This window comes from Equus quagga, chromosome 8 (genome assembly GCF_021613505.1).
Source record: "Equus quagga isolate Etosha38 chromosome 8, UCLA_HA_Equagga_1.0, whole genome shotgun sequence".
Taxonomy (NCBI): domain Eukaryota; kingdom Metazoa; phylum Chordata; class Mammalia; order Perissodactyla; family Equidae; genus Equus; species Equus quagga.
Genome location: NC_060274.1, coordinates 49,784,757 through 49,856,845, shown reverse-complemented (window position 1 = coordinate 49,856,845; position 72,089 = coordinate 49,784,757). Strand labels below are relative to the sequence as shown.

The 72,089-nt window shown below is 37.1% G+C and overlaps 1 protein-coding gene across 1 annotated transcript; it reads right to left on the bottom strand.

Annotated features, from left to right (window-relative positions):
• Positions 1-30,822: 30,822 nt before the first annotated feature.
• On the bottom strand, positions 30,823-55,778 carry VSTM2A (V-set and transmembrane domain containing 2A). Its single transcript, XM_046669030.1, has 5 exons — positions 55,700-55,778; positions 53,750-53,916; positions 52,492-52,542; positions 49,008-49,344; positions 30,823-30,899 (listed from the first exon to the last, which is right to left on the bottom strand). The coding sequence occupies exons 1-5, from the start codon at positions 55,776-55,778 to the stop codon at positions 30,823-30,825; spliced, it is 711 nt and encodes a 236-aa protein (XP_046524986.1).
• Between the last annotated feature and the right edge of the window lie 16,311 nt (positions 55,779-72,089).

The window sequence follows — 72,089 nt, the reverse complement described above, 5'->3', positions numbered from 1 at the left end:
TCCAATCATATAAAATCACTCCTGCCTTGTTAAAATCTCATTTGTTATAGGAACTCTTAAAAGCATAAGGGGCCTCCGAGGAAAAATTATTATTACTTATATTGCAACAGGAAATAATGTTCCCTATAAATCAATACCAGCAGGGATGTTCTTATTAAAAAGAGATCCACAGATCAATTGCTAATTTCCAGTTGACAGCATAATTTAGTAAGGCACACTATGCCCTTACGGTGGCTAGTGATCGTTTTCAGAAAGAGCAGGGATTATTTTAGTCAGGTTCTGATGGAAGCAACTTGCAATAGAAATAAAATAGAATCAAAGTTTCATATATCTCCAGTTTCAGATTTTTTTCTTAAACAGCTTTATTGAGGTATAATTGATATACAAAAAACTGCGCATATTTAATGTGTACAATTTGATGTTTGGACATATGCAAACACCCACAATACCATCATCACAGTCAAGGTGGTAGACATATCCAACACTTTCCAGAGTTTCCTTGTGTCCCTTTATGGGTTTTTGTTTGTTTGTTTTCTTTGTGAGCAGTAAGAACATTTAACATGAGATATACTCTTTTAAAAAACTTTGAAGTAAGCAATACTGTGCTGTTAACTACAGGTGCTGTGTTGCACAGCAGATCTCTAAAACTTATTCATCTTGTATAACTGTAACTTTATACCCATTTAACAGCAACTCCCCATTTCCCACATTCCCAATCTCTGCTAACCAGTGTTGTTTTCTCTTATTGTATAAATTTGATGATTATAGATTCCTCATATAAGTGGAATCATGCAGTATTTGTCCTTCTGCTACTTGCTTATGTCACTTAGCATAATGTCTTCCAGCTTCATCAATGTTATTGCAAATGGCAGCAATTCCTTCAATTTTAAGACTGAATAATATTCCGTTGTATATACTATATATACAGCTCAAATGTATATATACTTTAAATATATATATTTGAAAAAATATATATATCAAATTGTCTTTGTCCATTTATCTGTCCATGGATATTTGAGTTATTTCTATTTCTTAGCTATTGTGAATAATGCTGCAACGAACATGGGATGCAGATAGCTCTTCACGATCATGATATATACCAAGAAGTGGGATTGCTGGATCATGTGGTAGCTCCATTTTTAATTTTTTTCTTATTTTGGAGGAAGAGTAGCCCTGAGCTAACATCTGCTGCTAATCCTCCTCTTTATGCTGAGAAAGACTGGCCCTGAGCTAACACTCATGCCCATCTTCCTCTACTTTATACATGAGACGCCTACCACAGCATGGCTTGCCAAGCGGTGCCATGTCCGCAACTGGGATCCGAACTGGCAAACCCTGGGGCAGCTGAAGCAGAAGGTGCACACTTAACTGCTGTGCCACTGGGCTGGCCCCCATTTTTAATTTTTTGAGAAACCTCCATACTGTTTCCCCTACCTGCGACACCGTTTCACATTTCTGCAAATAGTGGGTTCCAATTTCTCCACAACCACCTCAACACTTTTTTTTCCTAATAGCCATCCTAATAGGTGTGTGGTGATATCTCCTTGTAGTTTTTATATTTCCTTGGTGATTAGTAATGTTGAGTGTCTTTTCATATGCCTATAGGCCATTTTTATGTCTTTGAGAAACGTTGATTTAAGTCCTTTGCTCATTTATTAATTAGGTTATTTATTTACTGTTGAATTGTATGAGTTTCATAAATATTTTGGATATTAACCCCTTATCAGATATATGATTTGCAAATATTTTCTCCCATTTTGTAGGTTCCCTTTTCATTCTGTTAATTCTTTTATTGTGCAGAACTTTTTCAATTTGATATCCTACTGATCTATTTTTGCTTTTATTGCTCATGCTTTTGGTGTCATAGCCAAGAAATCATTGTCAAGAATAATGTCAAGAAGATTTACCCCTACGTTTTCTTCTAGGAGTTTTACAGCTTCAAGGCTTATGTTTAAGTCTTTAATCCATTTTAGGTTGACTTTGTGTATGGTATAAGGTATGAGTAGAGTTTCATTTTTTTTGCATGTGAATATCCAGTTTTCTAACACCGTTTGTTGAAAAAACTATGTTTTTCTCACATTGTGTAGTCTTGGCATCCCTGATCAAGGTCAGTTAACCATACGTATGTTGGTTTATTTCTGGTCTCTGTATTTTGTTTCTTTGGCCTACTGTCTGTCAGGTAGATAATTTCTTTAGCATTGGAAATGAAATTGAACTATGAAAAAATATCAGTGATAGGTGATTGTCTTAGACAGGGCAAGAGAATGTTTCACCAAGGGAAGCTGGGGCTCCTGAAGTCAGAGGCCGAGGGAAGAATACAGGCAAGAAACAGAGGCATGTGATCTAAGTCTCCGACATCAGGGGTTTAGGATGAGGCACACAATAAGCAAGCCACTTATTCTGTGCACAGTGCCTTCCAGTCTCCTGAGCGGTCTTGTTAAAATGCAGATTTTGACTCACACTGGGGGTGGAGCTTCTGCATTTCTAACAAAGTCGCAGGTGATGAAGATGCTGCTAATCTAAGGAATACAGTTTGAGTAACAAGGCTCTAGTCTTTTCCTTTCTATCTAAGATAGACTTATCCTCTGTCCACAAGAGTTACTATTTTAAAGGAGAACATTATTAGGAAGGTATGGTGCTGCCTATTTTAATTATGTGTTACGTTATTTTCTAATAAGAATAGTAGCTAACATCTCTTGAACACCTGGTATATAGCAAGTGCTATTTTAATTAAGAACTTCACATGAACACTGCATTTTATTTAATCTTCACAACAAGCTTATGAGGTAGGTGCTATTAATATCCTTAGTTTGTGGATGAGCAAATTGAGGCACAGGGATAAGAAACTTCCCCAGACCAAGTGGTCAGTGGGGGCTCCAGACTGACACCAAAGTGTGGATGCCTGAACCTCTGCTCATAACGTATGTTCTTTGTTAAAATTACCTAAGAAATGAGTAGTTTAAACTCACATTAATTGCACAATCTTGAATAAATTTTGCATAGTTTTCTTCTAGGTTTTACTGGTTCCACTTATCTGAATACTATTACTGGTTTTACCCTTTTATCCTATCTGGTTTAAAATCATTATTTACCATTATCTTCCTGATATTTAAAATATATATAAATATATATTTATTTTAGACCACTTAAAAAATACAACCAGAAGAATAAAGAAGCCCTAAATAAAAAGAATGGGAAGATGAGTCCCTTAAGCTGAGTCAGTTTGGTGACAGCTCATTGCTGAGCCAACATACTTCTTTAACATAAATAAAATCACTTTGATTTGGCTACACAATTATACAGATTGTGTTTTTTTTTATATTGTGTATGTTCTTTCTATCACTTGCATCTGTGCAGATGTAAGGTAACAATTTTTTTTAATAAAATGACTTTACTTTCACATTTTGGAAGCAGCAGGTTGTTCTTTTCAAATTAGAAATTTCTATAAGGTCTATAAATATCCTGAATCTCATAGTTCAACACAATGACCAATAATATTTTGGTTTATATCATTCCAGGCTTAATTATGTGCATATATATATATGTTATCGTTAATATAGCATAGTCATTATAAATGAAGAATCTGGAACCAGAATGACTTGTTTTAGATCCTGATTCTGCCACATTGTCTCTCTATGATGCTGAATAATTCACAAGTCACTTAAACTCTTTGAACCAAAGTCTCCTCATCCAAGAAAATTGAAAAAGACAGTGTTGACTTCATATGCTTATGAGAAGGATTTAACTTAATATATGTAAATATGTTAGAAATGTGCTTGACACATTATGATTACTTAATAATGCTGGCTGTCATCAAAATAGTAGTTTGATTATATAACAATTGAACTGATATATAGATTATTTTTCCCATATTTGAGGTCATTTGTTTAGAGTAGACTATTAGAAGTGGTTACAAATAATTTAAAACATTACATATTACAACATTTATTTTAAAAATACCAGTAACATATGTACCTGGTTGATGTTTGTGATCAACATGAACCCTCTCTAGTAAATTATATTGTTTTTGGTTCATTTGTTTTTAATTTGTATATACACGAGTTTTCTCTTTTTGCAAAATTTGAACTAACAGAGCTCTATCAAGGCCTACTGTTTGTTCTCAGGGTGCTTGGACTGGTCTCAGTCCTCTGACATCCACCTTGGTCCTTTATGAATTCCCATCTCCAGTCTGCAGCTGCTGGATGCGCAAAGCCCCTTCATAAATGTCCAGGGATAGATCTAGAGTGGTTCTGCTAGATTGAAGTGAGATCATCCTTCACGGCCACCTGGCTTGTCTATTGACACTGAAGAGGTGGTGGCAGAGATAAAACCCACAGTTCCTAGATTGCTAGCACATCAGGACTTGGTCCATCTTCTCCAACCAATTCTTCTGATTTAGGAAGCAAAGTTCTTCAGCCAGCCCCCAAGCAGCCACAGCTCAGTGGAGGACCCCTTGCTCCTTTCCTCACAGGCCCAGTTGTTGTATCTGTAAGCTGCAACAGGAAGCAAAGGGGGTTGGACGGCTGCTCTGTCAGTGTGGCAGACCTCTGAGGGCAATTCTAAATCCAGCTTCAGTGATGTTACAGTTAATGTAAAATCCTTGCAAATTCTGGCAACACACTAACCATCAATCTTAGTCTTTAAAATGGAATTTGTTTTCATCAGTCTTCATAGACATTATTTCGGAACTTTCACAATTGATTTGCTTACTCAAAATCCTAAGGCATTGTACTCTAAGAAAAAATGTTTCTAAGAATTCTTAAACACTCTCAGTCTTTTGCAAGTTTGATACTTATTTTGACATCTTAAAGGCTATGTTAATTGGAAATTGAGAAAATTTGAATCAGACATCAGTTTAATCCAAATTTTGATTCGTTTCCTAATAGGCACCTGTGTGATCATTTAGTTCAGCATTTTTGTTTCATAGTCGGGAAAAACATTAGGTCCAAACAGCTTTCATTATTTGCCATCGGTAATACAGGTAGTGGCCATGAAAACCCTGTGAATAGCAGCAGAGTACTGTCTAGTACAGCGCCAGAAGGAGAAAGGATGGTGCAAAAAGACTGGGCAGGGTTCCCCTCTGCTGTTCACAAAGTGGCTAGGAGTCAGAATTGAGTCAACAGCACTAACAATAAAACACAGGTAGTAAGAAGTTAAATCTGGTATTTTTAATCCCAGTGCTCTTCAGCTGTCTTCCATGTGAAGATAATAAAATGACACTTTAAATTTTTTATTAACACTTCAGAAACTCCTTTACATACATTACCTTATTTGCTTCTTGCAGCTTCCATGTGAGATAGGCAGGGCAGCACTCATAATTTCCACCGACAGATGAGGAAATTGGAGATCAGGGAGGTTAAGTGGCTCACCACAGGCATGTTTCTTCTCTGGTGAAAGGCATCATTTTTGTAGAAAGGAGCAAGGTACTGGAGAAAAGACACCAGCTTAGAAAACAGAATGTCATACAGTCCTGTCTTTTCCTATCTCCTGCACTGTCTTGGCCATGCCATTTAAATTCCCCGAAGTCTCTGTCTTTAAATGAAACACCTAAAGTGAAATACATCAAATAATAATAACACCTATGTACACACCCAGAGTGATAATTTGAAGCTTGAAATAATGAATGTGATGAGCAGAGAGTAGGGAGAGCAGGAAAGGGTTGGAGCCAACAAATAGAGACAAGAAACAAGACAAGGGATAAAAATGATGAAAATGGAGTGGAAAGTCAACATTTATTGTTATTATTTATATTTATTTTCTGTGTTGGAACACTCATTTGGGTGCACAATCAATCACAGACCTATGGCATTTTTAGTGGTGAGGAATGTGTGGACGTTACAGTCCTGGACATTATGACCCTTTGCTATAGCATCTGCCACTTCATGAAAAGAATAGGATGGGCAGGTGTCACTTGGGGAGAGAAATGTTAGAAATAGCCTGAGATATATAGCTGCAAGACTTGAGTGATGTGTTTCTTTATTATAGTGTATTGGAGTGCGATGAATAAAGTTTTGACTGGACCAGAGGATATCTAGAAAGAATCATTATGGGATGGGGCTGAGATGGTAGGGTGAATCCAGGTCTCAGGGACTTCTGACTGCCTGTTTGTGTAATTTATGCTCTATTGGCAAATAAGAGACATTGAAAAGTTTTGAGCAAAGTCTTACTGTGCATTCATTGGATGCATTCATTGATTTCCAACTGGATTTAACAATTTAAGTGACTTTTTAAAATTGCAAACTATTTACAATATATAGTTTATATATAATATAATTGTGTGTACATTCCTTAGATATTTACAATAAATATGTAGACATTATAAAATATAGGCCAATGTCTTGTAAGGCAATAGTTCATGTCCAATCTTCACATTCCCTACTGTATATTGTGAAGAGAGCAGCACTGGATCTAGAGTTCACTGGATAAGCAGTGCATCAGTATCTATTTCAGAGCCTAATTTTGCCAAGAGTTTAATGCTGGCATTAGTAATGTTATCTTTCCTAGTTCTCATACTATCAATGTAATTGTTTTGTTTCTAGAGATTTTTGACTGAATTTTTTCCTAAGGCACTTTAAGATTGGTCTTCCAGGACTATCTTTATTATCGTCCAATGCCAAAAGCATATTCTTATCTTTGCAATTTTATTTCCATAAATTTATTTCCAAATGCCCAAACACACATTCTTCTGAAATTTATGAGAGTTTCCATTTTTCACCCTCTCACTCCCTGCAAGTGTAAGGAGAAGAAGGATCATCAAATTAATATGAAACAGAAAGATATGTAACTCTTATGTAAAAGCATATTTAATGTCTCTACAGTTAGGTATGATTTTAAAAGCTTGTACAAATTACTTTCATTCACGACTCCCAACCACAGATAATAAAATGCAAAGAAGCATCACAACAAACATTTGAATGATGTGCCAGTGCTGACCATTCCAGCCATGCTGGGAAGAGTTATGTGTCCATGCTGAGGAATATGAGAAAATGTACTGTTGTTGCCAATTTAAAAATGAAATGAAGCTCTCATAAAAAAATTAGGTATTCTTATCTTAGTATATTAAAACATTTTAGATATGTCAGCCTTGTCCATAACTGTCACTGAAGCAGTATGTACACAAAATAGATATTTTAAGTAAAATCTGCATGACGTATAGGTAGAAATGAGATTAGTTTCAAGGCAACAAATGGCGGATCTAACACTTTCTGCACAGTCTCAGAAATTTGAAATATAAGTCAAATATAGAAGAGTTTGACTATCTTTATGATTCCCCCAAGTTCCTGGACTGTCAAAAGTCTGGTGATGTGTGCAAAGAGTTAGAATATCAGAGCTCCATCAAGTTTGGACAACAGATTCAGGTATTTGCATAAACAACCAAATCAGTGCATCTTCATTCTTTTCTCATCTTTCTTGTCTTTCTTTCCTCCCTCCCTTCTTTTCTCTTTATTTACATGCAAGCATTGCATTTCTACTCTAAGCAAGAGTCTAGACTGCTATTGGGGATACAGAGATACAACTCATGGGGCTTATGAAATGTACCGCTAGATTCTCCTCAAAGATCTGCGATTTACATTTTCAAATATTTAAATATGAGAAGCAGGAAGAATGCAATCTTATAGCAAATAAATCCCTAACTATGCATGATGTAGCAATACATACTATATTGTGCTTTAAGGGCTCATTGCTTGAATTATAGTTTTCTTTGCATAATTATCATTATCATAAATTTTTTAGTAGTGTAAGGTTTTAATGTATATTTTGCATCTTGGTGTGTGAAGATTTAATCGTTATTTGGCTTGATTTTTAGTTAAAGATACTGACTTCATGACTTAATTATTAACATTGGCATACAATTTTGAAGACATAAATAAAGCAGAGTGATTGTTAGAACCCTGTCAAAATCTTTGCCCTCAATCAAGCTTAGTCAATCTGTAGTTAGAGTAACTTGAATTATCTTTGAAACACAGTAAAGTGTGTTGACATATTTTAAAGCACCTGAGTCATCTTTTTCTTTTAAATTGATAGATTTTATGTTTTAGAAAAATTTTAGACTTGGAGAAAATGGAGCAGATGGTAGAGAGCTAAGATGTACTTTTTATTTCTCCCACTCAGTTTCCCCTGTTATTAACATCTTCCATTACTGTGGTATATTTGTAATAATTGATGAACTAATATTAATGTATTATCATTAATTAAAGTCCATAGTTTACATTAGAGATCACTGTGTGTATTATACAGTTCTGTGGGTTTTGACAAACGTATAATGTCATTTAACTATTATTAGGGTGTCATACACAATAGTTTCACTGCACTAAAATTACCCTGCATTCTGCTCATTCATCTCTCCCTCTTCCCCTAAGACCCTGGTGATAAATAAAAGAAAAGCAATAGGATATATTGGGGTATGTGAAGAAGCCACTTGGTCTGAAGCTAATTTGGCCTGACCTTATTTTTCCAAAAGGGCCTGATGTGGCCTATTGAGAGTACATCTGCTTTAAACATTTGCTATGTCCCCAAGACAAGAATGATGCCCTTAAAGATAGGTATGTAACTTACCCTCATATCTGCATTTCTTTAAGGATAAGTATCTCTTCCTGGAAACTAAGGATTAATTACCAACCTGCTATGCTCACCCTGTGACCACTCACCTGCTGTGCCAGCTGAGCAGCTTGTGACAGTAGTCAAAGAGATATTCCTAACATATGCGATGTATGCTCTTTGTTCCAAGATCATATACAACCTCTCTGTACACTCTACTTCTTTGGTGCCCTTCCTTCCATAGGGAAGGAAGGTCCTGGGCTATAGTCCTCAAACTTGGCTCATAATAAACTCACCCCAATTTTTATTTATAGATTGATTATGGATTATCTGCATTGACATTGGCAACCACTGATATTTTACTGTCTCCATAGTTTGCCCTTCTAGAATGTTATATAGTTGGAATCATACAGTATGTAGCCTTTTCTTTCACTTAATAATATGCATTTAAGTTTCCTCTATGTCTTTTCATGGCTGTATTACTCATTTTTTTTAATCACTGAATTATATTCCTTTTCATCGATGTACTACAGTTATTTATCCATTCTCTTGTTGAAGGACATCTTAGTTACTTCCAGTTTTTGGCAATTATTGATAAAGTTGCTATAAACATTTATGTGCAGGTTTTTGTGTGGACACAAGTTTTCAACTCATTTGGATAATACTTAGGAGTGTGATTGCTGAATCATATGGTAAGACTATAGTTAGCTATGTAAGAAACTATCAAACTGTCTTCCAAAGTGGCTGGATCATTTTGCATTCCCACCAGCAGTGAATGAGAATTTCTGTTGCTCCACATCCTTGCTAGCATTTGGTGTTGTCAGTGTTTTGGATTTTAGCTATTCTAAAAGGTATGTAGTGGTATTTCATTGCTTTAATTTGGAATTCCCCAATGACTTATGATGTTGAACATCTTTTCATATGCTTAGTTGTCATCAGTATATTTTTCTTTGCTGTGGTGTCTGCTCTTTTGCCCATTTTTAAAATATGTTGTTTTCTTATTACAGTCATGCTTAATGACAGGGATAATTCCAAGAAATGCATCATTAGATGATTTTGTGGTTCTGTGAACATCATAGAGTGTACTTAGACAAACCTAGATGGTACAACCTACTACACACCTAGGCTATATGGTACTAATTTCATTGGACTACTGTTGTATATGTGATGTGTCATTGACCTAAACATTGCTACACAGCACATGACTGTACTAAGTTTTAAGAGTTCATTGTATATTTTGGATACTACTCGTTTGTCAGATATGTACTTTACAAGTAATTTCTCCTAGTCTGTGGCTTGTCCTTATGTTCTTTTATAACAATATCTTTCACAGAACAGACTTTTTTTTAGGGGGATGCTCTTATTTATTGGTAAATTATTTATTTATTGGCTTTTTTGACTTTTTTTTGGTGAAGAGGATTGGCCCTGAGATAAAATCTGTGCCATTCTTCCTCTATTTTGTATGTGGGACACTGCCACAGCATGAGTGGTGTGTAGGTCTGTGCCTGGGGTCTGACCTTGCAAACCCTGGGCCACTGAAGCAGAGTACATCAACTTAACCACTATGCCATGGTGCCAGCCCCTTGACGTTTTTGACTGCAGTAACATAAATTTCAGGTATACATCATTGTATTTTGATTTCTGTGTAGATTACATCACGTTCATCACCCAGAGACTAATTGCAATCCATCACCACACACATGTGCCTAACCAAGCCTTTTGCCCTCTTCCCTGCCCCCTTACCTGCTGGTAACCACCAATACAATCTCTGTCTCTATGTGATTATTTGTCATTTTTACCTTCTATTTATAAGTGAGATCATACGGTATTTGATTTTTGTTCCTCTGACTTATATCACTTAGCATAATACCCTCAAGGTCCATCCACATTGTCACAAATGGTGACATTTCATCATTGTTTATGGCTGAGTAGTATTCCATTGTGTATATATACCACATCTTCTTTATCCATTTGTCTTTTGATGAGCACCAAGGTTTCTTCCAAGTCTTGGTTATTGTGAATGATGTTGCAATGGACATGGGGTGCATGTATTTTATGTATTTGTGTTTTCATGTTCTTTGGATAAATACTCAGCAGTGGAACACCTGGATCATATGGTAGCTAGAAATTTTTAATTTTAGTGAAGTTCAGATTATCATTTTTTTTCTTTCATTGAGTATGCTTTTGGTGTTGTATCTAAAAACTCATCACAAGGAGAGATCTCGTCAAGATGGCAGCATAAGCAGACTCTGAACTCATCTCCTCCCACAAACACAACCAGGTTACAACTACTTTTGGAAAAATTACCCTGAATAGAAAGCCGAAAACTGGATAAAAGAACCCCCACTACAAGGGGCAGTCCTGACTAAGGCAGAAGAGGCAGAAATTCCTGCTGGAGAGAAAAAAAGCCATGCTCAGGAGCAGCAGAGTTTCTCAGCTGGCCAGGCGAGAGCCACCCTAAAGTATGCAGCCGTCTCTGGAGGATTGAGGTCCAGGGTGGGGGCTGATACAGCTATAAGCATCCCTCAGACCCAGCACAACTGAGACAAGGGTCTTATTATCTGGCTTCACTGGCTATTAACTGTAGCAGGGAGCACCCCCAGAAAAGCTATCAGACAAAAGCCAAAAGACCCGAGTCTTAAAGGGCCCATGCCCAAACTCACCCATCTCAGCAACTAAAATCACCAGAGAGAAGGCTGACAGCCCTTTTTTAAAAAGACACTCAAGTGGTGGGCTCTGGGTGTGTCCCGGTGAGAGGAGGGACCTCTCTAGAGACTGAGACATTTCTGGGGGCTATTGTTCTGACCTGGTCCAGGTGTGCTGCTCTGGACCCCAGTGGGTGCCATTAAGGTTCTTCCCCTGGCCTGTTAGCCCAGGTATCTGCCACACCTACTAGAGTGCAGATTTAATACAGTTCAGCCAGGGCAGGCAGCTGGCCCTAAGGACTGGCCCTGCCCAACAGTAAGCCCTGAGGCTACTTGTTGGCCTGCATTGGCTGGGTGCCTTGATCCTCTATAAGCAGGCAAGTGTGTCTGCCTCTGTGAGGCAGGGCCTGTGTGAGGACCAGGTGAACTGTGGGGGGTATTGGTGGAGAGGTGGGGGCCTTGGCAGTGGGGTATTGGGGTACACTCCAGGACATTGGGAAGTGTGCATGGACCAGCACTGTTGATTGTGTGTGTGGTCCTGTCGGGGGGGGGGGGTGAGGCTTATCAGCTGCAGAAGACCTGTGCTTCACAAATAGCCACAAAAAGGATCAGCCCCCACCTTCCAAAACCTGAAACAATTGAGTGCTCCTGTGCCTAAGGCCAGCCCCACTCAGCTGCACTCCTAAGAGAACTGACAACAGCTTTGTAGGCCTGAGGCCTATAGCAACTGTAAGACCCTGAGCCTAGCAACCAGCTACACTGGGCACCTACCCAATTAAGAGGAAAACTGTAACAGGAGTGCACTGTTAGACCTTGTAGCCAATGGTGCTGAGGCTCCCCAAACCGGATTAATGAACTACTGGCCAGGGAAGGAAAGACTAGACTCCCTATGTACTGCAGTAAGAGCAACCCTACCACAGCAGAAGGACACAAGTAGCTCACAAATGGGTCACTCCTGGATCACTTGGACTGGTGATGAGAGGGAAGTACACTGCTGGGCCTCAAAATGTATCATTTACATAAGGCCACTTCTCCAAGATCAGGATACATAGCTGACTCACCTAATACACAGAAATAAGCACAGAGAAAGTGGCATAATGAGGAGACAAAGGAATACATTCCAAGCAAGAGAACAGGACAAAAGACTAGAAAAAGGACCAAGTGAAACAGAAATAAGCGACCTACCCAACAAAGAGTTCAAACAAAAACTCATGAGGATGCTCACAGATATTGGGAGAAGACAGGATGAACACAGTGAACTCATCAACAAAGAACTGGAGAATATAAAGAAGAACCAATCAGAAGTGAGGAATACAATACTGGAAATTAAAAGTTCACCAGAGGGACTCAATAGCAGAGTAGAGGATACGGAAGAACGGATCAGCGAGCTAGATGTAAGACTAGAGTAAATCACCCAAGTGGAACAGAAAAAAAGAAAAAATAATTAGACAGAATGAGAACAGTCTAAGGTAACTCTGGAACAATATTAAGCTCACTAACATTTGTATTATAAGTGTCCCAGAAGGAGAAGAGAGAGACAAAGGGGCAGAAAATTTATTTGAAGAAATAATAGATGAAAATTTTCCTAATCTAAGTAAGGAAACAGACATCCAAGTACAGGAAGCATAGAGAGCTCCAAACAAGATAAGCCCAAAGAAGCCCACACCAAGACACATCATAATTAAAATGTCCAAAATTAAAGATAAAGAGAGAATCCTAAAAGCAGCAAGAGAAAGGCAACAAGTGACACACAAAGGAAAGCCCACAAGGCTATCAGCATATTTCTTAACTGAAACCTTACAGTCAAGAAGAGAATGGCATGACATATTTAAAGTGCTAAAAGGAAAAAAGCTGCAGCCAAGAATACTCTATCCATCAAGATTGTCATTCAGAATGGAAGGAGAGGTAAAGACCTTCCCAGACAAACAAAAATTGTAGGAGTTTATCACCAAGGAACCAGTTCTACAAGAAATGCTGAAGGGACTTTATTTAAGTGGGAAAGTGATGACCACAAATAGGGATAAAAAATTATCAAAAAAAAATCCCTAAAAAAACCAAGGCAATAAAATCAATAGTAAAGGTAAAAATATAGTAAAGGTTGCAGATTAACCACCTGTGAAGACGATATGAATGTTAAGACAAAAGTATTAAAATTACCTATTTCAATAATAAGAAGGTAATGGATAGACACATATGAAACAAGAGATTAGATTTGATTTCAAAAACATAAAATGTGAGAGGAGGGAAGTGAAAAAGTAGAGCTTTTAGAAAGAAGTCAAGCTAAAGAACCTATCAACTTAATATAGACTGTTATATACATAGAATATTATATAAGATACTGACGGTAATCACAAATCAGAAATCTATAATAAGTAAGCAAATAAGTAAGACAAAAGAAATCAAACATATTACTAAAGAAAGCCATCAGATCACAAGGGAAGAGAGCAAGAGAAAAAGAAAGGAACAGAGAAGATCTGCTAAAACACCCAGGAAAAAAAGTAACAAAATGGCAATAAATACACATTTATCAATAGCTACTTTAAATGTCAATGGAGTAAATGCTCGAATCAAAAGGAATAAGGTGGTCAATTGGATAAAAATACAAGACCCAAGAGACACACTTCAGACCTAAAGACACCCACAAACTGAAAGTGAAAGGATGGAAAAAGATATTCCACGCAAATGGCAAAGAAAAGAAAGCAGGGTAGCATTACTTATATCAGATAAAGTAGACTTTAAAACAAAAACTGTAACAAGAGACAAAGAAAGACACTACATAAGGATGAAGAGAACAATCCAACAAGAAGATATAACACTTGTAAATATCTATGCACCCAACATAGGAGCACCTAAATATATAAAGCAATTATTAACAGACATAAAAGGAGAAATAGACAGTAACACAATAATAGCAGGGGACTTTAACACTCTACTTATACCAACCGATAGATCATCCAACCAGAAGATCAGTATGGAAACACTGGCCTTAAAGGACACATTTGAGCAGCTGGACTTAGTGGATATATAAAGAACATTCCATCTAAAAACCACAGAATACACATTCTTTGCAAATGCACATGGAACATTCTCCAGGATTGATCACATAGTAGGCCACAAAACAAGTCTCAAGAAATTTAAGAAGATTGAAATAATACCAAGCATCTTTTCTGACCACAAGGGTATGGAACTAGAAATCAACTACAGGAAGAAAACCAGAAAAACCCCCAAAACGTGGAGATTAAACAAAATGCTACTGAACAATGATTGGGTCAATGAAGAAATCATAGGAGAAATCAAAAAATTCCTGGAGACAAATGAAAATGAAAATATGACAGGCCAAAATCTATGGGATACAGCAAAAGCGATTCTAAGAGGGAAGTTTATAGCAATTCAGGCCTACCTCAACAAAGAAGAAAAATCCAAAATAAACAATCCAATCTAAGTGTGCATCTAAAAGTACTGGAAAAAGAAGAACAAGCAAAGCCCAAAATCAGCAGAAGGAAGGAAAAAATAAAAATCAGAACAGAAATAAACGAAATAGAGACTAAAAAAAATAAAAAAAGTTAATGAAACCAAGAGCCGGTTCTTTGAAAAGATGAAGAAAATGGACAAACTTTTACCTAGACTCAACAAGAAAAGAAGAGAGAAGTCTCAAATAAATAAAACCAGAAATGAAAGAGGAGAAATTACAACAGATATCTCAGAAATACAAAAGATAATAAGAGAATACTATGAAAAACTATACTCTAACAAAGTGGATAATCTAGAAGAAATGGATAAATTCTTAGAAACATACACTCTTCCAAAACTGGACCAAGAAGAAATAGAGAATTTGAATAGACCAATCACCAGTAAGGAGATCAAAACAGAAATCAAAAACCTCCTAAAAAATAAAAGTCCAGGACCAGATGGCTTCCCTGGTGAATTCTACGAAACATTCAATGAAGATTTACTATCTATCCTTCTTAAACTCTCCCAAAAAATTGAAGAGAAGGGGAGGCTTCCAAACTCATTCTACAGAGCCAACATTATCCTGATACCAAATCCAGACAAGGACAACACAAAAAAGAAAATTACAGGCCAATATCACTGATAACATCAATGCCAAAATCCTCAACAAAATACCAGATAAAAAATACTAGATACAAAATACAACAATACAATAAAAAGATCATACATCATGATCAAGTGGGTTTCATCGCAGGGATGCAGGGATGGTTCAACATCCACAAATGTATCAAAATGGTACACCACATTAACAAAATGAAGAATAAAAATCGCATGATCATCTCAATAGATGCAGACAAAGCATTTGACAAGATATAGCATCTATTTATGATAAAAACTCTAAATAAAATGTGTATAGAAGGAAAGTACCTCAACATAATAAAGGCCATATATGACAAACCCACAGGAAATATCATTCTTAATGGAGAAAAACTGAAAGCTATCCCTCTCAGAACAGGAACCAGACAAGGATGCCCACTTTCACCACTCTTATTTAACTTAGTTTTGGAAGTCCCAGCCAGAGCAACCAGGCAAGAAAAAGAAATGAGGGATCGATATTGGAAAAGAAGAAGTGAAACTGTCATTCTTTGGAGAAAACATGATTTTATATCTAGAAAACCCTAAAAAATCCAGTAAAAAATTTTTAGAAATAATAAAGGAATACAGTCAAGTTGCAGGATATAAAATCAACATACAAAAAGTGGTTGTGTTTCTATACACTAACAACAAAGTGACAGAAATAGAAATTAAGAACGCAATCCCATTTACAATTGCAACAAAAAGAATAAAATACCTAGGAATAAACTTAACCAAAGAGGTGAAAGATCTGTACACCGAAAACCATAAAACATTGTTGAAAGAAATCGAAGAAGACACAAAGAAATGGAAAGACATTCCACGCTCTTGGATTGGAAGAATTAACATAGTTAAAATGTCCATACTTCCTAAAGCAATCTATAGATTCAACACCATCCTTATCAAAGTTCCAACAACATTTTTCACAGAAATAGAACAAAGAATCCTAAAATTTATATGGAACAACAAAGACCCTGAATAGCCAAAGGATTCCTGAGAAAAAAGAACAAAGCTGGAGGTATCACACTCCCTGATTTCAAAATATACTACAAAGCCATAGTAATTAAAACAGCATGGTACTGGCACAAAAACAGACACACAGATCAATGGAACAGAATCGAGAGTCCAGAAATAGACCCACACATTTATGTACAGCTAATTTTCAACAAGGGAGCCAAGAGCATACAATGGAGAAAGGAGAGTCTCTTCAATAAATGGTGTTGGGAAAACTGGACAGCCACATGAAAAAGAATGAAAGCAGACCATTACCTTACACCTTGCACAAAAATCAACTCAAAATGGATTAAAGTCTTGAATGTAAGACCTGAAACCGTGAAACTTCTACAAGAAAACATAGGCAGCACGCTCTTTGACATTGGTCTTAGCAGCATATTTTCAAGTACCATGTGTGACCAGGCAAGGGAAACAAAAGAAAAAATGAACAAATGGGACTACATCAAAATAAAAAGTTTCTGCACAGCAAAGGAAACCATCAACAAAACGCAAAGACAACCTAACAATTGGGACAAGATATTTGCAAGACATATATCAGATAAGGGGTTAATATCCAAAATACACAAAGAACTCATACATCTCAACAAGAAAAAAAACAACAACCCAGTTAAAAAATGGGCAAAAGATCTGAACAGAGATTTCTCCAAAGAAGATATACAGATGGCCAACAGGCATATGAAAAGACACTCAATATCATTAGCTATCAGGGAAATGCAAATCAAAACTACAGTGAGGTATCACCTCACTCCAGTCAGAATGGCTGTAATTAACAAGACAGGAAACAACAAGTGTTGGAGAGGATGTGGAGAGAAGGGAACTCTCTTACACTGCTGATGGGAGTGCAAACTGGTGCAGCCACTTTGGAAAGCAGTATGGAGATTCCTCAGAAAATTAAGAATAGATCTACCATATGATCCAGCTAGCCTATCCCAAGGCTGGCTATTTATCCAAAGAACTTGAAAACACAAAGGCATAAAGATGCATGCACACCTATGTTCATCGCAGCATTTTTCACAATAGCCAAGACTTGGAAGCAACCTATGTGCCCATCAAGGGACAAATGGATAAAGATGTGGTATATATACATAATGGAATACTACTCAACCATAAGAAATGATGAAATCCAGCCATTTGTGATAACATGGATGGACCTTGAGGGTATTATGCTGAGTGAAATAAATCAGAGGGAGAAAGTCAAATACCATATGATCTCAATCATAAGTAGAAGATAAAAACAATGACAAACACACACATAGCAACGGAGATTGGAATGGTGGTTACCATAAGGGAAAGGGGAAGGGGAGAAGGCAAAAGGAGTGCTTATGCTCACATGTGAGGTGATGAACTATAATTCATTTTTGGGTGGTGAACATGATGTCATCTACACAAAATTTGAAATATATTACGATGTACATCTGAAAACTATATAATGTTATAATCCCATGTTACTGCAATAAAATAAATAAAAAAATAAAAACATTGCCAAATCTATGGCCATCTAGATTTTCTCTCATTTTTTCTTCTGGGAGCTTTATAATTTTGTATTTTACTTTTAGGACTTATATTTAGATATAATTTGAGTTAATTTTTGTGAAAGGTGTTAAGTCCGTGCCTAGATTCATTGTCTTTCACCTGGATGGCCAGTTGTTCCACTACCATTTATTGAAAGAGTATCTTTTCTCCATTGAATAGCCTTTGCTCCTTTGTCAAAGACGATTGATTCTCTTTGTGTGGGTCTATTTTGGGGCTCTCTACTCTGCTCCATTGATTTCTCAGCCTATTCTTTTGCCAATATCTGTCTTAATTATTGACTTGAATTATCCTTTTTATCACTTATATTGTGCTTCCCTATATGTAGATTAACCACCATATCAGAAAATGAACATCATGTTGATGGCACAGAAATAGAAATCTGGGCCATTGCATGAAGTGACCTTGCCATCAAAAGTAACAATGGAAAGAAATATTTATTTTTCTTCTACTATGTGACAGGACCTAGGAAAATCACTTTTGGAACTTTGTGTAAAAATAGGTGAAATGGAGCTCTCTATAAACTGTGCATTGTCAGACAGGTGCTTCGTAGTTTGGCAGTATGGCTAAATAGGTTCCTGCACACTTTGGGATATGTCCTGAGCTCAGACTTTAAGCTAAAAGCATTTTTCCAACCAAAAGGTTTCAAAACTTCTATCATAACTTCCAGCAAAAAAAAATGACAGAGACTAGTGATATTTGAACTAAGGTTGAACAGATAGTTCAGGTGAGAAAGAAATATTTTCACAACAAATTTAAAATTAAGGATTAAAAAAAAAAGTCCTTAAAGCTTCTGGAGAAAAAGCATTTGACTGACCTGGATGTATAATCCAGTCTGGCTGCAGACATATTCTCCACAATAATAAATGCCAAGAATGACCTGGGAAATATGTGTCTACATGGCATTGAGTTGATAGAGCGTGTAATGTGTTTATTTCTTCCTTGTTTACATTTTCAAATACAGATGCTTAGGTTTATGTAAGGTGTTCTTTTATAATTTCAGTGTCCTCTATATCACTTGCTTCTTCTTCCTATTTAAGTATCCTTTTTTCTTTTGCCTTGTAGCTGTTCCTGTCTTTAGTCAATTTTCTAACTGGGGTGTTAAATGTCCTTTCATATTTATGATCTCCTTAAATATTAAGGATATAATATACTTATTTGGGGTTTTTTTCACCTTGTTGTTCTTGTCAAGTTGCCTTTCAAAAATTATCCTACAGAAATTTCATATTTTTGTGTATTTTATTTATTGATTACTTTCTTTTATTATTGGTTATTTCTAATGCTTTATTCTTAGTTTTTTACTTGTCTTTTTTGCATTTAATGATCTAATCCACTTAGAATATTCATATATTCATGGTGAATAGTGACTATGCAACCACCTTTGGATCAAATCATAATTACTGATTGAATAATTCTACTTTCCCAGATGTTTATTCATATTACCTTTATCATGTATTACTTTCTATATACACTTGACTACTGTCTGGAATATTCATTGTATTCCATTTTTCCTGTCAATATTTGGACCCAAACCACATTATTTATTTATTTTTTAAAGATTTTATTTTTTCCTTTTTATCCCCAAAGCCCCCCAGTACATAGTTGTGTATTCTTCGTTGTGGGTTCTTCTAGTTGTGGCATGTGGGACGCTGCCTCAGCGTGGTCTGATGAGCAGTGCCATGTCCGCGCCCAGGATTCGAACTAACGAAACACTGGGCCGCCTGCAGCGGAGCGCGCAAACTTAACCACTCGGCCACGGGGCCAGCCCCATAAACCACATTATTTTAATTATTGTGTTTCCATTATCTGGGAGGTTAGCTCTCCATTCATTACTCTTAAAAATTTTTCCTTGGCTATTTTGCCTTATCTCTTCTCCAAGATTAAGTTTAAAGTAATGTGGCAAAATTAAAAAAAAAAAAAAAACCTAGCTGGGATGTGTTTGGAAATGCATTGCTTCGAGAAGGACTGTCATCTTTATAAAGACTCATTCTAGAACATGCTACATCTTCCAATGATTAATTTTCTTTTGTGCCCTCAGTGATTTCTTTTTCAATTTTTAGTTTCCTTCATTTAGGTATGGCATCTTTCTTGATATCGTTATTCTTATTTAATTTGTGTGTGTATATGTTCCAAATGTGAATGCATTTCTTACTTCATTTTTCTAACTGGCACAGATCAAAGTGCTGTTTTGGTACATTAATATTTATCTTTTCTAGTATTATAGTCAGTTACTTAGCCCTAAAAACTGTCCATTTACCCTCTTGTGCTTTTCAGCAGATAATTATTGACCTCCAAACTATGATAATTCCTTTGTTCTTTCCAGCTTTTATTTCTATTTTCATATTTTGCATTGGCTAGATTATCAGATCAATGTTAAATATCAAACAACAATAACAGGGATGCTGGTTACGTTTCTTAGCTTAATGAAAGTGTTTGCAGTGTTTAAATGTTAATAATATGTTTTGTTGTGAGTTTAAGATGGATTTAATTTATTTTATTGAGAAAGTATCTTTCAATTCAGGTTTACAAAGAGTTTTTTTTAAAGAATTTTGAACTTTACTAAATATTTATTGTCGATAGAGGTGATCATTATTTTCTCAGTCATATTGCAATCTTATATTACCTTACTTTATCTTATATTAATACACATGCTTGGGCTCAATGACTGAGGATTCCCCACAAAAAGGCTGTTCTGGCTGCTGTACTGTTGAGCACCCAACTTGCCCGTGGTAGGAACCAGTGCTAAGCCCCTGACACGGCACCATTCCCAGGAAGACCTGGTACGTAGTAAGTTGACTACACTGGATTCTTCCATCATGGAGGGGATGACCTGTCTGGAACATACATGCATTCTGCATATGGATTTTCTTCCCTTACGTAATGTTTTTGCCAGCACTCTCATCCCAACATTGCCTCTGATTAAGGAATCATTCCACAGCAGAAGTGTGCCAAAGGATGCATGCCCATAGAATTCACTGATGTTACCACATACCTCATCACCCAGAAGCAGCTGGCCTGATAAAACAAAGACATAGCCTTGGGAAGACTCAGTTATGCCCTAATTAGTATCAATACCCAGAAAGATAATATATGATTTGAATCAACACTTGATATGTGGTGCTGATTTTTCCAAAGTCTGTATACATGGATCCAGGAACTAAGGCTGGAAGTGGCAGTGGCTCCTTAGACTATTAACATAATTACCCACTCACAGAAGTTTTGCTTTCTGTTCCTTTCAAACTCTGCTGATTTACAAATTTTGGTTCTCAAGGGAGGCATGCCTTCATCAGGTGACAAACAGTGGCTTCACTGACCTGGAAGTTGAGATTGCCACTTGCCATTTTCAGCTTTTCATGTCACTGAACCTGCTATAGATTATCATAGACATGTACATTACATTCTTGTGTAACTTTTGTGTCTCATCTCTTGGTATAGGTCTTAACGTTTTATTTTCTTCTAGTTTTTTCTTGAGTCTATCACCCAGGATTTTGCCTATTTTGTGACTTGTTCAAACAACTTTCTCTTATATCTGCTCTTTAAGGTTTTCCTATTATATTGTTCATTATTTTTGTGTTTATTTTTTCTTTTTATCCTCTGGTGCCTTTAAAAGGTGATTTTATCTTCTTGGGTTGATAATATAATTTATGCAATTTCCTTCTTGTTTTATAATACAACATTTAAGAATATCCATTTTTTTCCTCAAATTCATATTTATATTTACAAAGCATTGGTCTTGTTATTGCTTTCTTTTACTTTTAGTGAGGCTGAATATTTTCAAGTATCTTGGCTATTTAAACTTCTCCTATTGAAAAATGTTGATTATTTGTCCATTTTGTTTTAAACTGAGATGTTTTTCTTTTGCTTACTGATTTATTTAAGTTTTAAAAAGAGTAGAAGGATATTAATTTGGGCATATCATCTATGTCAAAATGTTTTTTCCCTTAGCTCTTCTTTTGATTTTTAATTTTTACCTACATAAATTTTAAGTTTTGTACTGTCATTTAATTTACTCTTTCCTCACTTTATTTTGCTTGAATTTATTTCCCAAATAGTTAATCAATTATTACAAATTGCTTATAGAATAGTTCTTTTCCCAGTGATTTGGAATGTTGTCTTTATCACAGGCTATCTGATATACATATTATATATGTACAAACATGTCTGTATTCAATTTTGATTGTCAAGGATCTGCTGTTGGATATTTCAAGTCAAGTTTTCTATGTTCTTTAGATATCTTAAAAGAAGGGAATTTTCGGGTTGCAAAATCATCTATAAGCTGAATTTAAACTTTTTCCTTTGCAGGGAATTAATTGCTCATGACACCATAATGTGGGTTGCTTCAGGATGGATAGTATGGCAGGAATAGGGAAACTGAGAGCGCAATGTTCTTTTGCAATTAGTTGTATTTTCAGGACCTTCTCAGATACTTTCTTCTACTTGAAGGCAGATTGTTGTGGTGTGCTGGACTTTACAGATAATACTAAGTCCTGATAGGTTGCATAACTGCCTGGTGTTCCATCTCTATTTAATCTCCACTGGGGACAGGGGTAAATGGTTTTTTAAAAGTAGATGAGTAACTTACAGAAGACATGCCTTTCCTACAAAAGTCTAGTGATGTCCATAGAAATTATTCCAGCAAGATTTTCTACAGGCCCCGTAGAGAGTCCTGAAATTAAGAAAATACTTTGAACACTGCCGACATCTGCAGTTCTTTTCCTGAAGATTTTCTTAGAAGCTGCAGAAAGCTGTTCTGCTCATGCCCAAGGCAGGCTAGAAGTGCATGGAAATGAACCTCCACTCTCCTCCTCCCCCCAGGGCCGGCCATCCTCAACCAATGACTGGCAGGAACTGGTATTTAAATCCTCCAGCTTCTCCTTTGATAAGGATAACTCTGAGGTGTGTGTTTTATACCATTTGTTTAATTTCCCCATGGGATTGCATTCCAGTCGTCGGCAGTGGTACCTGGATTGACAACATACTCTGTCTCTTCTTCTTTGTCTTACTTCCTCCTCCTCTACTTGTGGTTCTGGAACCTCACAAATAAATCAATTAGAATTGAATCCTGGTCTCAGTGTCTGCTTCTGAGGATTGCAATCTAAGACCACTGAGAATCTTGTTGGTTTTTCCAACTTTGCATTCCTGAAATAAACCATGTTTATTCCCTGTGAGATAATATATATATATATATATATATATATATATATATATATGGATTTGTTATTATTCTATGGGTGATTTTTGCACCTATATTCCTGAGTTAGATTAGTCTGTAATTGCCTTTTCCCTTACTGTTATTGTCAGGTTTTCTAGCAAGGTAGTGCTAGTCTCATAAAACGAATTGGAGAGCATGTCATAGTTTTCTATTCATTGGAATAATTTGTGAAAGACTGGAATTATTTCTTCTTTGAATGTTTTAAGGTATGCTTGAAGCATCATGGCTCTATATTGTTTATAGATTTTATCTTCTATCCTTAGAGAGTATGTATATTGTTAAGGCCTCCAGGTCACTATTTCTTCCTTATCTCCAGATCTTATCAGCATAATGCCATCAATGTAACAGATCAGCAGGATGTCCAAGGGGCTGATGAGGAAGACTAAATTTTGGCTCACGCTTGGGAGTCAATGTAACTTTGAGGCAAGATGGTGAAGGGGTACTTTCATCCCTGGAAGGTAAAAAAAAAAAACAAAAAACATTCCTTTTATTTACTCTAATTGCAATAAACTAGAAAATTCCCAAATTATTAACTGCATGACAGGTCCTAGGAGCTCTGCTAATTTGCTCTCAGCTAGCAGCTACAATCACACTCAGCATCTAATTATGCTATATTATAATAACCCAACTTAAGATTCAGCTGTCTTTTGTACTACCAAAGAGGTAAATGCTTTATCTATGACTTTAATAGTGTCACTTCTGTTACTGTTTTTTATTTACTATTTTGGTAAACAGAACAAACTCCAAGCTCCCTCAAAAACTTAGAGCCATTACCCTACTGGACGGGGAACCAATGTAGAAATTTTCTTCCACTGCTAAAAGTATACACTTCAATGGTGTTTTGAGGAACTGGGGGAATAATTGCAGGTGGGAAGAGTGGTCTCCATGGGCCAAGAATGATTATGACAAATATCCTATTTATCACCCTATCCCGAAGTCTTGGACTAGTGCACCTCAAGGACCCCATGATATAGTATTAGTTCTGATTCATTGCCTGGTAACACAGCAAGGTCTGGATAGTTCTCTTTTTTCAATGCACAGTTATTCACCAAATGTCTCAGTTCCCTTTGGGGGAGGCTGAGAGTAAAATTCCCAAGACACACATGAAATATTATTGTTGGGACCAGTGATCCCTTCAGTGAATCTGACTCTGGTGATGGGTTTGGATCATGAGTGGGACTTTAGTGTGGTGGCTCAAAACTTTGTTTTCAAGAAATGGAGGATTTTCCTTATAAGGTTATCACACAAATCAAGTGTGACTTCAAGAAGGTGGCCCTTCTATTTTCTTCCTGGAGATCTCATGATCAAACAACTCTTCAAAACTGGGTCAGACTGCTCTGATTACCCTTTTGGGGTTACTTTGTATTAAAGTCACTGCTCATGCCTTTCATCTAGTGATTAAATATCGCTACTTCAGTGTCTGCCAGCACTTCTCTGCTATCTGGGGAGATCCAAGGAGAGTGTGCTACTCTCCAATGTATTCCTCAAATCTTTGAGGAAAGAAATTTCTTCTGGAGAACCTCATCAGTTGTAACTAGAAGTTGGAGACATCTCACACATAGGAAGGGGGTTAAGAGAATGAAAAGGCAGAAAAGAAAAAAGATAGAAACCTAAGACAATGCAAAGACCACAGACATGTAAAAGAGCCTTATTACATTCCTGCCCCCAACATGAGTCATGTCACTTCAACAGAGGACAATGGATACATTTTTTCCTTCTTTGGATCATCTCTGACTTCCTGGTTTTTAAAAACATGGTGAGAGTTTAGAACTCAAATTATTGTTTTATATTATATACTGTTATTTAATTATGTTTGCCATTTGTATTAAATTTGGGGATAAAACTGCAACTTTTTCAAATTTGAGTCGTAAATCAATTTAATGTTTTGTGTAAACAGTTAATAAAAATGAAAGAAACAGACCAAAATAGAAAATATTAGAGTGCATTGCATGCACAAAAGAAAGGTAAATATTGTTTTGTGAAACTTTTGTTTCTTTTCATATAGAGTGAAATACAATAAAATATTCAATGATTCTTTAGATTTAGCACCATTTCAAAGCTCATACAGAAGACAGTTTATATTATGCCTATTTAGTTTTAACATCATATTTGATTCCTGTCTCAGTTGGGGCACACAGGCAAGCACAGTTTTCAAGAGTAGATATGTGCTATTTTTCTATGAGCTTTGCCTATCTCAGAATGATTTTATTTCTTTAACAATGAAAATATAACTTAACTAAGTAAAAATTATTTTATCACAATCTTCTTCTTTGTCTTCTGGGATTGGTATTGTGGAGAATTCGGAGATCCTATTTCCTGATTTTTTGATCATTCTTTTTTTTCTATTTACATGTAGAGTTTTTTTGCCCTCTCCCTCTAACTTTTTAATTACAATGTTTTGCCAACAAGTGTATAGGAGTGAGTCTCTTTTCTTTCAATCTGGTTGTCCTTTCCATTTATATACTTATGTTTTTATTTCGAATTATATTTGTAACTATTGCAACTAATTCAGTGCTACACTAAAAGCAGTCCTGATTATCTTTCAATCTTTCACTTTGCTCCTCAAATTTATCCATTGTAAATTTGCATTAAAATGTTGAGTTAAATTCCCTCATGTTTAATATACTCCTGCAGCTTCCATACAAAAGTATAACCTGACAATTTGAAAGATTCAGTGGCGTTCCCAAAGGCATCTTGCTGAGAAGCTAAACTATACAGGAAAAGTCAGCTCTGGAGAGAGCCTGTGTCCTGATCTCAGAAGAAGATCTCACCCAGGAATTATCACAAATTGTTCTACTCCTCTGTCCTTGGCTTGGTCTTCTCCAGCTTTCTCTTGCCTGATCTTAACTTCATGCCGCCCTCCCCGTCTCTTACTGCACCCTTGCCCTCTTTCTAGTCCTAGATTTGGACTTATTACAGGCTCTTAACATCAGCCCTGATATCAGTTCCCCCACATTGAACCCAGCGCGTATGGGGTTAAAACTAAAACCCACCACCCCCTTTCCTGCTTCTCTCGCTCCACTCATATGTTTCTTTAAACTTTGACTCCTTGAGCTTTACAACTAAATGGGAGTTACAAATTGTTAAAAGCCCAGGTGGCCTGGAGTTGGAGGGACACTAAAGTTTAGCTAATCATGTGTCCTTGAAGTTTGCCAGGAAAGCTGCTGTCTCAAGAATATCAAGGAGCGGAGGCTTCCCAGACCTCAACTCCTCGACTCCCGGTGCTCCAACCCACCTCAAACAGAAAGATGAGACGACGTTGAAGGGCACCCACCTGCCTGCCCACCTGCCATCCTCCTATCTCACCATCCACCCCTCCCTGCCGCCACCCCCCCACGCCCACCGCCACCGCCGTGCTGCAAGCAGCCTCTCAAGGCCAAACGCAGGCTGGTGGGAAAATGCCAAACTGCACAAGCTACATGCACCCCCTCCCCTCCCCAAAACCCCAAATAAAAATCCCTACCCATTCCTCATCGGGGAGCTAGCAATTTTTGAGGCGTGAGCCCTTGCTTTGCTCCCTGTGCCTGGCGTAGTAAAAAACTTTCCTCTTCCACTCAAGACTTTGTTCTCGTTATTTGGATTGGCATCGGGTTCAGAGACTGAACTTTCGGTTACAGACTTCACGTTAGGAGTTTTGCAGAAGTTGCTCCCTCTCCTTGGAAGCCTCTTCTCCCAGATCCTCTCTTCTTGTCATTCAAGTTTTCGCTTAAATGTCACTTCTTCAGAGCAGACTCCCCTGACCACTCCTAGTCACACCTCTATATATCATCTTGGTAGGTTTTCTTCTTAGAATTTATCACTATCATATTTTCTTCTTTTTGAATGATTACTGCCTGTCTCTCCCCAGATAAAGGAAAGGACCTTGTCTATTCCATCGCTGAAACTGTGACATCTATAACACTTCCTGAATGATAGACTGACCCCTTCATTAATGAGCAGAGTTTTTTTGTTTTTGAATTTTTTTTTTTTTTTTTGGTGAGGAGGATTGGCCCTGAGCTAAGATTTATTGCCAATCCTCCTTTATTTTGTATATGGTCACTGCCAAAGTATGGCTTGACCAGTGGTGTATGTCCATGTCTGGGATCTGAACCCGGGCTGCTGAAGCAGAGCTTGCCAAACTTAACCACTACACCACTGAGCTGGCCCCAGATAATGAGTAGTTTTAAAATTAAGATTATTTAGGCTTAATATTTGAAATTATGTGCATACATATTTTGTAGCTTCATAGTCTTAATTCCAAGATATAATCATCAGAGGTTATGTAGTAACTCAGACATGCATTCTAGCATAAGTTAATATACTTATACCAAAAATATTTACCTTTTGCAATTGTTTTTTTCTTATAGAACTACCACTAAATTATATTTAATATTTTCTCTTTTACATAGGATCAATACCAGGAGCACTTATTTGAATAGTATTTCTGTATATGTTGAAAATTATATTTTAAGATCTTAGTGTTGGTTCCAAAAATTCAACAAACATCATCCCATATCTGTTATTCCATTCCATGTATGAGAAATCTGAAGGAAAGATTTTTCTGGACTTAAAACTAATATGTTTTCTTTGCAAAATATGTATATCCTATTTCCCCAAATAAGTATTATGTCCCAAGAATTTTAAGGTAAACTACTTCAAAATTATAATAATCAGGTCCTCTTAGGTGCTTAAAAGCATCTAAATATTCTTCTTTTAGGCCAACAGATCATAAACAAATCATTTTCAGAATCAATGAATGTGAAGGACCATCTCCATAAAACAAATACACATATGCAAAAATATGCAGGGGCTGGCCCCGTGGTGCAGCAGTTAAGTTGGCCCAGGGTTCACCAACTCAGATCTCGGGTGTGGACCCACGCACCACTTGGCAAGCCATGCTGTGGCAGGCGTCTCACATATAAAATAGAGGAAGATGGGCATGGATGTTAGCTCAGGGCCAGTCTTCCTCTGTAAAAAGAGGAGGATTGGTGGCAGATGTTAGCTAAGGGCTAATCTTCCTCAAAAAAAAAAAAATACAATATGTAAATTATTTCAATGGATTCATGAACTCCAGCAAGTTTACTTACTAACTCAGATTAAGTACTCTGTCTTTAGATGATTTTTGTTATCTTATTTTATCCTCAAGTGTTTCCATTTGTATTGTTTCATTTGTAAGCAATTTACAAGTCTTTAAGAAAGAACTCAAGAATCTGACTTGAATTCAGGTAAGCAATTTCAATTTTTTATGATTTCCTTTTATGAAAAACATTACATAACTTTGGAAATCAAGGTTAAGAAAGTCAGATATAACTTATTTTTTTATCTTTATTTGTGTCTGTAATCATGGTTACACACAAAGTAACAGTCTCAGAGGGATGCAATATGTGGTGAAAACCACTAAACAGTCTCCTTAATTTGTTATAGCTTCTGCCCCAATAGTTAAGGCTCCACATTAGTCTTTCGAGTTTGGAGAAATAAATATGTGCCACGTTCTTTCTCCAAGAGGCCAGTGAGTCAGACTCTTGGGAGTACACTGACAAAGAAGTCTTCATTATTTTGGACACTGGCACAGTGAGTACAGTGAGAGTTCTCCGCAAACTAGCACATGTCCTTTATTATGAGTAAGCACAGTAAACACCGTTGATACAGCTACAAATCTGTCTTGCTTTAGAATTCACCAATCTCATGAGCTGAACTTTGGGTAAAAGTAAACTACATGGTAGATTTTTCCAGCTTGACTGAATTTTAATCAGTATACTAACTTATGCTAGACGGTATGTGATCTTTAAAGCCCAGAGAGACTTAATAAATGATATTTATCTTACCATTGTTTTAGGTATTTTAAGTATCCAACTTTGAAAGAAAATAAATTTCTAGGTTAATAAAATAGCAGAATCAAATCTTTTATTTTTCTCATTAGACTGAAATAATAAACCAAATTAACAAGAAAAATGTCAATAAAAGATTTAGCATGAAACATTATTTCTCAGAAGATAACGTCAAGAATATCAGGAAAATTGCAGAAAATCAATGCATTTACCTTCAAAAAGCGAAGGTATTCCTTATCTTCAACCTTTAGTTTAGGACCTTAGGATGGGAGCTGATGGTCCTACAGAGATGACCTTCTGGTTTTGTTATGCAAGAAAATGGAACAATCTCTCTGGAAGGAAAACTTAAGTCATTTCTATCTCAACCCGTATCTATTCCATAGTGTAAATGGAACACATTAATAGTCCTGCCTATCATTCTTTGCCAGAGTAGAAAGCAGGTTCTAAATAAAGATAATCTGGATTATCATAAAGACAAAAATAAGAATGGAATATTTAAAATTATAATTCACTTAACTAGTGAAAACTGAACACATTGTCTTCTTTAGTAAGGGATTTACAGTCATATTTTGCATATTATGTTTAGCCAACAACCAAATTTTAATTTTTAATTAGGAGACATTAAAATATAATTAGCAGCAAATAACAGAATGACAAAGCTACAAAAATTCATAAAGGTCAAAGGAAGCAGAATTTTAGCCACAGCAAGAACAGTTCTTCCACAAATGTAGGGAGTCATGGTGACTACTCCACCGTCCCCACATTCACCTCCAAGGTAAATTTTCTAGAAGCAACATTGCTTTTTGACAATAATAATGATGATAATAATATAGGGATAGCTGTCAAAACCAGACAGCGTACATTCTTCAGAGTCAAGAGACCTTCCAACCTCAGTAAACACCATATATAAAGGAACATAGCAATTTCCAACACAGCATACACACAACAAAATTAATTCATTCATCAGAGACTGATACAATTTTAAAATGCATCTTCCATGAGGAAGCAGAGGGCAAGAGACCATCTGCAGTTGTCAAACCTGTGGAAGTGAAACAATGCCTTACGAAATTCACACAAGATAGGAATTATAAGTGAAAAACAAATGCTTTATCAAAAAAAGGTTGGTTGGTAGCCCAACAGATAGATATTTATATGGATATGTTTATATATATAGTGATAAAAATCAGCTTGCATGTGGGTCATAGTCTATCTACTTTGAAGTTATATCACACATACTATAAGCAATTTACAGAATTTGTCAAGTTTGTATATACAGGAGTTGCAAAATGAATTAAAATACATTGAAATATAGAACATTCAAAATGTACTTATATAAACCTCCCAGGATTGACAGAGATTGGCTGTTACCAGCATTGCCACCATTGAACAAGAACTATAATCAAGAAAAAGGAGAAAAATTCAAGAAAAAAAGGGAAAATTTAAAAATTCTTCTATTTTTTATTTAAAATAATGTTTTCCTTGTTGACTCTCAGTGTTGATAATTTTGTTCTTGCTCCAAAACGAGGATTTTGTTTAATGCTAGTTAATCTTCTGTAGCCTTTCGATCTCTGCTTCCTGCAGATAATGGGTCCTTTAGGAGGAAATGAGTGGTCACCATGGTAAATATTTACTATACTGATGATGTTCAGGCCAAACCCTGAGCTGTCAGTGAGATGGAGCTTTAAGTAGCCAAAAGAAAAGGAAAAAAATAGATCTTGCTATTAGAAAATGTCCTATTACTTCACATTAATTCTCTTGAAATAAAAGATCAGTGATTTGCCAAAGAAAATACTATGAGCAAAGCGTGTGATAGCCTCTTCGTTTATGCTTCCGGAAGCAGGCGCTCCTTGTGTAGGTAATTAGAGTACAGTGGGTGCAGAGTGGTGCTTGGAGTTTAGGGTCAACTTTGCTGTCCGCTCCGTAGATTTTACAGGCGATTTGCTCTTTGCTTTAAGAAGAGAAAGTGATATTGGAAAAAAGTCAGCACTTTAGATTAAAGCAAAGCACCCTTCACAAAGCCACAAACAAGAAGCAGGACAGAAAGTCCATGGCTTGTAGCTATCCTCGCACCTGCGGAAGAAGTTATAAGATATTCGCTCATCTTGAAGATTTCCAATGCTCCTTATTAGGCTGTTTTAAACACATACATATATATATTTAATTAGCTCGCCAGCTTGGCTCTGGTGCTCATGAATGTCTTGGCATGCACTGCAAATAACAACACATACAAAGTATTTCAGTCCCAGGAAGTTGGTCTTGTTTGTTTTGTCTGTTTTCAAACAATGCCATCGCATAGTTGGGAACACTCAGAGGAACAAATCCAAATACATTTCCCTCAAGTCATTCTTTGAGGATCATTGCCTAGAGTCACTGTGTCATTCCTATATTGGTAGCTAGAAACACATCCCCTGTCTTACTAATGTGTAAGCGTAAAACCACAGGAGACACAACCAACACTGAAAGAAGTAGGCTCCTCGAGGGTGGGGAGAATATGTTCTGGATTGGGTACATTTGGCCATTTTCTTTAAGAGGAAGATCTTTCTCAAGTTTTTTATCCTTGAAATCTGAGAAAAGTCAGTTTTATCAAGAAATAGAAATTTTTGAAAGAACATCAAGACTATGTAAGGGAGAGAATTCAATTGTAGTTTTATATTTTTTCTTCATATATTTTATCCAATAAGTTTCTAGCTACAAATATGCGTTAAATTAGCACTTTATTAGTAAGAAAATAAAAATGTGATGAAGCTCAAAGCATTTATTTTCTCTTTTAATTGGAGAAAGGTTAAAAGCATTTGAACAGGGTAAGGGTAGGGAAATTCAATCTTTTGAATATTTCAGCTAACTCATGTTCAGGTCCACAGTGGTGAGAATAAAAATTGAGGTAAAGCCATATGGTCTCAAGAAGTCACTGCAGATTAAATCTTTGGGGGTTCTAAAGTGGCCATTGAGTAGACTCACATTACTGTTTTTTTGTTAGTGTTGTCAACTGATTTGCCTTTCTTTGGTGGATGAGCCATATATTTAACACAGTATCTCCTTATAGAAACCTAATGACTGAAGACCCAGAGGTTAGTGGTGGGTCCCTGGAGAGTGTTTCTTCATTCAAGCTGGGTGACAAGATTCAAAAATGCAAAAGTGATAGTACAGCTCATGTGCAGCTCTGAGTACAAAGGTCATGCAAGGAAAATGTATACAATCTATGTAGAACCACTAGCATCAGAGGTTTCCAAAATTAAATATATGTTCCTGCTGTCTTTTGAAGAGAGTTTCTCTGACAAGGATTCATTTAATTAAAAAAAAAAAGAAAGAAAGAAATGATTACATGGCTCCTTAAACAGCCAATGGCATTTGACTTGACACAAAGTATGTCTTATATTGAATCAAGGTTTAAAAAAATGCTTAAAGCAATAAAACTAAGTAAAGTGATTTGCTCTTCAAAGAAGATATTTTGTGAAATAATAGTTTCTTTTTCTGCACAGGCACTGCAGATTGGCTCGAACTTGGTGCAACCATGGACTACGCTGCCCCTTTCTCAAGTAAGCAGCCCTTCAAGGGTTGCCTGACCCCATCCTTCCTACAAAATATGAAGGGAATCGCTACTCATTTTGATTCATCATTTCCTATCACAATATGTCCAGCATGTGCAAGTTAAAACAAAATTTACATAAGCAGTATAATTTGAAAGAAACTCAATTACATACAGTAAAGAGTATTTTTAAAAAGGCTATTAAAATGTTGAACTGCCATCAGATATACAACATAGCATTGTAACAAAGTACTTTATTTTTTCAGATTGTAATCATTCATCCACTCCAGGAGCATGTAGTTCCTAGCATATTTTTAACTAAATGAAATTTATTTCTGTCAGGCTAGACAGAATTTTCTTTCCCGTATGGTAAACTCTAAAGCAAATTTGTTTTGTCATCAAGTCACTGATTGTTTTTCTCTTCTTTCTATGTTTTATTTATGCCTTGAGTAAGTGAGATGTGTACTTCCTTACCTTTGTCATACCAAAGAATTAGTGAAATCGAGAATCTAAAATGCTATAATTTGCCCTGTGTAATTTTAACAAATAATTATCATAGTCATTTTCACTCAGATGTACACCATTGTGAATATAACATTTTTTTCAATGAATATAACATTATTGTTCATCAAACATGCTATGGTCTATTCTACAGGAAGTGTTTTTGTGAGGAAGATGTCCCTGAGCTAACATCTGCATCAATCTTCCTCTACTATGTATATGGGACGCCATCACAGCATGGCTTGATGAGTGGTGTGTAGGTCTGTGCCAGGGATCTGAACCTGCGAACCTTGGGCCACTGAAGTGGAGTGTGACAACTTAACCACTATGCCACTGGGCTGGCCCCCTATAGAAAGTTTTTAAAAATTATTTTGTAAAAAGTAAACTTTGGCAACTCATCACGCTCTATTCTTATTTTTACATATAGAAACATTTTATTTTTGTAAAATAATGAGATCCAGGATTGCAGTCAGGAGCTCTAAGTTCTAATTTCCTCTGCTGCCACTCATTTCTAATATCCCAAGTAAAGACATTTCTTCTGTGTTTTCTAAAATGAGCATTACTGTTTGAGTATTATAGTTTGATTTTTTTCACATCAGTATGCCAGACATTGTGTTGGAATAGAATTACCTATTTTGTTTTATTTGGTTTCTCTTGCTCAGTACCCAGGCCCAACAGGATAACCTATGGCCCACCTATCACAACCATGCATTTAAGTAACTCTTGCCCTCAAATGGCCTGCTGTCTATAGTGTCTGTTCCCAGCAGACACAGCGTAATCTCTCTCTCCTCTGAACTTCAGCATTGTTTGGCTTTGCTGCTCCTATGACCTTAAGTTGGCCTACACTGACTTGTAACTCATTCCGTTCATGTCATATCTCACTGATTACACTATAAGCTCATTAAAGGCAAGTGGTAAAACTTTAGCAATTTTTTTTATTAGTCTCAACGTCTAAAACTGTGCCTTGAAAGTTTTTAAACTTTTGCCCCCAAAACAAATTACCCTGTGAAGAAGAAAGGGAGATGCTATTATCTACATTATGTGAAGAAAATGTGCAGATAGCATGCCTAGGTGAAGAGTGGCCTAATAGAACCTAGAGATTTCTCTCTCACTCAGGATGCCATTTTATGATGTCCTTCAATTTCTACTTAATAATGATGGCTTTCATTTGTTTTTATGCTTAAAGATTTTCATAGTGCTTTCTGGTGCAATTCCCCATGCCTTTGAAGGCAGAGAAGATATTTTCTCCATTTTGCAAATGGAAAAGTCTAAGAAGTCTTCTTAGAAGTCTAAGCAGTGCAGAAACTGGGATTTCATTTCTCAGCCCCTTTTACACCTCATGCTAGAGTCAGTGTCATATCACCTTCACTGAGAGGTGGACAAGCAAGCATTTCTCAAGAGAGTGTCTGTGACCAACGAGAGCAGGACCAAGGAGAAACATGAAAAATAATAGCCTCAAATATTTTATCTTCATTCTAATTATTATTTCAGAGTATAATAGAAAAATTGACCTATTTCTTAAAAAAAAACAAAATAAAAACAATCACAATACAGTAGTTGAGACCTTGGCATCCTCAGTAAGCAGGCAGAGATGGTGTGCAGTCATACCACCACATCATCAGAGAGGTACTGCTGTGGAGAACTCAGTTCACCATCTTTTCCACCTCATTTAACTGCACATAACTTTTCAGACTATAAAGTCTGCCTTGCCCTTCTCATCTGTCTGCCAGACAGAAGAACGTACTCCCTTTTAGCACCTTCCTTTTTAGACTGTTCCATCTATACTACCATTTCTTCCCTGTATCTATGATCAAGAGGCTGGAAGACACTGGTGCATTTAATAATGCTGCCGCCCTTTGCTCACCTCTATCTCCAAAACAACCACAATGAGGTGGGCAGGTACTCTGCATCAGGGAATATGTGGTAAGCTCTTTGCATACATTGTCTTAGTTCATCCTCTCAACAACCCTGCATAGGAAACGCACAGCTCAGGAAGATGTACCTCTGCGACATGGAATAACTCAGCCTAGGTTACGTGGGTAACAGGTAGGAAAGCAATGGTACAGAAATGCAGAAACAGTAACGTGGTCAGGGCAACTCAGAATATGGGTGCACTTCTTTCTGAAACTCCCCATGGCAAGCAACCTTGCCTCAGTGTCTTCACAGCTGTAAATCAAGATGTGAGGCTATTATACGAATGTACACTAGTCTTTTCAGAGAAAATGCACTGGATATAGCACAGTTTAGAGAAAAAATTATTTGATATAAAACTTGTTTTCCTCAACTCTGAACTTATAAATATTGGATATGAAAACATCATCAGCCTGTTTTTCCTAAACATTAATAATAGGTAAAGTATGTTTTGCTCCATACAGCACACCAAATGTCTTATGATATAGAAATATTTTGAACTTTGCATATTATAGACCTTTAGAGCTCAAAGTTTCCTCCAAATTCACTGAAATATTTGAGTGAGAGGTGCTTTACCATTGTTCTTACATGTCCCTCTTCTAAGAACTTCTCTTTTCCAAGTTTTTGATTCAAATTTGATAGCCTGGGGCCAAGAAAGCTTAAGTTGATTGTTCAAAGTGCCACCATTAGTTAGTGACAGGGAAAGAAGGACAACCATTCTCAGTCACTTTCCTGGCTCCCAGAAAAGATCATCAAAGGAGAATATGGGGATTGAATTCAGAGGATTAAGACAACTATCTAGACAATTTATCCCTTCTAAGGTTTACCAGCTCCTCAATATTCACTTTCTTTTGGCTGTGAATATTTTCTGATGGGTTAATTTCTATATGGTAAAACTTTTTGTTGGTTAGATTTGGGGAACGGTCACCATGTGGGGAATCTCTGTAGATTTAGGTATGACGTTTGAATGGTTTTTCTTTTCTTTTTCTTGTTTGAGTATTTAGAAGAATCAAAACGAGCAAGAAAAGAGAAAGAAAACAATTTCTCTCCTGCTGTGGCTCTACAGTATGACTCCAGAATACTTATTTTGTAAAAGTGAGCATTAGTGATGTTTATCATGTGAAAAAACCTAAAAATGGATATCCTCCAATAATAAAAGAAGCAACAGTCAAATAAATATTTTGTCTGTGAAGAGGCTAAGCCTATAAAGAATGGTGTGTCCACTACAGCTCTAGGAACAGATGGCCTCCTTTGACACACTTCTCTTTTATTACAGATGCCAGCTTTAAGAAATGAAAATAGCTGTGTGAGAAATGTTTTTTTTTTTTTGAGGAAGATTAGCCCTGAGCTACGTATTACCAATCCTCCTATTTTTGCTGAGGAAGACTGGTCCTGAGCTAACATCCATGTGCATCTTCCTCTACTTTATACGTGGGATGCCTATCACAGCATGGCTTTTTGCCAAGTGGTGCCAGGTCCACACCTGGGATCTGAACCAGCGAACCCCGGGCCGCCAAGAAGCCAAATGTGCGAACTTAACTGCTGCGCCATTGGGCTGGCCCTTTGTGAGAAAATTTGAGCTAGCTTTTAATGCAATTTTTATTCAGGTTTGCACATACTAAATCGCTATTTAAAGGGGAAGATCAAATAATAAGATGATTTTATCCTATAATTTTTTGAAAAGAATATCTTTTTATTAGAATTCTTATTGGTCTAGTGCCAATTTCTTCCAGAAATCCATTGTTTTAAAAGAAATGTGCTTCATTTTGACATAATATATAAATAGCCTATTTTATTGTGCCCTGGCATGTTGGTAGCAGCTGTTTAAATTTCCTGCTTTCCTTTAGTCAACAATTTTACACCTCTCTTCCAGTTACGAGGCCTCCTGTAGCTGAGGAAAAAAGTGCAGTTGCTCATGTATGCAGGTCTAAAGGACAAGGAGCATGGGTGACAGCCCATTCACCACAGAATGTTCCAGACTCTCCTGCTTACAGCTAGCCCCTGCAGGCTTTCAGGGTTTCTATGACTCAGTGATTCCAGAACGGACACATAAAGTACTGATGCCCCCTGCCTGCTGAGGCCATAGTACATCTTAAAACAACATATTTTCGTTGTAATTCATTCATCCGAATAAGAATTGATCCCCTGCAAACAAATGATGACAGCAGCGGCTATTTAGAACATTTGTTATATCTTTACCTCGGACTATGATCGTGGGAGATTATTATAATCAGTTTGCCGACTAAGAACCTGAAGCTGAGAGGTGTTATGCAATGTGTTCAAGTTTACTCAGCTGGTAGGTGGTGCAGCTTAGATTCAAAACCAGTTCTGTTTGACTCCACAAACTAATTTGCATCATAACTTCATCTGGTGATTCTTCATACCTGAAAACTATACTTTCTCAATTCTGCCTAATATTAAAAATATATGGAAATATGAGTGGCTTTGACAAAACGCAAGGGAGAACAATATAAATTAGTAGAAAGGCAAATAAAATGTTTGTAAAGAATGAAGTTTTAATACCACATATATCTAACAACTGCTTTAATGCATGAATAAGAATGATTTAGGATTAGTATGACATTTACTGGTAAATAAATCAATGGTGCTAAAGGGCGTGAAACTGTTTACTCACGGAGATTAAATATACCCTTGCATGTATGTTTTCATTAATTAGCAAACTCTTCATTCCTAATGTGAAGTTAGATATTAATTCAGGCCTTGTTGGAATGATCACAAATTCCATATTAAGGCTAAGCACACACATGCGGTTTTGTTGCACTGACAAAATTGTTGAATAATGCTGAATTTGACTAAGGGCTTAAAAAAGTACATTCAAATTGGGGAATGGAATAAAGGAAATTATGAGGACAAGTGGTACCGATGTGGGATGGCTTTGCTGCAGGGACTGTGATCCCAGAACACTTACCCCAGAGCAGGCTGGGATATAGTTTGCCCTGAGGGAGGAAGTTGATAAAAAGTGCATCACAGCTAGAATTGTTGATTAATGAGTGGAGAGGCACGAAAGATGTATTTCCGTATTTGAGCACTCACTGATTGGTATATAAAGAATACCTCCTCCTACCCACACTCTTTCTGCGCATTGTCACAGATCTCACCTTCAAAATCATAGAAAAATTCCTCATCAAAGGACGAAGCACATCTCATATTTTTAAAAACATGGCAACTGAGGAATCAAGAAATGCAAGTAAAAGGAAGAGGAAAGAAACATAGCTGTTTATGTGATCTCAATTTTCACATATCTTCTTATGTAAATTGAAAAGTAAAGATTTCACTATTAATTGATAAATATAGTCATTTGCTTAAATTAAAAAAATAATTTTAATTGTTCAGTAATGTTTGCTTTTGAGGATAAAATTATTTGAAGACCTAATGCCAACAGGATATACAAAGGCGATAATTATATAGCTTCAGAAAAAACACTTGTTTTAAATCAAAAAAGTCTTAAGACTACCCATTTATTTCCCAATGAGCCAATGGTCTTACCCGTTTCTTTAATCTACCTATTTCAAAATTATCTACATTAGAATGTTTTAGAAATTATCTTCATAATAAACTATCTTCTTAGCCATCAGAGTTAAGTAATTAACAGACATATCCAAAGCAATAGTTGTTTTATCTGCATCCTATTTATCAAGGAATGCAAATAAAATGATAAAAGTAAGCAGTTGCCAGCGACTGTTCATCAAACTTCCTAGATATAATTTGTTATTAAATATAATTTTAAATAAATGGAGATTACTGTTGTTCTGGGCATGTAATGGAGGATGGTTCAAGTGCTATTTTTCCAGTGCTCTTTCTCCACTAATACATAGTGATCTGGGGTTGTTTTTTTAAAGCTTGACCAAATTACATAAAAATTCAAGTATCTTCTTAGCAGCGGTATTATCCTCATAAGTGTTTTCCACTATACATAAACCAAAACATAACATTCAATCCCTAAACATTTATTTAAGTGTAATTATGTGCTTAGCACAGTGCTAGGTACTGCAATAACACCAGAAGTGTCAGGACACAGTTTACATCGTCACAACCTTTATATTTTCAGATCATTGGAAATAGAGTGAGTTTTTAAATTCTAAAGTACTCTTTTTCTATTTAGTGGTTATGATTCTACTGCTTGCTCCCTAAATGTAATTTTCCAAATTAACTATTTACATTGTTAAGAGAAGTGAAAAAATTGCCTTCAGAATATATAAATTTGTTTAAGCAGAAAAATGAAAAATAAAATATTTTCTAAATGACTGGAGATGTTGCCAAAGATGTAACTATAAGACATCTAAATAAAACAAGAAAAAAATCACTCACAGAATAGACTCCCTTATTGCACAGCGCTTGAGACCTTTACATTCTCAAATTTGGAATATCTCACCGCATTATTTAATCTTCATTAAACTGCTTGTGTCTGTGAAGATAAAATTACCTAATTTCTTATTTTTTATTTTTTCGATAACTCTGCAGTCATCGTTCATGGAACAAAAAATCATAACTCCTAGCTTCTACAATTTGCTTTAATTTAAACACTAAGAATTTAACCCATATTGGGTCTATTTTATACATACAGGATTCTGAATTACGCAGAAATGCTCTCTCAGATTTTTTTGAAGCAGTCATATTTAATAAAACACAATTATCATTTATAAATCTTCCAGTGTATTGACTTTCCCGGACACTCTCAATGACTGTACCATTGCTCATCACTTTTGCTCTCCCTCCGAATGGGGGCCAAATGAGTCATACTATTGAGAAGAAAAATGATTGCATGATATTTTATTTATAGGCTTTAATGCATCTGATTTATTTATTTGAGACAAATTTATCAAGATCATATCCATTATGTTTAGAAAAACAAAAAGAGTAATTTGTCAGATTCTCCCCCTAGCTCCCAGAACATAAGGTGTAATGTTCTTAATTTTAATGCCTCTAGTAATTTCTGAGTACATCACTTTCATAATAGTGCTTTTTACATATGTACACATGTGTACATGTATGCATGAATACGTATGTGCACATGTACACACAGGTACATGGGTGTATTTTTTTAAATTTGTCAGAAGCTACACAATCACACACCATTATTTTACTTTGCTTTTCTTTATTTGTGGACTATAATTTATTTGTTTGCTTTGTCTCTCATGAGCTGGTCTGTTATTGGTCTATTTTTAAATTTGGGAAATTTTAAATAATGTTTTTTTTTCTGGTCACAAAAGTAAAAAATTATCATTGTACAAATGTTATCAATACAAACAAAATAATTAAAAGTCATAACATCTTGATTTTTGATACACATTATATACTACTTCTTGTTATTTTTCTATGCACATATCTCAGATTGATTTAAAGTTTTGTATTCTATATTTTTTCACAATATAGTATGTATTGAGCCTTTTTAAACTTCATTAAACAGTATTTAAAAACATGATTCTAGCTTAAAAACACGAAGCTGCTTGATATTCACTGCCTAGTTTTAGAACATTCATTAGGTAACTTTCCTACTCTCAGCCGTTTGAGTACTTCCAGTTATGGGAAGACCTCTGTGATCAGCATCCCTGCGCATGGGTCTGGGTCTGCCTCAGGACTGACCTCCATGGAATTGCCCCCCAAGAGGCTCACTTCAAGGACAAAGCTCTGTGATTTATCTTTCCTACCAAATTTTCTTCCAGAAGAAAGTACCAATTCACTGTGCAAGTATTAATACAGCAGAATGCCTGAGTCACTGTCGCCTTGATGACACGTGTTGATTTTAAAAATCTTTGCCAAGATTATATGTGTCAAATTTAAAAAAGTGACTAGGGTTTTGACTGGGACCGCATCAAGTCTATAAATACTTTCAAAAAACCTGATATATTTCCAATACTGACATTGGCCATCCAAAAACATAGCGTGTTTACTCATTTATTCAGACCTAAACTCTGGTCTTCATATTTATACCACTATTTGTTATTGTCTTTAAAAAAAAAAAAACCTAGATATTTTATACCTTTTGCTTGTTGTTACTATTGAGGATTGTATATTATGCCCCAAATATTTTCTCTTTGGGTGTTGCTGTCATGCAGAGAATGGTCTTAAATTTATATCTATCTTTCCTTTATCCATACTACATGATCACTTTTGATATCTCTAAGTCATTTGAAGTGGATTACATAATCCTAGCATCTGTAAAATTGACATTTTTTTCCTTCTTTTGGTAAGTATTAGACACAAATATTTCCTCATCCGTTGTATCACTTTTTAGTTACATTTAATTAAACAAATATTTTCAATTATTTATAGTAAAATGTTATTTTCATTTGTATATTTTGTAACTTTAAGATTTTAGATTTTATGCTAATCTTCTTTATATTAATTTTCTTTTCTGCTTAGTTCTTTAATTAATTGGAACTCATCGGGGTATTTATTATAAATGGTGATAATGCATTTCATTTTGTCATTTATTAATTAAATAAATCCTTCCTTAAATATTATATTTTTCAATCCATCAGATGTTACCTTATTTTATATAATTTTAGAGCTTTCCAGGATTCTTATTTTCTTTCATCTCTACTCATATTTATGTTCCTTTACGATCCTCTTAAGTGATGGTTATTTAATAATATACTTTAACATCTGGTAGGTAAAGAGGACAAGCACCAACGACTGCTGTGCTCACCCTGAGCCAGGTTTATTCTGCTACGTATTTAAAATACATTATGTCATGAAATGCTGAAAATGGCCTTTGGGGCGTTGCTGTTACTACCCCAATTTTATAAATAAGGACTCTGAGGTTCACAGAGATGTTGTGCGCAGCTCACTCAACACACAAGCTGGTAGAGAGTGAATAGGAGTCACATGTGTCCATCGACGACCACAAACTGGGCTGTTCTTATTACAGGGGTCCCAATCCATCTTATTTTTCTCTCTTTCGAAAGCTTTAAACAACATTCTCACTCATTTATGTTTTTAGATGTATCTATAATTATTTTATGATGTTAAAAATTCTGAGGGTTTTTTTGAAAACTTGAATTTAATTAAGAAAGCAGCTAGTCTGTATAATTGTGGCTTCCAAATACCTGTTTATTCAGGTCACACAGTTCAAATTCTTAAAAATCCTTTGAAATCTTAATATGTTTTACAATATGGATCTATTTTCAACCTTGGGCAAGACAGCTGGTGGCTAATATGGTATGGTTATATAGAGGAAGCTTATCATCAATTAATGGCATTGTGACAGAATTAAAAAAGACAGCTCTGAAATTATAAACAATAAAACATAGGCCAGGAACGAAGACTGAATCTTTCTTAACTCAGCACTTACATGCACTCAACAAGGAAAATATTTGCTACAGTAGAGCCGATAGTGTAGACCATTTACTCTCATCACTTCATTGCTGCCGATAATAATGACACATAAGCTCATGCAATAAGAGTAATATTTATACAGCAAATAGTCACCATTTATCGAGGGCTTATTCAGTGACAAGCCCTCTATGTATATAATTTCATTTAATTCTCAAATCTTTGTGAGGATTGTACTACAATTCCTGCTTGATAAATAAGACAAACACACAAAACAGAGACATACACAGCTATGAGTGATGGAGATGAGATGTGAACAGTTTTCCTCCTTAGCTGCTATGCCTACTGCCTCTACCTGTGAATGGCCAGAGCAAGAGGCAGGTCTAAGGAGCATCTTCCTGTTTAATTTCTGCCTTTTGCAGCTGAGATGAATATACCTGTGTCAGGTTACAGGTGGCTACAGTGCTCCTTGGGAGAATAAGCCCTTGTCCTTCTTTTCTCTTTTAGGATGTGTGTCACTTTCACCAACAGAGTGAAGTCCTTCCAGCAACTTCTCAACCCTTTGGTCATCTATCCAGAGAGCTGCTCCTCTGGCAGCTTCCTGAGATCTCAAGGATCATGAAATCATTAAAGACTTAGAACACTGGCAAATTCCGCTTCATGTCTCCTCAATTACAGAGCTCCTGGTAATCACAAGTGAACCTTAATGTGGCCAATCACATATTGAAAAGTTCTTCCAGCATACAGCTGGGCCTTGTTTTTACAGACCCAGCTAGTTACTGCATTTCAATAAGTTAAGTTAAACATGGTTTGCCGGAGAATTTAGCCAGTATAGACTCTTAATCTATATAATTCTGGTTCAAACACAGCTCTAGCAGATTCCTTGGCCTGTATTATCCAAAGTATTGCCTCAAATCTGTTTTTCATCTTATTCATAGGCACTTGATTTCCATAGCAGTCTTTTAACTGACAGAATTACAATGATCAAATTCATTTAATCTGTGTAAGCAGCCAAGTTGGATCATTTAAACCAAAATCAACATTAAGGTCTAAATAGTACAATTGGTGATTGGCTCCATACCCAGGTGCAGTGCACTATTTCCTCATATTTTGAGTCAGGAAAACAGGACTCTCAGCTCGTCATCTCCCTCCCCTCTACCAGCTTCAAATTCTGTTTAAGATCATTCCTGCTAAATCTGGCCACTTTTGGAAAGCTGCCGTGTTGATCAGCAGCAGAGGAGCTTCTGGAGCTCTTGGCTTCCAGCAGCTGTAGCAGCAGCTGCCTCTCACCGCTCAGGTTCACCTCATGGTGAAAACACAACAATCATATTTCAGAGTTCAGAGAATCAGCATTCCTGCTGAGCAACTAGAGACTCCACACGTGGAAACATAACTACACCTTAACCATGGCCAGTTTCTTACAAGTGTCAGCTGTCGATCACAGGAGTGAAGAGAACAGCTTTGCAAAAGTCCATCCCCATACTGCAAAAGAAATAACAGCAAAAGGCCAGTTTCTGTAAACATATTTTGTCACATCACGCACACATGCACACATGCACATATATCTCATAGTAAATGATAAAAAAAAAACCTTTTCTCACTCTTAAGAACTTTTTAGAGCTAATGATTCTCATAATTCACATAAAAATATCTATTTCTGTTTCTAGACTCAGAGATTTGGACTCAACAGGTGCTGGGTGGAGTCCTAGAATATGAATTTTTAATAAGCTCCCGGGTGAGTCTGGCATAGGTCATCTGCACTACACACTTTGAGAAACACCGTTCACGAGTCTTGATCAATTTTGAAATAGTGGCAATATTATATATTTATGCAAACGTAATTATAAAAAAAAGGAGATCAAAACAGAGACATCCTGTCCCTCTCTCTTTTCCTTTTCTCCCCCAAACAGGAGCTCCACTTGTTCTAGGCACTTAGAGAATTGCAAATGCAAGTTCTAATATTTGTAGCCAAGAAGTTTCCAGTAGGGCGGCCAACTATCATGTTGTGCCTGAGACTAGGAGGTTTCCAAGAATGTGGGACTCCAGCACCAGAAGGAGGAAAGCCCCAGGGAAAAATTACTGTAATAATGAGGCACGACAATAGCTTCAAAGTAAGTGTGAACAAATTGCTGTGGTGATCTGAAGGAGGAAACAACCACTTCTAAGACAACAGAAGAAAGCTTCATCAAATAATTTGCATTTGAGTAGGAACTCGCCAAACAGGGAAAGACCCACACAAAGAAAGCAGCATTTGCAAAGTCATAGAGGTAAGAAGTCTCTGAAACTATTCAGGAAATACCAATTAGGAAGATTATGTGTGAAGATTAGGAACTCTGTGAAACAGGGCTGGAAATTAGACAATAAAAGTTAGTGATGGTGCTTTGGAGATAGTAATTATTTAATACTTGCTCTGCTGTGATCTGGTCCTTGTATTAGAGTTAAAACAAGGAAACTATTGGGGATGTTGGAATAGTGCAGAGGGCCTATGTTGAGAACTATGCCAGCGTTGGTGGGATGCAAAAGATGTAGCTGTTCAAGGATATTTTAAAGAGACATTTAGTAGAAATCAATGACTAATTCAGTGTGGAACTGCCAAGGGAAGAGGAGATAGGAACGTTTTCAAGGTTTCCATCAGATCTATTATTATGATGATGTTATTAAAAGAGTTCAGGAACATGAGAAGAACATTTCTTCTCTGTGAGAGAACTAAGATAAATTCAGTTTTGAATATTTGAGTTTAGGTGCTTGACTTGGGTATCTATTGCTGTGAAACAAACCACCCTAAAACTTACCGCCTTAAAGCAAAAATGTATTATTATCGTTCACGAGTCTGTGTGTCAGCTGGGCTTGGCTGGGCAGTGTTGCTTGGGATCTCTCCTGCTGCTAGGAAATAGCAGCTGCGGCTGAAGTTAACAATGTGTGGGCTTTGCTCCCGGTAAGGTGATCTCAAACTAGCTGCACTTCTTATATGGTGGTTGGCTTCTAAGAAGCCACCCCAGAAGCTGCCAGTCCTGTTAAAGGCTATAATTACTTGCCTGGCATTACTTCTTTATAGCTTACCGTCAAAGTGGACACAGGCCAGCCCAGTTTCAAGGGCGGAAAAGAGGCACCACAGTTCAATGAGTGGAATGTAACAAATGTGCAGCCATCTCTACTCTGCCACAGTGCTTGTAGACAAGAATGTGGAGATGTTTGGGGGACAACAGCAAATCTTAGTTTGGATCTCCAGAAAGAAATCAGAATTAGAAATGTGAACGGAGAAGTTTTCTAAGGAAAAGTTAGCAGTAAACACCACAGAAATGGATAAGAAGGTTAGGGAGTTAAGAATGAGAAAAGAACTGCATTTAAGAGAGGAATTTAAGAGGAGAAGCCAACAAAGAGAGAGGGAAACACTAACCACCAATAACCAGAGGACAAGTGGGCAAATGCTGCCTAGAAACTGAGAGGACAAGACCTGAGAGGTGCCTAGACTGGGAGACCAATGACCAGCCATAGAGCATTTCCAGCAGGGCTGACAGGGAAGGAGAGATGCAGGGACTAAAGAGTAAGGACAGAGAGATGAGTGCACATGTACGGTGCCCTCTGCAGGAGGGTGTGTACCTTGGGGTGGGGGAGGCGTGTAATGCCAGGCTGAGGGAGGGCAGGGGCAAGAGCCTCCTTGCACAGTTTTGATTGCCTATTTGTAAGAGCACAGGGAGGAGACCAGTAGAGGGGAAGGAAGACAGAGAGGAACAAAGGAAGGACTGGAGAAGTGGTGTATGGAGGGGATGTCTGGCTTCTGAAAGGAGTAGAGATACTTGATGAGAAAGGAAGAAATGAGTAGAGAATGGTGTAGTACATGGAGGTATTTGGGGATGTGGTGGAGGGGAGGAAGCTCAAGTAAGTCTCTGTGCTCTCTGTGAAGATGGAACTAAACCACTCCATGCTAGAATCAGGAATTCTTCCTCCTCACATCTTCAACGTTAGTTATGGGTACACAAAACTGGAGAGAATTCAAAAGAATCAGGCATGGGAAACTCTTAAGGGATTGCAAAAGCCAAGTTCTGTTTATCTGTTTGCTTTATAATTTTTCTTCATTATTTTGGTTCTAACTGGAGGTAGAAATGGAGGTAGAGTTAAAGGAATTTAAAAATAGATGTTATAAAGAAAAACAGATTCAAGCAGGAGGGGACCATCACATGCTCACTAACTTTTGGAAAAATATTTGAAAAAGATATAGGACTGGCTATATTAAATAATAGCTAAATCTTTTCTCTATCTTGTGATATGTAGATGGCAATAGACTACCTTTTTCCATGAAAACTTTTGCTTTAGTAAAACTGGTTAATTGTATGACAATTTGGACATTATATAAGGGTATACAAAGTTATTTTCAGCTAATACTTTACAGAGACACAGAACTTCTTGAGAGGAAAATACTATGAATTAAGAGTTGAGTATAATTTGGTCAACGAAGTGAAAGGCTATGATGAAAACAATAGGCCAGATAGACCAGTCTTTTGTAACACAGGTTGATATAACAGTGTGATGTATTCCAAGGATGAAGCATGCCACCTTGTATTAGTGAAAATAAGCAAGATTTTAATCTCTGTGTCTTCAACATATCTTGCCTTTAATAGAGTAAGAAAAGATGCATGATAAATGGGATTTATAGATATTTTGTTTTCTCACAAATTAAAATATAAACTCTCTGAAGAGAAGAAATGTATCTTCCATTTTTGCACCACTATACCTGCCTGGTATATAAGCTCTTGAGAGGATGGAGAATGAATAAATGAGTGAGTAAATGAAGCATGGGTATTGAAATCAGCTTTATTTATTTGAATATAACCTGAGAAATTATAAAGCAAAATTATAAATCAGAATGTGTGTATAATTATATAATATTTACTGTAATATATAATATTTAATATAATATATAATATAAATATAATATATAAAAATCCATCCCAGATACTGTGTTTTATACAATCATTGTGCAAGCACAGACACTTACACATGAACAGAAAGGGTGACTGTGGCACCCCAGCTTCTGAACTAAAAGTTAGAAAGTGTTGTGAAAAGTATATGAAATATTTTCCAGAATTCACTGGCAGAAAAAAATAGAAATTAAAAATTGTGATATATTTCAGATTAATCTTTGTTATAAGCAGACAACTTTTAGTAGAAAGGGCTTTTAATGAACACAGGCTTCCATGAGTCAGCACCCCTTCCTTCCTTTTACCTTCACTTTAGAGAAGGCAATGAGTGAGACAGGTGGCAGGGTGGAAAATGAGCAGGGATTTTTATTTGAAAATTGTTAGAAGATATCTAGAGCTTACCATTCAGTTCCCATCACAGTGCTAAGAAAGAGGTATTAAAATAAAATAAAAGATATTTTTAGAGTACATTTAGAGTACATTTAATCCAAAAAGATAAATAGTTTAGAAATAGAATATTTCATTCCATGCTTAGAATCTTCATTTAGAATATGTAATCTGTGGGATTTTATTCCACAGAATGGAATATTCTATGTAGGCTAATAATTTCACTCCCATGATTTGGAGTTCTCATTAATTAGGTCGTAAATTATCTGATGAGTTTACTCTGTAATTTTGCATATAGTGTCTAGTTTCTTCTTTTAACAGCTTGAAGTGGAGAGGGCAACGCTTTCGAAGACATTAAATCTTTATCAAATAATGGTTACAAAAATTATAACCATTAGGTACATACATATATATGTGTTTGTTATATAGGTATATGTTTATATACATGCACACACACACACATACACGTTTTATAGCTATGCTTTTTTTGTTCTTTAATTTGTAAAACCAGGGAGATGATAAAAAGAAAAATAAGACATAGCCATAACAAACTGGGCTTCAGAGGGTAAGCTCTCTACTTAGCAGACTGACAGAAACTGCCATGACCAAGGCATGCTGGGATAGTTGCTCACCTGCATTTAAAAGCAGTGCCAAGTTGCAGGGACCCTAAGCCAAGATCCTTATGAATCATCCTGATAAAGTGACCAGACTTTTTAATCTAATAGCTAAAGATACTTTGAATGTTGGCCATATAATTTTCTATTACCAATAGTAGTATCAATACTTCTTCAATGATAAAATGTAAAGACAAAAGTTAAAGAATGATAAATATTTTTATGTTCCCTTTGTCCTATAATATTATGGGAAATGTCTGAGCAAAATACAGAATATTCCTGGGGTCATGCAGAGTATTGCTCATTCCAAGAAGCCGCTACCCCACATCAAGGTTAAAACTTCCAGAGTTTCCATTGGCTGAATGATTGCATAAATTAATGTTATTCAGAACAGCTTTAACTTGCACAGCTGACTTAGGAAATGTGTGACTAAGCTTCTGAAACAGCATCAAAGGCACATTTACAGGAGTTGCCTTATCTCTCCACAACTTATTGCCTTTTATCCCCCCTCACTTCCTCCCGTTATCATCATCACTTTCCTCACAGGCAGCTGAAGTTTCTCCTTCTAAATCAAAAGCCCTTGGAGAACAGTCCTGCCTAAAGCTATGGGTGGCTGAAAATGTGGTGTTTCTCTTTCATTTACATTTTGATTAAGTGAAAGTTGCTTAATTTGGGTCATTCTCAATACATAAATCTGCAGAGAAAATGAACATGAATTTTATAATGCAACCAACATCACATGATTTACTGTTCTTATAATGTGTAAATACAGAAGAAGAAAAAAGAAAAAGTCCAGCTCTTAGATCCTCTGGACATGAAGCACTGCCAGCCACTAAAAGGCCAATTCACATCCTCTGTGAAGCCAGCCTCAGGCTCCATGTCTCCTGTCTTATTCTTACTTCAACTGAACTAGGTCTCCATTTTTAAAAAACATCATACATACATCTGTCTACTCTACTTGACTGATCTTCCTGTGGAGGGGTTGTGAGTGGTAAAATGAAAAGCTCAAAATGGGTTTCCATACCTGATTGTGGACTTTGTTTGGGTATTTTGGCTACCGCTTGAGGGCTGGAGGTGGGGTACATCTGCTGGTTGACAGAGCTGTGGATGCTGCTGGGAATGGCCGCAGAGACATTCTTGCGAGGCTTCATATCTTGCAGCCACATGGGCGAGGCTTCGAAGGCCTGCATCCTCCGAGCATGGCTGTTGGCGTTGACTTTCAGGTAGGCCTGGGCCTTGTGTTCCTGAAGCTCTCCGTAATTGGCATCGGTCACCCTGCACTCATATAAGCCTTCATCCTTTTTCCTCACTTTGGAAATCTGAAGCTTGTGAGAGATGTCATTGCCTTGGACTTTCACTGTCTGAAAAATTGCAGTTAAAAAATACAGGGCTACATCAAATGATTTTGCTCTCATACATTGTCTTGTGTTTGCTAATGTTGGCAAATTAAAGGGTCTTAATGGCCTCATAGCCACAGTGAGAGAGCTTTTTATTTTCTTAGTAGTCAAATCTGAAGATCTTATGTATTCTATTCTATGAATAACTGGATTCCCAAGATCATGGTTCAATCCAGCCAGTGCCCATTCCATTAGCCTAGCCTGTGACCCCCGTTTCCCACGTTCTGGCAGCAGCTCTGCCACTTTCCAGTCATGGGACTGGCCTCTCCTGGTTAGCTCAGCCGAATGACACAGGAACCTAATGGGGTCGAATGTATAGTTATATAGCTTCTTCTCTATGTTGCAGCTACGACTCTGAGCAATCACAAAAATATTTTGTTGGCTACGATAGAGCTTAGGTGAGAACGTGCTTTTATCCCCACATTGGGATGACTCCTAAGGTACTGACTGCATTGACTTGGTGTGATCTGACCTGTAGTCATGGGGGCCATGGCTCAGGGTACAGACCACTACCACCTGAAGTCGCACGGCCCAGAGTACACACCCCTGACATTCCAGGGTCTTTATGCTACTGGAACTTGAGACACCGTTAATTAAACACTGGTTTGATTTTCAAAACTGAAATTATATTTCTTCTAATAATTTTTATGCCAGATTAATAGCAGGATAATATTTATATTTAACATATAAGATTATGTATAACATAAAATTTTATATAATATGTTGTATACATATCCATAAGCATCTTTATCAGAACAGCTAGATTTGATATATATTATATATTATCCATGATTGACAGGATGATGGGTTTCATAAGTCATTCAGGAATTAAAGATCTGGGTGATTTTGAAATATAGAGAAAAGAAGTGAAGAAGGCCAAAAGTTACTCTGCTACCGGCCATTACACTTTCAAATGGCGGTAAATAATTAAGAAAACGTGGCAAGTGTTCATCTGTTTTTACATATAGAGCCATGTATACAAATAGATTCCAACATTTTAACCATAACCATAAATATATATTTATGTGTATGAAAAATTACATATAAATATACTAATAGTATAAAAATAATGGAAATTAATAATTTCAAATATATTCTTAGTTGAGTCTCCTAATAAAGTTTGAGGTAGTCAGAGTACTTATATTATTATGATCCCATTTTACAGTAAACTGAGGCCTAGGAGGTTTGGGTTGGTGATTCTTTTTTTTTTTTTTTTTGGTGAGGAAGACTGTTCTTGAGCTAACATCTGTTGCCAATCTTCCTCTTTTTGTTTGAGGAAGATTGTTGCTGAGCCAACATCTGTGCCAATCTTCTTCTATTTTGTATGTGGGATGCTGCCACAAGCATGGCTTGATGAATAGCGTGTAGGTCTGCACCGGGAACTGAACCTGTGGACCCTGGGCTAATGAAGCAGAGCATGCAAATTTAACCACTATGTCACCAAGCTGGCCCCTGGGTTGGTGATTCTTAACACTGCATATTAGAATCATCTGAGGAGCTCTTAGAAAATGTTCTCACTTGGTTAAAGCCGAGACATTAAGTCTAGATCTCTGGGGCATGAAGCCCATATCAGTATTTTATACAAGGTCTCCTGGAAATTCTAAGTCAACAACCGCCTGTTTAGGACTTATGTTCAAGGTCACACAGTAGGTAAACTGGGAACAAATGACTTTCTACCTCAGTTTGTATCTAGAACTCTTTCCAATCCACTACGTTTTATGAACTATTGGCCTAGATAGTACTGTCAGCAGCTGTGTGCATGATTATCTACCTGACTGCTTCTCTAGGTCAGCATGTGTGAGGCTATTTCACTGCTGGTCTTTGGAGGATGTGGGCATGGGTGAAAGGTCAAAGACAAATAGTCAATAAACAATCTATCCAATTATATGTGTGTATGAAAAGTGAAATATTTAAGAAAAAATTGTAAACTATTGATCTTACCAACAAGCTTTTCTAACCCTGTCTGAAAGCAAGTTTCTGTGACATAAGAATAATTGAATTGAAATGTTCTAAAATGTCAATGAGTTTATGAATATAAATTTGAGTTTCTGGTTTATATCTTGCTTTCATTTGATATTTTCTTTCATGTTGAGATTATACATTTAGATTACAGAATTTGATTCTATTAGTTACAATATATATTTACACTTTTAGTTATGATGTAACTCCAATCTTACACCACTTTACCCTATTTTAAAAGCTTCAGAATAAATTTCCTTTTTAAATGCGTCACTGGATTTTTAGATTCCTAAGACATATACATGTGTGTTTCTATATTATATATAATACATTTATACTTAGTAGGTCTTCTCCTTTCTTATTATATAACTATTTCATTTCTAGTAATGGAAACTTGTTTACTACTTATCAACAAGTCAACCAGTTCTATTAATATAAAGTGCTTCTATGTGGCTCCCTTTGAGGTATAGTAAAGACGCAAGATTTTCTTCTTTTTTCTAATTTCACACACATTGTAAAAAGTAATAACCAGTAAAGTAGAAACCCACCTCTGTTATTTTCAATAGGTTAACCTCCTCCAATTATGTTTTTATATTTATATTGGCTATTGGTTTTATATTTATATGATTTTGAACATTGGCATTAGAAATACATTGCATGCATTATGAATGACGTTGAAAACTGAGTTGTTTTCATTACATTTTCAACATCCTGTTGGATGCTTTAAATGTTTTCTGCCTAATCTGCCTAGGAAGATTTTCATATGTTAGTGTTTTACTTCCTATTAAAGGATAATTCTTTCTATATTGCAGCCCCTTGCTTTTACAGTTATGTAACTGTTAAAAAGAGCAAGAAAAAAAAGTGTCACACACCGCTTTGGGTGGCAAAATGATTCTCTAGTAACTGTTTAAATATTTACGTGATTAAAATAAGTAATTTTATTTTATCAACTCCAAATCTGCCTCAAGTTTCATGTAACCAGTGAAGAAGAAAGGAAAACCGGCCCTCGCCTGCACTTGCGAAATTGCCTTTTTAGGGACCACATGAAAAGGCTTTTAAAAACCTCAGATTCGTGTTAACTGATTTTCACCTGGGCCTGCCTGGCAGCTGACGAGGCCCGCGCCCCCTGTCGCCTGTCGCTGTGATACTCACACTGATCTTGGTTCCGTCGTTGTCCGGGTCTCGGTCAGGCACCAACTCCACCTGCAGGAGGAGGAGACGAACCTCAGACTGGAGCCCGGCCGGTCGCGGTCCGGCCCCGGGCGCACTCTGCAGAGCCTGCGTGACACGACCCAAGTGCTTGTTGTGGAAACATCTCAGTTGGAGCGGTTTAGAAAAGAGACGGAGGAGGAGGAACGTGCCCGACCCAGTCCGGTGGCCGGGGCCTCCCTGCAGCGGCACGGGACCGCGCGGGGGCGCTGCCGGTCGCGCTCTGATGGTCCCGGACGCACGGTTCCCGGGAGGGCAGGGACTCGGGGAAGGCGGGCGCGGGCGCTGGCGCGCGGGGCGACTTTGCCGGGACGGGATTCCGCGTCTCTACCCGGCCTGCGTCCCCTCCCCCGGGCTCTTAGGCTGATTTTCTTTCTCTTGCTCTGACGCGTCCGCCGCCTTTTGCTGAACTCTGTGTCCAACCTCCCCTCTGACCCTCTTATCCTGTCCCTCTTCTCCCTCCACTTCCATTTTCCTCTTCCCCCCGTTTCTCGGCCCCTCCTCCATTCCTCCCCTCCTCCCCTTCCCTTCCTCCTCTCCGGTCCCCCTCCCCCCCCCTCTGCGGTCTATTCTCAAGTCGCCCCCCCCCCCCCCCCCCCCCGCCCCGCCCCGCCTTCAGTCTCTAGTCCCTTCTCCCTTCTTACCCTGCTCCCTGTTTCTCCTCCCTCTTTCTCAGTCTTCCCCTGGTCTCTCCCCGCTCTATCTCTCTCCTCCTTTCTCTCTCTCTTTCTCCTTCCCTCCCATCCCCGCTCCCTCTCACCAATCTCTATTCTGCCAACCTCAGACACAAGAGGAACTGACTTTGGGGGAGGGGTGATGGAGACGCCGACAGAATTACTCTCCCCTGCTCCAAGGTCCTGGAAAGGGGACAGCGCGTGTCCTGGGATGTACCAACACAGCGGTGCCATCACGGATGGCTTGACAATAACCAGCGCTACAGGGAGGAGGCCATTCCCAGTTTAAATCGAGAAAGACTTGATAACAATGGACTTCCTCCTGGGTTTTAACGTCGTGTCACCAGGACGCGTTCTAGTTCACTCCCTGGCATCTCTAGGCGTCCCTCACTCCAGGAGAGCAAGGCAGGTCCTCAGCGGCGCCCAGGCACCATCTCGGGCCTAGACCCACTGCCTGGACACCCAAAGGACTAAGGGAGCGAGTGGGACATATGCAGGGAATGTTGCGGGCTACGCGACTCCGCTACCTGCGCACCGGCCACCTCGGCCCCGGGCTCCAGGTCCTCGGGTCCCCGTAGGAACCACCACTGGATTTCCAGGTACACCGACGCGGAGCCGCTCTGGAAAGCGCAGGACATCTCCACATTCTGCCCCTCGGTCGCCGTCACGTTCCGCGGGAACTCGGTAAATTTTGCTACAAAATAGAAACGCATCCTTTTGGAATATCCACACCACTCTTGCTAGCGTCTCTTTCCCTGAGAGGTCGCTACACTTTTTTTGGACTTAAAAAAAAAAAAAAAAAACAGAAACAAAATCCTTCTGTGACATCCCGGACTTTGCCTGGCTCCCCAACCTCCTGTCTTTTGCCTCTTTCCTATCTCAATTTTGGTGTCATGCCTAAACCACTTTGTTGTTGATCAAGCCCAGATAGTGGAAAGGTTAACAAGCTTGCCAATTATTACCCTCTGTTAGCCAAGCTGTCCAGTTAGATCCAAGTGCCTTGTGTCAGATTGCAGTATTCCCCAAAACTTACAGAGGGATTCAGTGAGGTACGTTTTAGGCAAATCTGTCCAGTTGATATATGAGGATAGCCTCTTGCCTCCAAGTTTCTAAACAATATGACTTTCATGTAATAGTGAATGGATCATGATTATTTGTCAAAATGTACATTCTTGACATATCAGAAGGATTATTAGCAATTGTGATTTGATGGCTATAGCAATGAAACAAGTTGCACACTTTCTCAGCTGTGAATATTTCTTTCTTTCGAAATTAATCTTCACATTTATTCCCATCAAGCCATTGTATTGTAAATTGCCATACATCATGGGATGTAAGAATCACACACCTGGGTTTAGTTCAGATTAAAGATTGTTTTGAAGTCTCTAGACAGATTTTTTTTCAGCCTCTTCATTACCAACCTTGACACTGCTAGTTTGCTGGATTCATGGAGTCACGGTGAAAGTCACAAAAATAAGATATTCCCTTTCTCCCAAAAGCACTTGAACATAGAATGCTTTGGATGGTTGTTCTTGTCTTGCCTAAGGAACACTTTGCAAAGAGCTGATGATTCCCTAAAACGAGTCTTAGAGAGATTTTTGGCTGATGGAAGTGCACAGCTACAGTGTACACTCATGGAGCGCAGAACTGAGGGGGCTGCGGGACTGATTTAGGGTGGGTGCACTTTCCTACACTTTTTAGAGAGAGACACCATCAGTGTCTCTTTTCAGAATTTTGTAAAATCCCAAAATGACCTATTGAAATGGAACTGTACTTATACTTGGAGAAAACAGGAGATTTTAAAGAGACATTCCGATCTGAAAAGGACTTTTCTGTTCAAGCTGGAAGGAGGTTTACGGCATTTCTGCTTGCAGAAGTGATGCAGTCTTCTGGCAGCAGAGATGTGATCTGTTCATGGTGCTGAAATGTTCACTGCAGCCTGCAAAGTCCTGAAAAACTGGATTCAGCAGGCTCCTGCTGCTTGTAATGCAAGTCGTGCTTTTTTTATGGATCCTCAGAGGAGTCTGTCCTTTGATAAACACATATGCAAACGAAGTCACACGGACCCAGAAAAAGGAAACTCTAAACCGATCCTGCCTACACTGGGAAGGAGGACTGGCAATGGAGAGTCCCCCATTCCCAGCTCCGTGTTTGTTTGCGATGATTATGCATGCGTGAGTGGTTACCCTGTGCATGCACACACATAGAAGGCACACACACACACACACACACACAACCCTGTGTTGTGCTCACCGAGGAACCCACCTTATTGTCAGGCACCAGATTTGCTCTCAAATCTAGCTTGCCTACTATTTAATAAACTTTAAAGAAAAATTCCAAACAAAACGTTATTTCACTGTTGCTTGCTTGGAACCTCACTACATCTGCCTGGCCATTCTTTGAATGTAGAGAATTTGCACACACACGCACAACACACCACAAGCCCATATATATTTTGCCAGTGAGCACAGACTTACCTTGAGAAGAAAGACCTTGCTGTACATATAAAACGGAAAAGAAAACAAATCCAACATATGCCAAAACGATCCCCATCATTCCAAAAGTGGGGGGGGGGGTCACATCAGTGTTGCCAACAGCCAAAAAGCCCTAAAAGAAAGGAATGCAAATGTATCAGAGGTTTCGTCTCAGCGCCCTGGTCGCGGCACTGCAAACATCCTGCTGCTTCCTGGGCGAGGACTGGCTTTGGGAGAGGGGAGTGCAGTTCGCGAAGGTGAAAACCAGCTGGCTCGGATTCGATCAGGCTGCGAGTCCAGACCCGTGTTGCAACGCTGGGAAGTGTCCTCGCTGCTTCGATGCTTGCTCTAAGCTACCTGGCAACTCGTCCAACGTCAGCCTGCCGCTGCGGCTGGCGTGATCACTGCCCTCCCTAAACGCCGAGCTGGCTCGGGAAGTGGGGAGTGGGCAAGGGGGGCGGGCAGGAGGACTCCGCCGGGCTTCGCGCCGCAACTTTTCCCTCTAATGGCTGCGATGATGCCTTTAACTCTCTGCGCGCCGGACAGCTCCCCACCCGCCAGGAACTCGGCCGCGCAGCCGGCAGAGGGCCCGGGCCCGGCGGCTCCGTCTACATTTTCCTTCTGGAGAGCAAGAGCATCTATTTTTTTCCAGTTTGCCTTTTTCCCCCAACAATTGACTCTTTCTTGCCTTGGCGGATCGGATTGCTCTGTGTTTAAGAGGACAGCACGTTTGTAGGATTGCGGTGCAGGATTGCTGGGGGCTAGTTGCTAGAGATTTGAGGAAGAAGTTGGGGCATTGGTGAAGAGGAGGGGCACGATGGGAATAGGGTGAAAGAGACTGCCTTGGGGCGATGAAAACAGCTATTTGAGAGAAATGTCGCTTAACCAGTTATTAACTGCTCTAACTAGAATGATCACATGCTATTATTCCCTACGAATTTATTGCCGAACAGTCGGTGGAAGAGAAGCAGCTCATGCAGCAGGCACCATACCACTCTCGCTGGCAATAGAAAAGACGAAAAGTACAAAAAGTCACGTATTGAGAGAATTTTCCAGAACGGAAAGCCCACCATACTACATTTGCTTTTATTTTATTTTATTCATGTATCCCTCTGCCTTCCCTGCCTCCATCTCACAGGTATTTAGGAGTGGAGGAGGGGTTTTAAATACCATTATGGTCTTCATTGTATGATTTGTTTCTGTTTTGTTAATTTGCTTTTCTTTTGCATAACAATAATTAATGCTCCCTAGGATTATAAGAATAAGAAATATGGTTTTGGGACCAAAAAGCACAAGATTTAGAATTTGGAACAAATCTAGTTATCTGCACTGGAGAAGATTTGAGATGTACATACTATTTCTTAGTAAGAATCTGCAAACAGTATATCACGTTAAAGATTCTGCCCTTATGAAGCCCAACCATTAGTCAGTGAATTTGTCTTTTTAACAAAATTAAAATCATTTGCCATCTAAGCAGACTTCCAGATATTTTATTCCTATTATTATTTCTATGCAACTATACTATAAATCTTCAGTATGAATTGGAAATATGACTCAGTCTTAATAACGCTGTCAGGAAACCAAAGCAGTATACGTATTTTCATTTTACTGATAAAAGATTTGTAGTTGGCTAATTCTTTCTCTGACTAGAAAAGATCAACCTTAACATGGATGTTGAATTTTTAAACCACTTATCCCTCTACTGCTGACTGCATCAATAACTTAAAAGATCAGGAAACAAAGACACAATAACTTCAGACCAATATTTATTTTCTGAAGATGTATTCATTTGCCACTCCAGGTAGAGACAGAACATAAGATTTGGAGAAAGCAAGGGGGACATTTTACGTTTGTTCATGTTTAGGCTAACCAGATCCTGTATCCTTTTCGTATTGAGCAAAGGATTCTGAGGTATGTCATTCCAAGAAAATAAGTCTCTTTATGCTCTAACACTCTCTCATGGAGAATGTGTTCAGAATATAGAAACAAATCCAAGTTATGCACCTTCCCCATACTAAACATTATTTAGAAAACAAAGAAAACTTTTCAGTGTTAGATCCTCAGTAGTTAGTCATCTCCAGCTTTAAATATTGTGCCTAACAAGCATAGCTCAGTGTTTATCACAAGGCCTTAGTCTTATCTGAACATTTAACATAAACATGAGATTAATATGTCATGAAAATGACCTGACTTCAAGGTTATCTGCTGTTAGAACAGTTTCCGATATAAAGAAAAGGGCATCCATTTCAAGCAAGGGAAGTTCTGTGTTATTTTAGCAAAGCACTTCAACTGCTTTTAAGGAGAACTTGATCACCATAACTGCAGAAGTACAATAAAAATAAGCTTAGAAGTGTGAAAAGTAGAGTGTGAGAAAAGCTTTTATAGGACAGATAAACCATCAAACTACTTTAAAATAAGACGTTAGAAGCATTTAATCAATAAAAAAGAAGAAAGAAGGAGAAAGGAGGGAAAGAAGAAAAGGAAAAGAAACAAAGAAAAGAAGAAATAAAAAATGAAGAAGGAAGATAAAACTGCAAAAGAATTTATGTTCTTTTTCTTAAGAAAAGAGCCTGATAGATATTTTACTTTCAGTTTTGCTAATGTAGACCAAAAATTTTTCTTAAATTTCTGCTGTATCATCTCACGGACTATAAATAGTGCCAGTAAACACATTTGCATTATTTCCCTTTTTTTTTTTTTTTTGGCTGAGGAAGATTCACCCTGAGCTAATGTCTGTGCTAATTTTCCTCTATTTTGTATATGGGTCTCCACCAAAACATGACAGGTGATGTGTGGTGTAGGTCCATGCCCAGGAAACTAACTGGGCCACTGAAGCAGAATGCAGATGGAACTTAACCCCTAGACCATGGGACCAGCCCCTAAAATGATAAGAGAATTTAATTAAAAATTAAATATATCCAATATATCAAATGACGTAGTTCTGAGACTAAGTCTCATTATTATTTTTTTTTAAAGATTTTATTTTTTTCCTTTTTCTCCCCAAAGCCCCCCAGTACATAGTTGTATATTCTTCGTTGTGGGTCCTTCTAGTTGTGGCATGTGGGACGCTGCCTCAGCGTGGTTTGATGAGCAGTGCCATGTCTGCGCCCAGGATTCGAACCAATGAAACACTGGGCCGCCTGCAGCGGAGCACGCGAACTTAACCACTCGGCCACGGGGCCAGCCCCTAAGTCTCATTATTTTTAATAAGCCTTGTAAAACGCTGTATTCTCCTATAAAGTTGTAGCTAACTTACCAGAAAAGACAACATTTCTGCATCCAGATATGGGAGCCATGTTTCCTATTCAATTCTTCTTCCCCCAAATAATTGCTGGTGCCTTATCCTATAAAAATAATTGCAAATTTCTTCTTAAAATACTTATGAATTAGTCCTTCAAAAATAAAATACTACCATCTAATTTTTTCTTATTATTTTCTTGCTCTCTGATTAGCTTTTTGTCATTTTTTGTTTACTTTTAAAAAATTTAAATATATGTATCACCACAGCTACCTTTCCTCTAAAATTTATAATAGGAATACTTACTTGAATATGCTCCTTCCTCAGGAATAATTCAATCTGTTTGAATTTATTCCATTGTCTTCCTTTAGTATCTTATTCAGATTGCATTTTACTTCTTTTTCGTACATAAAAATGTGTTTAACTTTGTCTTTCAAACACTGCTACCTTATGATGTCTGTAGACTTTTACATAAGCTTTCAGAATCATTGATCTACCAAGACCAAACTGGAGAGGGGAATCTCCAAGTTCTGTGATGATAGACTCCATCCTCCCTTTCTTCTAAGAGGGCTTTGGACATTTGTGCATCTTGGGTTTGATGGGGATCACAATATTTCACTCACATAGGCTCCTGATAGAATGACTTTCCATGTTACACTTTCATAATCTGTCCTAAATTGAGGTTTACATACCCAATGTAAATTTTTTATTTTCTGAATAATTGAAAGGCATAAAATTAGGTATTTTATTAAGAAATAATCTTTAAAATAAAACCATCTAAAGATTTGGAAGATCATCTTTATAGATCTGGAAGCATAAGCTTTATTTCTTTATCTCTTTTGAAGGCATCTCATTGGGTTAGTTGAGCTTCACGTGCTTTTCCATCCATGCACCAGAAGTGCATCCTACTGTGTTGTTGAACATGTTCTTTAGAGAAGCTCAAAATTGCATTAGAGAGACTATTTCAGAGTATTGAAGAAAATTTTCACCTGTAACCTCATGCCTGGTTTATTAATTTTTTCTCACATGGGGAAATAAAAGGAAATATTACAGTCTTTAAATATGGAAACAGTGTTAAAAATCCACAGAGAAACTATTTCAACTGAAGAAAATAAGAGTTTAGGAGAAAGCTCCTAAATCATATCAAGCAAAGCTGAGGGAGCTTCAAAAATTTGTTTTCCACTGAATTATAGGACTTAATGCCTTCGTAGTGCTGGGTTTACCAGTCTTCTCTACATGTCACATTACAAGGACACGTGGTAATAACAGAAGAAACAACATGAATACACGAATAATATCTCTTTCCATACATGTACATCTGATGTCGGTAAAATTAGTGAAATTCAGAGCTGGAGTAGAGCTTAGGAAGCAATTAATCCAAACCACTCATACCACGTGTGAGAGACCAGAGGCTGCTAGTGACAGCAAGTCATGTGTGTCACAAAAGAGAATCAAGACTTTATTTCTTCAAATTCCTAACATCTAAACTGCTTAAAATGGAGAGTAGAAGAGTAAATATTTTAAGGCAAGCAAACATAACTTGTTTAAAGTGATCATTAAAAATAAAATTAATTGAAACCAAGCTCTCCTAGACACTAGTAAATAAGCCCCTTGAAATGCCAGACTTGGAGAATAGTTTTTGCATCTCCTCCACACAACTTCTTCTTGTCTCGTATCTTGTGTCTTATAGAGAAAACAATTCTGAGAGCGAGAACAACTGGTGGTCATTGGAAGCGATCAAACATTTTAAATAGCCAGGTGGCCTATGTGGACTCTAACTGCCCATTACATGGCTACTGTTCATTTTAATCTTCCAGATGGCATTTCTCCCTTTATCGTTTCCTTTTATACACGGCTAAACTGTAAATTAGTTAGATCTAGCACGTATTCTGTGGAACTCTATGTAACTTTGTAACTGAAGTTCACAAAGTTAGAAGTCAAATTATTCGTGAGGTCATGTTATGTCATTTTAAAACTATCACAGGTGTCCTAGAGGTGACCTCTGGAAATGGCAAAGGGAAGCTTCACATTTTCTGTGAAAGTTAATATTCCGATCTGCTTAGATGCCCTCTACGAATCTCATGGGCCCTTACATTCATTTTTTTCTCTTATGAGAGATTAAAATGGGCTTGTGATCAAACATAAGTTGTGTCTGTTAATTTCTCCACTAGCAAAAAGTTAACATGAATATTATGTGTTCATCACCTAGTAAATAACCTATAGTTAGAAGCCACAAAGTAAGAAAAGCTGAGGATGTTGTAGCTGAATCTATCTCTAGAGCCTTTCTTCTTGCTTAAAAATTATGCAGCAGGGTCGGCCCGTGGTGCAGCGGTTAAGTTCACACGTTCCGCTTCTCGGCGCCCTGGGTTTGCCGGTTCGGATCCCGGGTGCGGACATGGTGCCGCTTGGCGTGCTGTGCTGTGGTAGACGTCCTCCCACATATAAAGTAAAGGAAGATGGGCACGATGTTAGCTCAGGGCCAGGCTTCCTCAGCAAAAAGAGGAGGACTGGAAGTAGTTAGCTCAGGGCTAATCTCCCTCAAAAAAAAAAAAAATTATGCTGCAGTTGTAAGTCAGAATTTGTGGTTTTAGTAATTTCAATATATGCTTTTTTATTAAAAATCCTTTGGGTTAGATTAGACATGAATAACTACATTTTATATTTATTTTTATGCAATAGATAATTATTTGGGAAAAGAAGACCAAAATACAAGAAAAGAAGTAATTTTTGGTAGAGTATATAATTTTTAAGCTTGTCTATGGTTCTTTGCCTATATTTACAATTTGAATGAAAGTAAATAATAGATTATGACAATGCTGTTGAAAATCTTTCAAGAAATAAAGCAATTTATAAATATATAACCAGACTTACATTTTAAAATATGTTTCCCAATTAAAAACACCTTTAAGTATACGTTTCCCAGTTATTAAATATTATAGCCTGAGTTCAAGTTTCTCTTCAGCATTTATTATCTCTATGTCCTTAAGCAAGTGACTTGTCCTCCCCAGATGTCACTCAATTTCTCCATAAATAACCGCTCCTCTTTCATACTCTCTGAGGACAATGACAGGTATACAGTAAGTGCTTAATAAAAAACTAGTTATTATTTTATTGTCATTTATTCCTATTTTTGACTCATGAGCTTGAGATTTTATAAAATTAAGATTGAATGCGAAAGGAAATGTTGTTAAACCTTATAGTGATGTTTTAGGAGGAATGTATGGGAATATTCTGAGCTTCTCCAGAGGCAAATGGTGGTAAATTATAATCATTTGTAGTGCAGGAATAAAAAATTGAGAGAAAAACTGGTGTTAGTTCAAAACAAGGAGACTAAATAAAAATAATACACAAGGGCCTTGAGTCTGTAATCATGAGATGTTATGAGGAGGGGGCCAAGGCAACCATCAGAGTTCTATAATTGATTTAGCTGTGTTCTAGCATGGAGTTATACTGCAGAAAAAGCTTTGGTCTGACTCCAGTATACATGGAAATCCCACCCACCCCCAAGTAAACTAAGCCAAGTATGTCAATAAATGGCTATTAAGTGATTCTGTATGGTAATAAGCTCAATTGTAGTTAGTCAGACTGTAGTATGAAGGGCTTAATGTCTTAGATATGGGATCTCCATCATTATAAAAACTTAGTGTATCCCCCCAACTGAGAATCCTAGGCCTTTTAAGGGATCATCACACAAGTCCTAAGCTGGTTAAAATACACTGACCACACTGGAATGGTCTTGATTCATGTCAGTTGTCTCACCACAATTATTAATAGCACATACTTTTGCTTTCAAAGTATGATATATGATATGATCACCCTAGTTAAAGAGGGATATGAAGCCCTCGGATCAGTATCAAGTTTAGGATCATGACTGGATAACTTGCAAAGTATAAGATGGAAGACTGTCAAAGATTCCTTTAAATGGCCAGGATTTAATTGTGAGTTTATTTGAGGTTAGATGATGGAAAATTTTGATCCCAAGTCAGTGTTCTAAATTCAGAGAATAGGAGTCAGCTCACATTTTCTTTGGAGAGAGCCATTGGCCCTGTGGGAGTAGCCCCTGATGGTTGGGCTGAATCATCAATTAATGTTGATAATTGTTATAAAGGAGCAAAAAGGCTTTAGATTTAAGGAAACATGAGTGCAGGAAACTATACTTTAGAAAATGCTTTGCAATCTAAAAAGGAGAAAAGATAACGGAAGTCTATAGAATTTCTGGGATTCCTTCTATATTTGGAGGCTTTGAATACTAATTGTGAAAGGTGTGTTAACTACTTCATATTGAGAGTAGAGGTGTATGTGTGTGTGTGTGTATGTGTGTGCATGTGTGTGCATATGCATACATGGTGTGCTACAGCAGTGAAATTCAGGGATGGGATGGAACCGGGGAAAGTTGAGTAAATATAGGATTAAAGGGAAAATTGCAGCTGACACTCATTCTCTTGTAATCTTTCAGCTGGATGACTTTACTAGATCACACAGGCTGTGTCCATTTGTTCCCTGCAGAGGATGTAGGCAGCTTTCTCTACTCTAAGGAAGTCTTATTACCAACAATCTCCATTGGTTCTCTCCACTGTGCCTTAGAATTCACTCTTCTTCACTCTTCATTTTTTTCTCTGTCACACATTCAGTGTTTAATAAGAGCTTGGTTCTCTCAATTGACATCCCAACCCCAGGAGCTTTCTTTGCCTAAGACCACTTTTCCTCTCACACTTAAGGTAACTAAAGATCAGAACTTCCCAATCTGATTTCTCCACCTTGAACTTAACCATGTCCCTTTGAAGCTCATGTCATTCAACTTAGAACATATTTTTCTTCTTATTTACAGACTGTCTCCATAATTTATTGAGGATTCAGCACTTCATCTCTTAATCTCTAACCCATGACCTGCCCTCATCCCTTAGTTACCTCAACCTTCATTTGGATGATGCTTTCAAAATACCGATATGTCAGATCTGTTGTTTCATATAAAATAAAAATATTGTTCACTCTACTTCAATCGCACACTTCCATTGTCTTGTTATGGACTTTGACATTTTCTAGAATTGTTGCACCTTGGAAATAATTAATTTAGACACCTTATCACTTACCAAACTCTTTTATTCTTTCAGTTATTTTATTACTCTACTCCCACTTAGTTGGCCAGTTATTTCACAAAATCCATGCCAGTTTCTCTTCTGACATTTCTACATATATCCTCTTACTTTGTCTTCACTTCTTTTCCTCTCAAACTTAAATTCAATGTGTTATCACTTTAACCAGCCTTGGCCTTATTTGGTTATGTCAGGGAGCCAATATAAGGATTCTTCAAGTTTTTGGGTATATCCATCCTAACATTCATTTAGAAACAAGGGGAAAAAAACACAGCATTGTTCTCACCAGTGAACCATATGGACTCACCAGATCCAGGATTGCATTTATGACCTGATTTCCATAAGCCTTAAATCTGGTGAACTTTAGTGGCATTTTAGGTCCCCATGAATTGAGGAGTCAGTGGACTTCCACAAGGGGACCCAGAGACTCCTACAATCAAGTGGTTTGAGTGGTGATTTATAATCTGGAGGAATAAAGAACTGATATTTGGAGAAAAACTAGAGTTATTTCGAAACAAGAAAACTAAATAAAAAATACACTAGAGCTTTGAAACTGTATTCATAAGACATGTATGGGAAGGGGGCCAATGTAACAGCTCAGAGTTCTGATTTTGTTTAGCTATGTTCTATCTAGCACAGAGTTATATTAGGGAAAAGGCTTTGGCATGACTCCAATAGGTATGGCAATCCCACTTGTGATCTACCTTGTGTCTGGGAACTTGGTGAGAGGATTTGTTTGTTTGTTTTTCGTAATGACTTAAGTCATGTTTCTGTTCAACAGACACAAGATTTTCTTTTTTTTTGCTCCTCCCTAGTTGTATAGATTGAGTAATACTTTGAAATTGTAGTCATTTATTTAACTTTTAGGGGCATCAGGATCTATTGGTCACAACCAGAGCTCCCTGGAGGTCAAAGCCCTCTGCTTGCCATGGCATTCCTTTGGCTTATTATTGTACTTTTGTGGTTAAGTGCTGCCACTACATAATCATTCCCATCAATAAATGAGCTCATTGCAATGGTGCCCTACAAAAGACCCACACCATGGAAGATGGCGACACTTCACTAAGGACTAAGGTATTTTTCAATGTCTTAGTGAATGGGGTGTCTTCTGACCCCTCCCAGGGGATAGTAGGAAGGTTAATGTATTTCACATAATAAATACATACAGCATTCCTATGTTCCTAAACGTTGGATAGCTTCCTCCACATCACACTATGGAAGTTCATCATTTTGACCTCATTGAATGTAGGCCATCTTTAAATCCAAGTTTTAGCCACCTAGCCAAATAAATTCTTAAAATCACTTTTAATTTCTAACTCTAGCGCCTTAAATTCTGGATCACATTTAGTGAACCATTTTGATGAATTGATAAAAGTATGATACAATTAAATATCCATTTATGATTCTTGTAAAAAAATCTCTTAGCACACAAGGAATATAAGAGAATTACTCCCTTAATCTTATAAAGGACATCTATTAAATACTAATATTAGATATCATAATAGCAAAATGTTAATGTGTACCTTTGAGTTTGGGACTTAGAAAAAGATGCCCACAATCTTCACTACCATCCCATATTGTACTAGAGGTACTTGCTAATGCATTGCCAATAAAAATAAATAAAATATGTAAGGATAAAAAAATATTGAAACAAAACTGTCAATATTTGCAGTTGATATGATTATGTATGTAGAAAATATAAAATCTAAACTATCAGAATTTGCAAATAAATTTTGAAGAAATTATTGGACATGAGGTCAATATATCAAATCAATTGTATTTCCATATAATAGCAAAAAAAAGGTTGGACTAGTCAAATTATAAAAAATAGAGAGAGATAATTTACAGTAGAGTAAAATTATCAAATGTTCAGGATAAATTTAATGAAAAATGTGCAGGATTTCTTTACAGTAAACTATAAACATGTTGGAAGAAATAAAAGATCTAAATAAAATGAGTGTATTATCATCTTTATTGGTTGGAAGACAAATGAATCTCTGTATCTATGCAATTCCAATCAAGATCTCAAGAAATTATTTGTGGTAATTGACAAGCTAATTTGAAATTTCTTTTGGAAATTTTTCAGCATAAAAAATAACAAAGACTAAAAAAAGGAGATAAATTAAGGCTTAGTCTACTAGATATGTTAAGACTATATAAAGAATTTTTAAAAAGTCATTTTAGCATGATTACAAGGGGATAAATGAAATTAAAATAGAGAATCTACAAATCTCCCTGTGTATATAGAGACTTTTGTATGTAACAGGGATGAGATTTCAGATAAGTGGTCAAAGAAAGATCTCTTCTATTAATGATACTTGGCTAATTGGATATCTACATGGAAATAAAGGAAAATGTAATCCCTAATTTATACCATTAAGCCAGAAAAAATCCAGATTGGTTATTCTCTAAATGTGAACACTGAAAGATTAAAGTTTCTAGAGGATAATATAGGAGAAAATCTTCTTGATTTTGGTATAGAGAAAGATTGCTTAAACAGGGTACAAAAAGCACTACTATCAAGATTGATAAATTGGAGTTCATTAAAAATGAAAAGTTTTGTTCACCAAATGACATGATTAATTGAGTAGGAATGAAAGAGTTGAGTAGAGAGTTGGAACACATAACGCATAACCAACAAGAAGCTCATATACAGAATATATAAAGGATTTCCACAGATCAATAAGAAAAGGCATACTATTTTTAGCAATGGGCAAATGACTTTACACTCACTTTACAAGAGAATAAATAAAGGTCAATAAGGATATGAAGAGATGTCAAATTTCCTTAATAGACATATAAATGCAAATGAAAACACCATGAGATATCAGTACACCTTGACTAGAATACCTAAAATTGAAAAGCTGATATTCACAAGTGTTGGCCTGGATGTGAAGCAATATAGGAAAGCTCATGCAATTTGGTGAGAGTAGTACCAAATTGGTACTATCACTTCATAACACAGGTTGACCTATCTGTAAAGTCTAAGATGTACTTACACTATAAATTATAACCCCTTTCCTATGTATAAATGCAATAGAAATGTGTGTATATGTACACTAAGAAACTTGTGCAAGTATATTCACAGTCACTTTACCTTTAATAACTCAAAACTGGAAATAAACCAGATGTCTATCTACAGTAGAACACATAAATAAATTGTGGGATATTCATATATCACACATCAAAGAAAATTAACAAATATAGCTATTCACAAAATTGATACATCTTATAAGCATTTTGAGCACAAAATGTCAGACACAGAAGAATATGTACTGTCATGCCATTCAATAAAATAAATTAAAAAACAGGTATAAGTATACCACAGTGCTGGAAGTCAATACTGGAAAAAGATAAAGGATGTTGTATGAAGAGACTCAAAGAGGGCTGGTCATATCTATTTCTTGACCTGGGAACTGGTTATATGGGCATTCTCTGTGTGATAATTTATTTGTCCATTTTTCTTTTCTGTAGTTTTCTTTAATAAAAAGTTCAACAACAAGAAATTCAAAACCATTACCACTAAAGTGACATCATTAAACATTCATTTTCACCAGCCTCAGATGGTCCCTTGATGATGCCTGTAACTCTAATACTTTCATAGTAATAATAACAACCCTATTATCTTCCTGGTTGGTTCACTCCATATTCTTCATAGTTACTATTCCAAACTTTTACCAGCTTCTTCAAACCTTCAACCTCAGAGCTCTCCTTTTATGATGTGCAAAGATGCTCTATTCTCACTTCAGATATTAAATGGAAGCTATCAGAAGCAATGTTCATCCACCTTTCTGTCATCAAAGACACAAACTTACCTTCAGGATTGAAATTAATTATTTAGAGTGGATGGATTTGTCAGTAATAATTAAATTCTGCTTAGAGGGATAAAACCCCCAAATAACAATACTTTAAGCAAGACTGAACTTCATCTGTCCATCACATAAACCATATCTGGAGGCCAGTGGTTCAGGGCTCATCTGGCATTCTGCTCTTGGCAGCCTCCAAGAGGTAGTGTGTGTGCCCTTGTCCTCATGGCTCAATATGGCCACATCTACATTCCGGGCAGCAGCGTGGGAGAAAGGAAAGGACACAGGACAAACAAGAAGATGGGAGAAGGACTTGTAACACACAATGCACATTTCTCCAGGTCTGGTTTTCAGTTTTTCTGATTTTCTATAGTTCACTTCACACAGACTTTGTTGGAGTTATGTCATTCCCCAGACTGTACTCATGGCCAAATTTAGAGGAGTTCTAAGCTGGCTGTCTCCCCAAATTGTAATACATTTTTTCCACGAGAGCTTCTGTAAAGTGCAACCAGCTCCAGTGCAACCAACTCATTCATTTCTATGGTCCCTTTTTATTGCACAACAAAAAATCGTTTATACTCATTTTAATTCACTACTTAATCCAGTATAATCTGGATTTTGCCAGCAAAAATTCCCTGAAATTTGTTTCACCAAGATGACTGAAAACTCTCCTGTAAAATAAAACCTATGGACTTTTTTGTTTTTTAAAGATTTTATTTTTCCTTTTTCCCCCAAAGCCCCCCAGCACATAGTTGTGTATTTTTTGTCATGGGTCCTTCTAGCTGTGGCATGTGGGATGCTGCCTTAGCATGGCTTGGTGAGCAGTGCCATGTCTGCACCCAGGATTCGAACTGGCGAAACCCTGGGCCGCTGAAGCGGAGCACACGGACTTAACCACTCTGCCACCAGGCCGGCCCTCACTATGGACATTTTTCTTGCCTTATCTAATTTCACTTTTCAACGTCATTTAATCCTGATGGCCACTCTATGCTTCTCAAACAGTCTTTTCCCTTGTTTTCTGAACATCATCTTCTCCTGATCTTTCCCATCCTATTTCCTTGGCTGTCCTCAGTATCTTTTTTGCGAGGCCCTCTTTTTCTACCCTCCATTACTTATTAGTACTGCTAAGAACTCTGACCTATGCCAACTTCTGTTCATTCTTTACCCAATCCTTAACAATCTCAGGGGCTACTTCAACATCAATTACATGAGTGATAACTCCAAGGCCTATATATTTCATCTAAACTTCTCTCCTGAGATCTAGGACCATCTGACTACTGAAAATATCCACTATAATATCTCCCAAGTACACCAAACTCAACAGATCCAGGACTTATCTTGTGATCTTCTTCCAAAATTTGTACTTATTTGCTGTTTTCTAACTCAGCAATAGCATTATATTGTAAATTATTCTGCACCTAAGAAAGCTGTGAGTCATCTTTCTTCCTTCTTTTTTCCTTCCCTGCATCCAATGAGTCAACAAGTACTGTTGATTTTACCTGCTGTTATTACATTAATCTCAATTCTTAGCTTCCACACCAGGTCGCTGTCTCTTACCTGGATTACCACATAACTTTTGAATATGATTGTCTCTCTTCTCTCTTGCACTATTCCACATCTTTTCCACTCTGTAGTAATAAGGATTTTCCAAAACTGCAAATCAGATATTGTCACTATTTAACATTGTTATCAGAATAATTGCTACAATGGCTTTGGGTGCCTTTCGTGACCAGATCCCTGTCTACTTCTTTAACCTTTTCTCTTACCACTGAGACATTTGAATTTTATGTTCCTTTTTATACACGGTAAAGAGCCATGCTTTGTCAGCATAAGATGTTCTCTCTCCGAACACCTTCCCTACCCCCAATCCTCCCTTTTCTAGTCCCCGCCCCCCACCACATGACTCTAAATCAACATAAAGATAATACTTGAACATCCTTTCAGGAAACGTTCCCTGATTCTTTTATACTAGAATACAATTGTTCTATGATTCCAAATCACCCCATATTTCTCATAAAATTGTCATACCATTCAATCATGCTTATCTAATCCTCTGTCTTTCCTAACAGACTATTAATTCTGTATGCAGAATTTGAGTTTTTTGGTCAATATTTTTTCCTCAGTACCTAGCTCAGTGTTTGTCAATAAAAAAAAGTTGTCCCTGAGAGGGGATAGTGAATATAACACACTAAAAAATATATATGCCTAGAAGCTGGGTGTATTTTTTGTTCAATGTCTGGACTATTGTTGAGATAAATAATTGTTTAGTAGTGAAGCTGACCTTTAACCCTCACTTAATTTAATCTATTATCAAATCTATTATTCTTAATTTAAGAGATTTTAGAATATGTATCCACATCGGTGATTAAGAATACACGAAGAGACAAAGGCACAAAGACAAGTCAATGGAGAAAGGATAGTATTTTCAACAAATGCAACTTTAATAATTAGACCCCATATGTAAAAAAATGAACCTAGACATACACATTACACCTTTCACAAAACTTATCTCAAAAAGGATATTAGGCGTAAAGGTAAAATGCAAAAATATAAAACTTCTACAAGAAACACAGAAGAAAATCAAGGAGAAAATCAATTATCCCAAGGTTTTTGGATAAGTTTTTAGATACAATGCCAAAAGCATGATCTGTGAAAGAAAACATAGTTAAGTTGGACTTTAGCAAGATTTAAAATGCCTACTCTGTGAAAGACATTGTTGAGAGAATGAATAGACAAACTAAAGATTTGGAGAAAATATTTGAAAACATATATTTTATAAAGGACTTGTATACTGAACATGCAAATAACTCTTAAATCTCAATAGTAAGGCAACAACCAAATTAAAATACAGCAAAGGATCTGACCAGACACTTCACCAAAGAGGTTAGGGTATCCAAAGAGGATATCTGCAAAGAGTATATGCAGATTGCAAATAAGCTTGTGCAGAGACACTCAGCATCTTGGTCATTAGGGAAATGCAAACTAAAATTATAATGAGATACCTCTATACTTATTAGAATGGCTAAAAACCAAAAAAATCACAATACCAACTGGTGATGAGAATGTAGAGCAACAAGAACGCTCACTCATTGCTTGTGGGAATGCAATGTGCTACAGCTACTTTAGAGACAATTTAACAGCTTTTTACAGAGTAAACTTTTGTCTTACTATATGATGCAGCAATCATGCTCCTAGATATTTATCCAACTTATACAAAAACATATGTCTACACAAAAGCAAGCATGCAAAAGGGCTACTGGAAGCTTCATTCATAATAGCTAGAAGCAACTAAGATATCTTGCAATAGGTGAATGGAATACTCTTCAGCAGTAAAAAGGAATTAACTGTCAATCCATAGACCATAGATGAATCCGGAATGCATATTACTAAATGAAAAAAAAAATCAATCCAAGAAGACTACATATAGTACGATTCCAGTTATAAGTCATTTAGTAAACAGAACAGTGGTCTCCAGGGGCTCAAGGAAGGTGAGAGGGTTGAATAGGTGAACATAGGGTTTTTTTTTTTACAGCGACAAAACAAATTCTGTATGATATTGCAAGAGTAAATACATAATATTACGTGTTTTTGAAAACTTATAGAACTTTACAGCACAAAGACTAAACCTTAATATATTCATGTTTAAAAAATCAATTAGGAGTTTGAGGATTCCGGGAGGGAATAAAAAATGTAGCATAAGAATCTACCTCTATTACAAATGTGTGAAACAACCTTGCTGAATGGAGTGGGGGAAAAGGTGATGACTTAAGTAACTTTGGAAAGGATTGGAGTCTGTGGGACTAAAGGGAAAAGGAAACTTGCATGAGCTCTTTTCACTAGTTGATAAAGTTGTTTTCCATTAGGGTACATTCAACAATTCTCAAACCATTGTACATGTATACTGGAATTAAGCAGTTAAGTAAATGTATGACATGTGATTGGGAGCCAAGTTTTTCACTGCTGAAGTGGGAACTTTTAGACAAGCAAGGGAAGAAATCTAGAATGACCCAAATAGTAACGGAAACTCATTTGGAGACATTCGATGAACTCATGTTTAACTCATATAGATGCAGTTGGCTAAACATAGAAGTAAAAATATATGTGTGTATATGTATGGGTTACTATATCCTTATATTTCCTTCAGCTGAGAATACCTAGATGCAAAATTACCCCAGTAGCAATGAGCATACTTAACTTTCAGAACTTGGTTTCTAATACTATTCTCTTATAGAAGTAACAAGATCCCTGCAGAAATG

Coding starts and splice junctions, on each gene's coding strand:
- VSTM2A (XM_046669030.1), bottom strand. CDS start 55,778: ATGATGGGGATCGTTTTGGCATATGTTGGATTTGTTTTCTTTTCCGTT. Junction 49,345..52,491: donor ACGACGGAACCAAGATCAGT/GTGAGTATCACA, acceptor GCAATTTTTCAG/ACAGTGAAAGTCCAAGGCAA. Junction 30,900..49,007: donor CAAACAAAGTCCACAATCAG/GTATGGAAACCC, acceptor CTTCTTCCGCAG/GTGCGAGGATAGCTACAAGC.